Here is a 70,720-nt window from a genome sequence, read left to right on the forward strand (position 1 = left end):
CTACGGGTCGTCCCCGAGACCGGTGTCGGCGGGGGGTCAAGGGGGGGTACTGTCACGACTTCCGCCGAAGTTGGTGCTTCTCCTTGTTCGGGCGGTGTTCGGCGGTCGACGTCACCGGCTTTCTAGCCGCCACCGATCTACGTTTCTTTTTCTATGTGTTTTGTCTTGATTGTACACACCTGGTTTCCATTACGTTATCATTTATTCCCTATTTAACCCTCTGGTTCCCACATGGTTTTGTCCGTGTTTGTTCTTTGTTYAGTGGTCGCTCMTTTGTGTCGAGCTGGATTGTTTTCCCTGTATGGATTTTTTTGTGATTTATTCCGAGTAAAGTAKGTTTTTTACTCAGTTATTTGTCCTGCGCCTGACTCCGTCCTACCCACTGCACACTGACACTTGACACTGAGACTGCCTGCCGTTCTGGACCTTTTGCACCCTATCTGGATTACTGACCTCTGCCTGCACTTGACCTGTCGTTTGCCTGCCCCTGTACTAGTAATACACTTTTGTTACTTCGACACTGTCTGCATCCGTTGAAACGTCCAAACTACATCTCCATGCCAATCATTTAATTGATCTCAAACTCAATCAGTTACATGGGAATATGCATTTACATCTTATTGAATGTGTCACGACTGTTTGAAGAAGAGGACCAAGGTGCAGCGTGGTACGTGTTCATGATATTTAATACAGCTGAACACTAGAACAAAAAATAACAAAGCGGCACAAACTAAACAGTTCTGTCTGGTGCAGACACACAAAACAGAAAACAACTACCCACAAAACCCATGTGGGCAAGAGCTACCTAAGTATGGTTCTCAATCAGAGACAACGATAGACAGCTGCCTCTGATTGAGAACCACACCCGGCCAAACAACAAAGAAATACAAAACATATAACACAAAACATAGAATGCCCACCCCAACTCACGCCCTGACCAAACCAAAATAGAGACATAAAAAGGATCTCTAAGGTCAGGGCGTGACAGAATGACTGTTTCATGAGTGAATTAGAGCAGATGGTGTAAACAAACTATTGAATCTCTTGAATTTTTTAAAAATCAAAGCATATATCCTTCCTAGTGTTGCGCTCAGAGTTTTGGCGCATGAGAAAAACAATGTGACAACAGCTTAAACCCTCCTAAAATCTCATTGGAAATTAGGAGGTATTTTTGGTGTAACAGTTATGTTACAGGCCTACTATGCTACGGTACTATGTAGAGAATAGGGTGCTATTTTTAATTTGATTTATTTCATCTTTATTTAACCAGGTAGGCCAGTTGAGAACAAGTTCTCATTTACAACTGTGACCTGGCCAAGATAAAGCAAAGCAGTGCGACACAAACAACACAGAGTTACACGTGGGATAAACAAACGTACAGTCAATAACACAATACAAAAATCTAGATACAAATGTAGTAAGATTAGGGAGGTAAGGCAATAAATAGGCCATAGTGGCAAAATAATTACAATGTATCAATTAAACACTGGAGTGATAGATGTGCAGAAGATGAATGTGCAAGTAGAGATACTGGGGTGCAAAGGAGCAAAAAAATAAATAACAATTTGGGGATGAGGTAGTTGGGTGGGCTATTTACAGATAGGCTGTGTACAGGTGCAATGATCGGTAAGCTGCTCTGACAGCTGATGCTTAAAGTTAGTGAGGGAGATATAAGACTCCAGCTTCAGTGATTTTTGCAATTCGTTCCAGCAATTGGCAGCAGAGAACTGGAAGGAAAGGCGGCCAAAGAGGAGTTGGCTTTGGGGATGACCAGTGAAATATACCTGCTGGAGCGCATGCTACGTGTGGGTGCTGCTATGGTGACCAGTGAGCTGAGATAAGTCGGGGCTTTACCTAGCAAAGACTTATAGATGACCTGGAGCCAGTGGGTTTAGTGACGGATATGAAGCGAGGGCCAGCCAACGAGAGCATGCAGGTCGCAGTGGTGGGTAGTATTTGGGGTTTTGGTGACAAAACAGATGGCACTGTGATAGACTACATCCAATTTGCTGAGTAGAGTGTTGGAGGCTATTTTGTAAATGACATCGCCGAAGTCAAGGATCGGTAGGATGGTCAGTTTTACGAGGGTATGTTTGGCAGCATGAGTGAAGGATGCTTTGTTGCGAAATAGGAAGCCYATTCTAGATTTAATTTTGGATTGGAGATGCTTAATGTGAGTCTGGAAGGAGAGTTTACAGTCTAGCCAGACACCTAGGTATTTGTAGTTGTCCACATATTCTAAGTCAGAACCATCCAGAGTAGTGATGCTGGACGGACGGGCGGGTGCAGACAGCGATCGGTTGAAGAGCATGCATTTAGTTTTACTTGCATTTAAGAGAAGTTGGAGGACACGGAAGGAGTGTTGTATGGCATTGAAACTCGTATGGAGGTTTGTTAACACAGTGTCCAAAGTGAGGCCAAAAGTCTACCGAATGGTGTCGTCTGCATAGAGGTGGATCAGAGAATCGCCAGCAGCAAGAGCGACATTATTGATGCATACAGAGAAAAGAGTCGGCCCGAGAATTGAACCCTGTGGCTRCCCCATAGAGACTGCCAAAGGTCCGGACAACAGACCCTCCAATTTGACACACTGAACTCTATCTGAGAAGTAGTTGGTGAACCAGGCAAGGCAGTCATTTGAGATACCAAGGCTGTTGAGTCTGCAGARCATGGGAGACGCAGACCATGGGAGAGGTGGCTGTAAACAGCTGAGGGGAGAGGACGTGGAAAAACTTACAGTAGGTAGAGGAGGAAGGGGAGATGGGGGAGTGTGAAAATACAAATGTAATTGCTTTTCTCCCCTACTGCTTTCTCCTCTCCGCCAGCAGCTGACCCAGACTCCACAGTGKATTTATACAGGCCCTGCAGGCCAACAGTCTGCATTAATTCACTACACCACTCTACTCTCCCACTGGCACAATGGAACCAGTTTATAGTGAGCAGGGAGGAACAGAGAAGGAGGGAGGMAGGGTGGGTGGGAAGYAGGGAACAAGCGCGAGAGAGACGTGATCATTCAAGGAAATGGCAGCGATGTAGAGTGTGGAGTTGGAAAGAGAAGAGGAAAGGAGCAGAGGGAGGAGAAGGAGAGAACGGAAGGGGAGTGCAAGAAAAGGGGAGAGGTTCGGGAAGAGAGCGAGAGAGAGAACCTGTGAAAGTGGCTGACCTCCCACCACACACTCAGTGGTAAAGGAGATGTCATCCAGGGCGATGTCAGTCCACACGTCACCCCCCACTTCTGCCTGGAAGGTCACTCTGAAGGGGGCCGTGTTGGACAGGATCATACTGGCATAGGAACACCGATCACCATGGTTACTGCTAGCGGCCCACATCAGCAGGCGGGTCCCATTCGCACCAACCATGTAGACCTGAGTGACACGCCACGAGATTTCAGCACTATAAATGTCACTTAGCCATGACTTAACAAGGGAAACACACAGTGAGTACAAGGATGCACAACTCAAGTCTTAAGTTATTTATTAGGACATGACTTTAAGGGAAGTTCAGGATTTTACAACTTAATGTTAGATGGTTCCTCACCCTGAAACTAGTCTATGGGCCAGGAGAAACTATAATCCATGGTTCGGTTTTCTTTAAACAGSTAGCAATAAATCTAAGGAATCAAATGTCCAGTATTGGGGCCTAACAGTATATCTTCTTCGCTCACAAGTCCTTATCGGTCCTTGATCTTGCATCCTATGTCTCGTAAACACACGCGACAGCCCTCTTGACAACGCCTTAGCCAGCTATGGCACCGAAAAGCTAGCATTTTGGCGGCGTGGGTGGTAGCATTTTAAGCTAAYGAGGGAGGTTACCAATCCAACGCGGTTACATAAAGCCTATTGGTTCTAACAAGGACACAGATCATTTTCTGGTGAAGTGACATGGGCAGGAAAATCTCTGTGCCCTAAATGTGATACAGTCTAGGAACACCTAGAACAAGGCATTTATGAAGACCGTGGGCGCTGCACAAATGGCACCCATATTCCCTACATCAGTACTCGGCCCATACACAGGGAGTACTTGAGAAGACTCTTGAGACCATAGGCCTACTGGTAAAAATGCACGAAGGGGTACATCAGGTGTACTCCAGGCAGAGCAAAATTCAGTCGCTGGTACAGTAACCGAAAAAGGTTGGGAACCACTGCCCTACATAGTGCACTGCATTTGACCAGTGCACTATGTAGGGAAAAGGGTGCTATTTGGGACTCAAGCCTGTTCCCTGCAGCCATGCAGTACTGAGAAGATTATTCTGCTTGGCGAGGCCACTGAGGGCACGCAAGAACAAAGTGGAAGTTTTCCACATGTGCTAGAGGGGATTTGGGGGCATCTCAATGTGTGGTGATTCACACACCACAATATTCCCACCCGGAATACTGTATCTCCCTGGAAAATGGTCCGGAATCTTCCGCAGTCCTTTATTCCTCATCCCTGTCTCCTTCATTCTAGGAAAGAGCTGTATGCTGGTTTTTATTATGTTTTCTAAACTTTTAATCAGCTTTCATGTGCAACAGTAAAGCAGCTAATGTGTGATTAGGAACTGAACGTGTCCATGAAGTCTGTCTTTATAATCACTGCAGCCACTCATCTGTGCGGCTCCTCAGTCCCCTCCACCATCACCAATTCTTTTGTATTCTCTCTATTCTCTATTGTCCATAAGCACTGTATGTATGTTGTTGTGTGTATGTATGTGTGTGTGTGTGTGTGTGTGTGTGTGTGTGTGTGGTGTGTGTGTGTGTGTGTGTGTGTGTGTGTGTGTGTGTGTGGGTGTGTGTGTGTGTGTGTGTGTGTGTGTGTGTGTGTGTGGTGTGTGTGTGTGTGTGTGTGTGTGTGTGTGTGTGTGTGTGTGTGTGTGTGTGTTGTGGTGAGAGAGTGAAGGATCTGGCTGGCTAGGCCATCGATCTGCCTCCCCAGTGAGATTCATAAGGTTCTGCCTGTGACACAAAGCACTGCCTGGTGTCCACATTCATCTCCACAATCAATAAGCTGGGTGACCAGTCACAGGGGGACACTAACTCTGGGTTCGTCCCAAAGYGCATCCTATTCCCTCTGTAGTGCACTATGTTTGACCYGGGCCCATAGYGCTCTTTTCAAAGTTYATGCACTATATAGGGCATAGTGTGTTGACACAATATGTTATACATTCTGGATAGATGTGTTCCACTATTACAACAATTGTTCTAAAGTTCATGGGTCAATTTGTTGCGAGGTAATGCATCAGATAATGGTGTAACGATCGGCTTTCTACTTGGTTTGTGAACAAGTACACAAACACACACAGACAGACACAGAGAGGCACATAGGACGCACACAAACCCACACACTCTCTTCCAGCCCAACACTAGCCCCGTCAGCCATGTTTTTAACAGCACACAAACCAAACAGCTGTAAATACCCCCTTAAGATTACCAATAAACAGAAGAATGCCGGAATTTCCTGTGTGGAAATCCTCTTATTGCCACGGGAACATTGTCAATCTGCTTCAATGCTTTGGGAGCGTCTTAAATCTGCCACAGAAGATTGTATTCTGTGTGGTATACAGAGCTAATAAGTAATGGACCCAGATGACTCCCTGAACTCAGGCACTCAGGCAGAATGATCCTCCATGGGTGTGTCCCAAATGGCACCCTACTCCCTTTTTAGGGCACTATTTTGACCGGGGAACATAGGACCCTGTTCAAAAGTAGTGCACTATATAGGGAACATGGTACCATTTGGGTCGATCCCATTACTGTAGTGGTATAGGACCCAAGTTTTCCCTGGGCATGTGATCTGTTAGTTACAGACTATTTTTCTCATAATTTGGACAGGAACAACTCAGGGCCCGAGTTATATTCTATTCTACCTGTTCAGACCATGTGGTCAGTAAAACCTCAAGGTCCAAGGAGGGCAGTACTGACCAGGGCTGTGGTCAGTGGGGAGTCCAGTTTAATGGGTGACTCTTCTGGCCAATCCTCCAGTCAAGGTCATRATCAAGGTCCTGAGTCAGCTTGGCAGGTCTCCTCTCACATGTCCTTTGGCAAGTAAAAGTTACAGGAACCTGGTAGGCTTATTATGTGGCCTGGGAGAGAGAGAGCGGTTGGAGAGAAGGGGAGAAAGAGGGAGGGAGAGAGAGACATAGAGGGAGAGAGAGAACTTTTGTGAGTGTAATGTTTACTGTTCATTTCTTTATTGTTTATGTCACTGTTGTTTATTTTATATTTCACTTGCTTTGACAATGTAAACATATGTTTCCCATGCCAATGAAGCCCTTACATTGAATTGAATTGAGAGAGAGAGAAAAAAGTTGCAGATGACTCCTGTAACTCTCTATATCTCAAACTGACCTCCCCATAGGTATAGTACAGTAGTCCCTAGCTCTGGTCCAGATGCTGAGCTATCAGCAAGCCATACATAACCACCGTAACCAGCTCTACTCACAACAGTCCACCTCATACTGTATGTCTCGTCTGCACAGTCGGCCTCGCTGTCACACASCAGGTGGGACTCGATGCACTGGCAAACAAAGTCTGTGACCACTGTACAGGATGGTGGCACCACTGCACCTGGAATACACACTAACGCACACACACTTGAGGGAAGTGGGTTCAGAACAACAACAAAAAACTGTATACAAAATGTTTTTATTATACCACCACCGAAAAGGGCACTTGGCGAGTAAGGGTGCAAAGGTGCATGTGCTCAGCACAGGTCGACTCCTATCTGTGCACGTGCCTGTGTGTGTGTGCTTTTGGCTTTACTATCCTTGTGGGGACCAGAGGTCCTCACAAGGATAGTAAAACAAGGAAAATCCGATTGGGACATTTTGCCGGTCTCCATAAGGAAAAAGGCAATTTTAGGCTTAGACCTTAGGTTTAGGCTAACAATTAGAGTTAGAATTAGGGTTAGGGGTTAGGTTTAGGAGTTTGGTTTAGGTTTAAGGTTAGGGGTTTGTGGTTAGGGTTAGGGTTAAACGGGTAATTCGGGATTTTGGCAATGAGAGTCCGATTAACTCGTGGATTAACTTTGCGTCCAGTATGAAAGAAGTTAGAGGTAGTTTCATGAGCCAATACTAACTAGCGATTGCAATAACACTCTTTAGAAACTTCCAAACTGGACAGAAAAACTCAAAAATGGCATCCATGAGTTAATCTGACTGGGGAAGTAGATAAAGGGCCTCATTGCCAAAATCCTGAAGTATCCCTTTATGTCACGCCCTGGCCTTAGTTATCTTTGTTTTCTTTATTATTTTAGTTAGGTCAGGGTGTGACATGGGGGATGTTTGTGTGTTTTTGTCTAGTCTAGGGTGTTTGTATTGTATAGGGGGTTTTGTTTGTTGTTTTGTTAGTTTGTAAAAGTGTTTGTTTCGTCTTCATTATAAAGAGAAGATGTATCATTATCACYCTGCGCCTTGGTCCTCTCTTTCACCTAAACGATCGTGACACTTTAAGAGTTAGGGTTAGAGTTAGGGAAAAATAGTATTTTGAATAGGAATCAWTTGTTTGGTCCCCACAAGGTCAATAAAACAAAGGTGAGTGTGTCTTTAAAGAACCCGAATAATAGCAAGTGAAAAGGAATTTGAGAGCAGATTGAGTTAGTTTCTCATTTGTGTACAAGCATTTTTTCGGAACAATATTGTCAATTTTTAAAACATTGTAGCTTTTTTGCAAAACAGTAAATGCGTTTTCAAAAATGTAGTTGCATTCTCAAAACACAAATACATTCAATTTTGTGCAGTAGTATTTGCCAAAAACATTGAACACAATTGCACACATTTCTTATATTCTGAGAACAGAACGCTTTAACAGTGAATTGTGTATTCACTGATGACATTTGTATTTAAAGTTTTGCTAAAAGTGGTCTAAGATATGCAAGTCAGGTATTGAGGCATGTTTTTGCGCCCCCTCGGGCTCGTGCGGTGGAGGAGAACTTCATGGGCTATACTCAGCCTTGTCTCAGGGTAATACGTTTGTGGTGTGTTGATATCCTTCTAGTGATGTCGGGGCTGTGCTTTGGCAATGTGGGTGGAGTTATATCCTGCATGGTTGGCCCTGTCTGTGGCCCTGTCTGACAGCCCAGTGTCCCCCGACCCACCCCTCTCAGCCTCCAGTATCTATGCTGCAGTAGTCTATGTGCCGGGGGGCTAGGATCAGTCTGTTATATCTGGTGTAATTCTCCAGTCTTATCTGGTGTCCTGTGTGAATTTAAGCATGCTCCCTCTAATTCTCTCTCTCTCCCTTCACGGAGCACCTAAGCCCAAGTATCATGCCTCAGGACTACCTGGACTGATGACCCCTGGCTGTCCCCAGTCTACCTGGTCGTGCTGCTGTTGCAGTTTCAACTGTTCTGCCTGCGGCTATGGAACCCTGACCTATTCACCGGACGTGCTACCTTGACCCAGACCTGCTGTTTTCGACTCTCTTTCTCTCTACCGCACCTGCTGTCTTGACTTCTGAATGCTCGGCTATGAAAAGCAAACTGACATTTACTCCTGAGGTACTGACCTGTTGCACCCTCTACAAGCACTGTGATTATTTTTTGACCCTGCTGGTCATCTATGAACGTTTAAACATCTTGAAGAACAATCTCCATCCGGCACAGCCAGAAGAGCCTGGTTCCTCTCTAMMTTTCTTCCTAGGTTCCTGCCTTTCTAGGGAGTTTTTCCTAGCCACCGTGCTTCTACATCTGCATGGCTTGCTGTTTGGGGTTTTAGGCTGGGTTTCTGTGTAGCACTTTGTGACATCTGCTCATCTAAAAAGGGCTTTATAAATACATTTGACTGATTGATTTAAAATTATCTGTAAATATATTTGATCCTTGCTGTTCTGTTATAGATATGTTTCAACACAGATCCTAAAGTTGCTTGTACATGATTGAGAACCTGTAATAAAGCTTGTTTGATGAAAATGTGTGTGTGTTGGAGATGGGCAGTGCAGGGGTCTGGCCAGTTACACACACTGCAAGGCCCTCTGCCAGCCCCTGCTTATTGTCAGGTTGATCTAATGTGGAACACCTGTCTGTGGAAGAGCCTCTAAATAGAAGGCTCTGGCATTACAGAAAATACAACAGTAACAACCAAACGGAAGCAAACGGAAGCAAACGGAAGCTGAATTTGTCCAATGAGAAAAGCTTGTTTCCATTTTTCGTGGTGTGCACTAATGAATACAAGCCAGATTCTGTGAACCCTTTCAACTAAGAGGCACCCAACACACAAGTCTAACCAGACATGAATCTAGATATTAGATTCTCTGTCAACTCTGATAGCATATCAGGACTAGGCTACATAACAGAATGGATCGAAGAAAATGAAGCTTTTTTTTGATAGGCGTGTGTGCGTGCTTGCTTGCGTGTGGTGGGGTGTTAGCAATTCAAGTGCTAATTTTCCTCACACAGCAGCTGGTGTGTTGAGTGTGTTAGACTGTCAGTATCAAAAACAATTTAATAAGCCAGTGTTTGACTGAGGAAGAGCAGCACAAGCATTTCTACTCACAGGTGTTAAATTGCGGGGTGCTCAAAAGGCAACTTGAAGAGCTAACTCAAAGAGAGATGCACATTTAAATGCTGCTGAAGTACTTGCATCTCTTCAATACATGTTATTCAAATAGTGAATCTAGCCTACGGTGCTATTCCTAGATTTTGTTTTTCTCTACAGGTTTCCATGGGTTAAACTCCAATTTCAAGCATAGAAACTGACATGACTTGAAATGAATTACATTTCTTTTCACGCGAGGGAATTATATATTTATTTCCATATTGTCAGAGGATCCCGAGAGCTAGGCAGGAATTATGCCAATGAACTTCTGTTCACTTAAAATGAACTGGTACGTTTCACATTTTAATCCCTGAGTCTTGGTGTAAATGGTTTTTAGAGTCARGTTCCGTGTCCAGAACATCTTCAAAGACAAGACTAGAGACTTTCTGAAAATAATCACCCTGGGAAGGAGTTCAGTACAGAACAGTGTCAGTACTAAGAGTAACACTAGGACTAACACCTAGTACAAGGAATAACAAATTCAAACCTGATAGGATGTTGCCTAGAAAGACATACAGTATACCCCAGGCATGTGTGTATTAGCATGTAAGAGACAGTTTAATACAAGATACACTGAGTGTACAACACATTGCTCTTTCCATGACAGACTAACCAGGTGAATCCAGACGAAAGCTATGATCCCTTATTGAGGTCACTTGTTGAATCCACTTCAATCAGTGTAGATGAAGGGTAAAGAGACAGGTTAAATAATGTTTTTTAAGCCTTAAGACAATTGAGACATGGATTGTGTATGTGTGCCATTCAGAGAGTGGATGGGCAAGACCAAAGATTTAAGTGCCTTTGAACGGGGTATGGTAGTAGGTGCCAGGCGCACCGGTTTGTGTCAAGTACTGCAATGCTGCTGGGTTTTTCACACTCAACAGTTTCCCAGGTGTATCAACAATGGTCCACCAACCACAAGACATCCAGCCAACTTGACACCACTGTGGGAAACATTGGAGTCAACATGGGCCAGTATCCCTGTGGAACACTCTCGACACCTTGTAGAGTCCATGCCCCAACGAATACGTAAAACACTAAACAAGAATGGTGTTCATGGGAGGATATCACGGAAGAAAAAAAAGCATTGCTGCATGTCTGAAGTTTGCAAAAGTGCACCTGGATGTTCCACGGCGCTAKTGGCAAAATATTCTGTGAACAGATGAAACTACAGTTGAGTTGTTTGGAAGGAACACACAACACTATGTGTGGAGAAAAAAAGGCACAGCACAGGAACATCAAAACCTCATCSCAACTGTAAAGTATGGTGGAGGGAGCATCATGGTTTGGGGCTGCTTTGTTGCCTCAGGGCCTGGATAGCTTGCTATCTTTCGACGGAAAAATGAATTCCCAAGTTCATCAAAACATTTTGCAGGACAATGTTAGGGTGTCTGTCCGCCAATTGAAGCTCAACAGAAGTTGGGTGACGCAACAGGACAACCATCCAAAACACAGAAGTAAATCAACAACAGAATGGCTTCAACAGAAGAAAATACGCCTTCTGGAGTGGCCAAGTCAGTCCTGACCTCAACCAGATTGAGATGCTGTGGCATGACCTCAAGAGAGCGGTTCACACCAGACATCCCAATAATATTGCTGAACTGAAACAGTTTTGTAAAGAGGAATGGTCCAAAATTCCTCCTGACCGTTGTGCAGGTCTGATCCACAAATACGGAAAACATTTGGTTGAGGTGATTGCTGCCAAAGAAGGGTCAACCAGTTATTAAATCCAAGGGTTCACATACTTTTCCCACCCTTTACTGTGAATGTTTACACGGTGTGTTCAATAAAGACATGAAAACGTATAATTGTCTATTGTTGTGACCTAGATGAAGATCCGATCACATTTTATGACCAATTCAAGCAGAAATCCAGGTATTTCCAAAGAGTTCACATACTTTTTCTTGCTACTGTASCCTATATASTGTATATGAACAATCAACTTGGAGTCATTCAAAAGTGACTTGTATGAAAAACTACAGCACTGCTAATTATCCTGTCATATAATGATACCGAGCTAAGGATCATTCAATCCCATTTTTTAAGAGTGCAGAACGTGTGGTTCCAGTTACAAAGGCCAGATTCTCAATGCAAGGTTTTGAACGTAATATTGTGGAGTTGCAGTAGGACACTTCCTCAGTAATATCAGGCAAAATGTCATGAAACATACTGATGTTAGCATAGGGACCAGAGTTTATCCTGACTCTGTGTGTGTCCCATAAGGGACTTCTGGTCCCTTACGGGGACCAGAAGCTCTCACAAGGATAGTAAAACGATGACATTTCGGACAAGTGGGGTTAGGTTTCGGTTAAGGGTTAGGGTTAGGGTTAGGMTWAGGWTTAGGMTWAGGYTTAGGMTTAGGTTWAGGWTWAGGYTTAGGGTTAGGMTTAGGTTWAGGWTWAGGYTTAGGGTTTGGGAAAATAGGATTTTAAATGGGAATCCATTGTTTGGTCCCCACAAGGATAGTAAAACAAACGTGTGTGTGTGTGTGTGTGTGAAAACCAGGCCCTATAGGGTATAATGGGTCACGTGTTCAGGAAAAGCTCTGGGCACGAGTTATTCTGTCGTAATTCATAAAAATTGTAGATAATGAGAGAAGCAAGAAATACTCATTTTGATCCAGCCATTCAGTTGTTCAATTGGGCCTAATAAAAAGACACTTGTAGGCCTACCCTGACACCTCTTTTATGCTTATGTGCTTATTTCTTTGTCCCGCTTCAATTAAAAGGGACAATCCGGTATTTAAAAAAAACAAAGTGGTCATTCCACTTAAAAACAACAAAAATGCATGTACCATTCCCAGATTACCCCTTTAAGGCAGCAGAAATGTTGGACTGAAACAAACACGTWATCGTGGACTAATTGGAACACGAGTGAGGAGGAAGTGGTATGGACTGAATTGTTGTCCCTGATTGAGATAGATGGAATATAGATTTTTTTGGAGGTTGTTTGGGGTCGTTTTTGGTTGTTTGGGCTACCTGTTTGGGGTCGTTTCTGGTTGTTTGGGGTCGTTAGTGGTTGTTTGGGGTACCTGTTTGGGCTTCTTTGGGGTACCTGTTTGGGCTTCTTTGGGGTACCTGTTTGGGCTTCTTTGGGGTACCTGTTTGGGCTTCTTTGGGGTACCTGTTTGGGCTTCTTTGGGGTACCTGTTTGAAGTTGTTTGGAGTTGTTTTGGTTGTTTGGTGTGATTATCTTGTGGTTCTCGCTGACCATTCCTTAAATATACATGTCTCATCTATCATATGTGATTTATGGTCAGTGCAAGGACAGAGGTAATCTCATACAAAAACACTGAGGTACAGTATAGTCACAAAACAGAAGTTTACTGTGGCTTCTTAGGCTACCAAAAGTTTGCCAAGGGCCTCCATTTTCATAGCCACTGCAATGAAAGAGCCTGGACCTAAACTACTCAAAACAGATGACAGGTAATGTTATTTTGTATTCAGAAGTTTAGAAGCATATTAAAATGCACCCTAGGGTGAGCCATATACATTCTGTTTTCTCTCTACCAGCCTACTATATGCCAATGAAGTCCTTGCTAGAAATAATCTTGTTACGGCGAGGGTAAAACATAGATTAATAGCCAGTTTTACCACAGGATTTATCTAGATTTATGTGTGATATAGGAAGGGAGCTCCATCCATAAAACGAGTCTCGGCGCTGCAGCTGATGAGWGGATCATACAGGCACGGTTCATATTTGATGCCTCAATGCGATATCAATTGAGGCACTTATCAGATCAATTTCAGAGTTTATTCGAAAGAGTTCACACTCTCCGCAGCGAAACCCGTAAATCCACTTTCTGCATAATGAGGCCGGCTATACATTTAATTGATACATTAATTGTATCATTGGTATAATTTTATCACATTTGATGATAGACGCAGGACCCTAAACGGACGGCGAAAGTTGTAATCGCCATTAAAATAAATATTCCATCCATCTCCCCAATGTCTTACTATTATATTGAATGTCCTGGTTAGATGAAATCCAATTTATATTCATGGCCTTTTCATTTTATGGGGCCGCTGGCAGCTGATTGGCTGTCGGGCTCACCTTCAAATCAGAGCATTATGTTTTTTTCTATTCTGTGTTTGAGAAGTAAGATCTATGGGTAAAGTAATGTGGAGGCAGATGTGTTACTATGGCTGCATTTACACAGGCAGACAAATTCTGATATTTCTTTCACTAATTAGTCTTTTGATCAATCACATCAGATCTTCATAAATCAATTAGTGAAAAAAATATCTAAATTGGGCTGCCTGTGTAAACACAGCATGTACGCACACACACACACACACACACACACACCTGTCTCTTATACACATCTAGATGTGTATAAGAGACAGCACACACACACACACACACACACACACACACACACACACACACACACACACACACACACACACACACACACACACACACACACACACACACACACGTCTCTACAGACACCAGCAGAATATTTTTCACCAGCAAAAGACAGATATCATTCAAACATTGTAGAACTTTTGGCCTATTGGACACTATAATGAAGATACGACCAGTCAAGACCAGAACCGTGGACACCAAGGCTGACAACTGCAACCGACACGTCCTGCTGAGACTGAAACTGTTCTAATATGGACACCGTACCTTGGAATCACTATGGGTCCAATTAATTGGGATTTCATCTGCATGAGAGGCACTGAGATCTTGGCAGAAGCAGATAGGCACTACAACAATTCAAAAAAGCATTCTGACTCACTGAGTAATACTGTACTACAGTAATACCAAGGAACTTACATGCTAAACTCGGTTTAAAGAAAGTATTGAACGTTTGGTGGAGGCACCTAGATTCACCAAATAAAACAGCAATGATTGAATTAAATCAATAATTAGGAGTGCTGAGGGTGCTGAATTAAAAAATATATATTATAAAAAATAAAATACAAATTATAATCATCGTACTAAAGTAGTGCACTGGGCCTTTAATAGTCCTGTATTAGCGGATATATCTGTCTGCAGAGTCAGCGCCGGCAAAAAGATTTGTCCAGCAGGTCAAAAGTAGCGCACTACATATGGCACCCTACATTATTCTATTTGGGATGGGCCCAGTGTCACAGACTCCCTAAAGTATTTATGTTACCTCCCGATGGGCTGAGCCATTGTTAGAGTGGCAACAAGTACGATCATGACATAACTCAGAAGTTCAAAACGTCGATATGAATAGACAGCTCAATGGAGTAAAAGTTATCAGCGGATACMTGTTTAGCGTGTAAAGCCAGGTACATGCAGTCGTCCCTTCCTATCAAGGACTCCTGAGTCAACTACAGTTCCCTTTGTTCTGCAAACACCTTTGAAGACAGACCGCCTCTCTGATGATATTGTATTTACACTGCCCTTCTGTCTCTCTCTCTCTCTGTCTGTGTGTCTGTGTGTGTACATGTCCTCTCCACATGCGTGACCTGTACGCTGACTTACATGCCTTGGCTACAATCCACATGTGACCCGTTTCAAAAAACTGGGAGTATGACAGAGGTCACTACTTCCCAGGAGAGGCATTTAAAACGTAAAAAACGTCAAACATCTGACCCACTGGAATTGTGATACAGTGAATTATAAGTAAAATAATCGGTCTGTCAACAATTGTTCGAAAAATAACTTGTGTCATGCACAAAGTAGATGTCCTGACCGACTTGCCAAAACTATAGTTCGTTTACAAGACATTTGCGGAGTGGTTGAAAAATGAGTTTTAATGACTACAACCTAAGTGTAGGTAAACTTCCGACTTCAACTGTAGCTAGCTTGATAGACAATTGCATACTGTTAACGTTAACAGTATAGCTAGCTAGCTAGCTGACCTGGCCAGTTGCATTCTGCTGTTAATGTTGATTTCTGTTGTGCTAAACCATGCATGATATTATACTCCTTTTCATGTTTGTCAGTTTGTCATGTATAACTAGCTAGTGAGCTACTGAGAATAATGGTGCAAATGCTAATCTATTTGCAAGCTAATCAAACCCCATGTTAAATGATAGGGACACATGCTAAATTGACTAGCTAGCTACATTGAAATTATAGCTAAATAGATGGTTATTGGATTATAGATTTCGAGGCATGGACATTACATGACTTACTGCAAAGGGCAGGACAGAATTATGCTCTCAGGCAAGATTCCTTTGTTCAAAACATAACATGACCTGAACCAAAGTCACTCAAAGGATCGTATGATATAGGCCTAGATCTAGATCGTTTTTACCTAAGCCTTTGTGTCTGTGTTTTATGATTTTCCCCAAAAATGTTACCCTTATTTTACAAGGTAAGTTGACTGAGAACACATTCTCATTTACAGCAACGACCTGGGGAATAGTTACAGGGGAGAGGAGTGGGGGATGAATGAGCCAATTGTAAACTGGGAATGATTAGGTGGCCATGATGGTTGAGGGCCAGATTGGGAATTTAGCCAGGACACTGGGGTTAACACCCCTACTCTTACGATAAGTGCCATGGGATCTTTAGTGACTACAGAGCGTCAGGACGCCCGTTTAATGTCCCATCCGAAAGACGACACCCTACACAGGGCAATGTCCCCAATCACTGCCCTGGGGAATTGGAATATATATTTTTTCGACCAGAGGAAAGGGTGCCTCCTACTGGCCCTTGTAGGTTAATACCTTTAGCACTTGAAGTTAAAAGTATTTTAATGTAGAATTGTTTTTAAGCACTACCTCACTGCTTTAGCATTTCACCATTTTAATATGTGTATTCTTTGAGATTTGTGGGTCTAAGGCTTTAGAAAGTGTGAACTATGCTAATGTGATAAACAAAGAGCAGCACTCTGTTCAATGTGAAAGGTTATCTTTATTACTCAACAATAGGCAACGTAACACTGTTAATGGTTTGCCTAATGGGGGGGAACTTGGTGAGATAATGTTCAGAGAATCCATTTTTGCAATTTGGTGAAAGTATTCCTTTTTTTTTTAAACAACAGTGGCTTCGGAAAGTATTCAAACCCCTTCCCTTTTTCCACATTTTGTTACATTACAGCCTTTTTTTAATGGGGGGGGTAAATCAGCTTTAATATTTGCAGGTAGATTGTAGCTTCCATCAATGCAATTGTCTGCATCATTTCCAATCCCCCATATATATTTTTGTGAGAATATTTATTTCTATATACACACATACAGTACCAGTCAAAAGTGGACACACCTACTCATTCAAGGGTTTTTCTTTATTTTTACTATTTTCTACATTGTAGAATAATAGTGGAGACATCAAACCTATGAAACACATATGGATTCATGTAGTAACCGAAACAGTGCTAACGGTGACCAAGAACCCGATGGTCACTCTGACAGAGTTCCTCTGTGGAGATGGGAGAACCTTCCAGAAGGATAACCATCTATGCAGCACTCTACCAATCAGGCCTTTATGGTAGAGTGGCCAGACGTAAGCCACGCCTCAGTAAAAGACACATGACAGCCCGCTTAGACTTGGCCAAAAGGCACCTAAAGACTCTCAGACCATGAGAAACAAGATGGAACTCTTTGGCTTGAATGCCAAGCGTCATGTCTGGAGGAACCCTGGTAGTATCCCTACGGTGAAGCATGGTGGTGACAGCATCATGCTGTGGGGATGTTCTTCAGTGGCAGGCCCTGGGAGACTAATCAGGATTGAGGGAAAGATGAACGGAGTAAAGTACAGAGAGATCCTTGATGAAAACCTGCTCCAAAGCGCTCAGGACCTCAGACTGGGGTGAAGGTTCACCTTCCAACAGGACAACAACCCTAAGCACACAGCCAAAACAACACAGGAGTGACTTCGGGACAAGTCACTGAATGTCATTGAGTGGCCCAGCCAGAGCCCGGACTTGAACCTGATCGAACATTTCTGGAGAGACCTGAAAATAGCTGTGTAGCAACTCTCCCCAGCGACGCTCCCCATCCAACCTGACAGAGCTTGAGAGGATCTGCAGAGAAGAATGGGAGAAACTCCCCCATATACAGGTGAGCCAAGCTTGTAGCGTCATACCCAAGAAGACTTGATGCTGTAATCGCTGCCAAAGGCCCTTAACCACCACTCCTGCTCGAATCCCGGTAACGGGATTGATTTGACAACATCCAGTGAAATTGAAGTGCGCCAATTTCACAAACAGAAATACTCATAATAAGAATTCATAAGACATACAAGTGTTATACATCAAAATAAATCTTAACTTCATGTTAATCCAGCCGCTGTGTCAGATTTCAAAAAGGCTTTACGGCGAAAGCAGACCATGCGATTATCTGAGGACAGCACCCCGCATACAGACACATGAAAATCAGATTTCAACCAGGCAGGTGCGCGACAAAAGTCAGAAATAGCGATATAATTAATGCCATACCTTTGAAGATCTTCTTCTGTTGGCACTCCAAAATGTCCCAGAAACATCACAAATGGTCCTTTTGTTCGATAATGTCCTTCTTTATGTCCCAAAAATGTCAATTTATTTGGCGCGTTTGATTCAGAAATACACCGGTTTCAACTCGCCCAACATGCCTACAAAGTATCTAATAAGTTACCTGTAAACTTGGTCCAAACATTTCAAACAACGTTCCTAATCCAACCTTAGGTACCCTAAAACATAAATAATCGATAAAATTTAAGACGGAATGAACTGTTTCTAATACCGGAAAAAAACAATGTGAAGTGCGTTCCAGGTCACGCGCAACAAAAGACTTGAGCCCATCTGGGTGACACATGGAACAGGACTACTTCTTCATTTCGCAAAAGAAAAACATCAACCAAATTCTAAAGACTGTTGATATCTAGTGYAAGCCATAGGAACTGCAACCAGATTCCTATTAAAAAGGGCTTTCCATGGAAAACACATTGACCCCCCCCAAAAAAATCCCTGGATGGTTTGTGCTCGGGGTTTCGCCTGCCAAATCAGTTCTGTTATACTCACAGACATTATTCAAACAGTTTTAGAAACTTCAGAGTGTTTTCTATCCAGATCTACTAATAATATGCATATCCTAGCTTCTGGGCCTGAGTAGCAGGCAGTTTACTTTGGGCGCGCTTTTCATCCGGACGTGAAAATACTGTTTCCTAGCCCAAAGAGGTTTTAACAAAGTACTGAGTAAAGGGTCTGAATACTTATGTAAATGTGATGTCAGTTAGTTTTTTTGTTGTTGCACAAATTCATAACCTGTTTTTGCATTGTCATTATGGGGTATTGTTTGTAGATTGATGAGGGGAAAAAACAATTTAATACATTTTAGAATAAGGCTGTAACGAAACAAAATGTGGAAAAAGTGAAGGGGTCTGAATACTTTCCGAATGCACTGTATACAGTCTAGGGTAACCATAGCAATGACTCCTAATTGGCTATGCATCAGTAAAACGTCACTTACTAACTTTTTTTGCTGACATCCTGTGGACAACCAATGCTTTTGGTGGAAACAAAGCTACTGTATTTTCTGCTGTATTCAATTGAATTACTAGCCTGAGTGTCCGTCTGTTTGTGCTATCATGCCAACTCCTTATCACTCATTGTCATGCCAAACATGTTAGAGTTGGCAAAAGCACAAACAGATCTGGGACCAGGCTATGGAATTGACCAACTCTATTCCATATGTCCATTCCTCAACATACTGTACCTAAAATAATGAATGTCCCGTACCTTTACCAGGAAGCCTATTGCCTGATGCTTTTGTGGGAAATGTAGTACCAGAAGGTGAGGTTGCAGGTGCCACGAGACTCCTTCCACACAGAGCTCTTCATGTGAGCCGTATCACCTTTCAATCCCACTGTATTGGCCTCCAGATAGATGAAATTACCTGGGAGAGAAAGAGAGACACAGACAGACAGACGGAGAGGGAGGCGTGAGGCAGATTGATACCCGCCTCCTCAGGTTGCTCTTGCTGCTGGCGACAAATTACAGTGAGGTCATCGGGGTGCGAGGGAGAGGGGTCAGTGGGTGGCGGTGTAATCACTGCCACAGGTGCCCCTGGATGTGTGCCATTTCAGAGGGAACAGAAAAAGTTTCACGGGTCAATGATCAAACGTCCAAAGAAAGAAAAGAAAGTTTTGGATTGAACATGAGTCAGTGATCTACAACTGCTGGAATTAACCCCTTCTACAGACTGGAAGAGTCCAATAATTATTATAAGTGGCTCTGAGTCAATTCAAAAGCTTCTCATGATACTGCAGATTAACGGTCATTCAACATCTTGTCTAAGCGATAGATCAAAGAAGATGCATCCCGAATGGCATCCTATCCTACTCCTTATATAGTGCATTCGGAAAGTATTCAGACCCCTTGACCTTTTGAACATTGTTACATTACAGCCTTATTCTAAAATTTATATTTTTATCCCCCTCATCAATGTACACACAGGACCCCATAGTGACATGAAGCACCTTTGGCAGCAATTACAGCCTTGTGTCTTCTTGAGTATGGCCCTACAAGCTTGGCACACCTGTATTTGGGGAGTTCCTCTCAGTCTTCTCTGCAGATCCTCTCAAGCTCTGTCAAGTGGGATGGGGAGCGTTGCTGCACAGCTATTTTTCAGTCTCTCAAGAGATGTTCGATCGGGTTCAAGTCCGGGCTCTGGCTGGGCCACTCAAGGACATTCAGAGACTTGTCCCGAAGCCACTCCTGTGTTGTCTTGGCTGTGTGCATAGAGTTGTAGTCCTGTTGGAAGGTGAAACTTCACCCCAGTCTGAGGTCCTGGGCACTCTGGAGCAGGTTTTCATCAAGGATCTCTGTACTTTGTTCTGTTCATCTTTCCCTCGATCCTGACTAGTCTCCCAGTCCCTGCCGCTGAAAAATATTCCCACAGCATGATGCTGCCTCCACCATGCTTCACCGTAGGGATGGTGCCAGGTTTCCTCCAGACTTGACACTTGGCCTTCGGGCCAAAGAGTTCAATCTTGTTTTCTTCAAACCAGAGTATATTGTTTCTCCAAGTGGGCTGTCATGTGCCTTTTACTGAGGAGTGGCTTCCGTCAGGCCACTCTACCATAAAGGCTTGATTGGTGGAGTGCTGCAGAGATTGTTGTCCTTCTGGAAGGTTCTCCCATCTCCACAGAGGAAATCTGGAGCTCTGTCAGAGTGACCATCGGGTTCTTGGTCACCTTTCTGACCAAGGCCCTTCTCCCCCGAATGCCTGTTTGGCCAGGCGGCCAGCTCAAGGTAGAGTCTTGGTGGTTCCAAACTTCTTCCATTTAAGCATTTGATAGAGGCCACTGTGTTCTTGGGGACCTTCATTGCTGCAGACATTTTTTTGGTACCCTTCCCCTGATCTGTGCATCAAGACAATCCTATCTCGGCGCTCTAAGGACAATTCCTTCGACCTCATCGCTTGGTTTTTGTTCTGACATGCACTGTCAACTGTGGGACCTTATATACACAGGTGTGCGCCTTTCCAAATCATGTCCAATCAATTGAATTTACAACAGGTGGACTTCAATCAAGTTGGAAAAACATCTCCAGAATGATCAAACAGGAAACAGGATGCACCTGAACTCAATTTCGAGTCTCATAGCAAAGGGTCTGAATACTTATGTAAATAAGGAATCTTTTTTTATTTTTTTTTATACATTTGCCAACATTTCTAAAAACCTGTTTTTGCTTTGTCATTATGGAGTATTGTGTGTAGATTGATGAGGGGGGAAAACATTTAATCCATTTCAGAATAAGGCTGTAACATAACAAAATGTCTAAAATGTGAAGGGGTCTGAATGCTTTCCGAATGCCCTGTATAGTGTAATGCACTGTATAGGGAATAGAGTGTAATTTGGGACATAGTGTTTATTCTGTTGAATTGTATTTCTGTATCAAAGCTGCGGTAAAGTAGTTATGAATTTCAATTCCAGACAAAGATTCATAAATAGAACTAATCTTATTTTTCTTATCAATACTCTAACTTGAGCCAAGAAATATCAAATTTTTCTGAGAATATTATTTAAATATGGTGTACAATATTATTTGATGGATTATGTGATTAAACTAATCTCATCAATTTCTGGGATATGGGTTTTCATGTATTGGCCCCAAGATGTTCAGAGCCCCAAACTGCAAGTTTCATGATTATATGAACATATCGCCTGGACTATAACACAGAAATCACTAATACACTACCATGATCATTATTCAGAGTGTGGTCAAATGCAGGTCTTATGCCATGGATGGAGCCAATGCCCAACGTCTAATCAAAGACGTTGGCAAGTGTGCTTTTCCAACCACAGCGACCATGCTCGAAGGAGCAGGAAGTCCCACAGTCCTTTTCATCAGTGCCATCACCACAGTCGTCTATGAAATCACGTGTCTGGATGGAAACACTGGTCATTCTCACACTGTAGGTGACCAAGAGGACACGAGCCTTAGGGACAACACACACACACTTTAATGCAATATAGAAGCATGAGACAGACAGACAGTGATAAAGTGAGAGGCCATTACACAAGATCAATCTACACTGAACAAAAAAATACACCAACGTACAACAATTTCAAAGATTCTACTGAGTTACAATTAATCAATTAATCGAACTAAATAATAAAAAATGACGCAGGCCATGGAAGAACTGGAACATGTTCAGCTTCCAGGAATTGTGTGTACAGATCCTTGCGACACGGGGCTGGCTGTGCATTATCATGCTGAAACATGAGGTGATGGCGGCTGATGAACGGCACAACAATGGGCCTACGGATCTCGTAGGGTATCTCTGTGCATTTAAATTGCCATCAATAAAATGTTATTGTGCTCTTTGTCCATAGCTTATGCCTGCCCATACCTTAACCCCACCACCACCATGGGTCACTCTGTTCACAACGTTGACATCAGCAAACCGCTCACCCACACAATGCCATACACGCTGTCTGCCATCTGCACGGTACAGTTGAAACCGGGATTCATCTGGGAAGAGTACGCTTCTCCAGCGTTCCAGTGGCCATCGAAGGTGAGCATTTGCCCACTGAAGACGATTACGATTAAGACCCTGATGAGAACTACGAGCACGCAGATGAGCTTCTCTGAGACGGTTTCTGACAGTTTGTGCAGAAATTCTTCGGTTGTGCAAACCCACAGTTTCATCAGCTGTCCGGGTGGCTGGTCTCTGATGATCCAGCAGGTGAAGAAGCAGGATGTAGAGGTCCTGGGCTGGCGTGGTTACACGTGGTCTGCGGTTGTGAGGCCGGTTGGACGTACTGCCAAATTTTCTAAAACAACGTTGGAGGTGGCTTATGGTAGAGCAATTAACATTCAATTATCTGGCAACAACTCCGGTGGACATTCCTGCAGTCAACATGCCAATGGCACACTCCCTAAAAACTTGAGACATCTGTGGCATTTTAGAGTGGCCTTTTATTGTCCCCCAGCACAAGGTGCACCTGTGTAATGATCATGCTGTTTAATAAACTTCTTGATATGCCACACCTGTCAGGTGGATGGATTGTCATGGCAAAGGAGAGATTTTGGGATGTTACATGGATGTAAACAAATGTGTGCACCAAATGAGAGAAATAATATTTTTTTGTGCGTATGGAAAATTTCTGGGATCTTTTATTTCAGCTCATGATACTTGGGACCAACACTTTACATGTTGCGTTTATATTTTTGTTCAGTGTATTAGTATATAACATTGAATGGCTTGCACATGAAGGCCAGGGGAAGCAGCAGTATCAGGGTCTGCGTAGTTAGCATGATGTTGGCATGCGTCACCGTTATTTAACCAGGTAAGCTAGTTGAGAACAAGTTCTCATTTACAACTGCGASCTGGCCAAGATAAAGCAAAGCAGTGCGACACAAACAACAACACAGAGTTACACATGGAATAAACAAGCGTACAGTCAATAACACAATAGAAAAAAAGAAKGTCTATATACAGGGTGTGCAAATGGCGTGAGGAGGTAAGGGAATAAATAGGCCATAGTAGCGAAATAATTACAATTTAGCAGATGATGATGTGCAAGTAGAAGTACTGGTGTGCAAAAGAGCAGAAAAGTAAATTAAAACAATATGGGGATGAGGTAGGTAGATTGGGTGGGCTATGTACAGCTGCAGCGATCGGTTAGCTGCTCAGATAGCGGATGTTTAAAGTTAGTGAGGGAAATATAAGTCTCCAGCTTCAGCGATTTTTGCAATTCGTTCCAGTCATTGGCAGCAGAGAACTGGAAGGAAAGGCYGCCAAAGCAGGTGTTGGCTTTAGGGACGACCAGTGAGATATACAGTACCTGCTGGAGCGCATGCTACGGGTGGGTGTTGTTATCGTGACCAGTGAGCTGAGATAAGGCAGAGCTTTATCTAGCATAGACTTATAGATGACCTGGAGCCAGTGGGTTTGGCGACAAATATGTAGCGAGGGCCAGCCGACTAGAGCATACAGGTCGCAGTGGTGGGTGGTATAAGGGGCTTTGGTGACAAAACGGATGGCACTGTGATAGACTGCATCCAGTTTGCTGAGTAGAGTATTGGGTATTGAGTAGAGTAAGGGTCAGGCGTTAGTAGAGTGAAGCACCACTCAGTTGTGAGGGGGTATGTAAGGTCAGGCTGCCAAGCACTAAGGCTTATGTCCAAATGGCACTCTACTCCCTGTATAGTGTACTACTTTTGACGAGAGCCCTATTTGCCATGGTCAAAAGTAGTGCACTACATAGGGAATAGGGTGCCATTTGGGACACATTAGTACTGTATCGTGTTATGGGTCATGCTACAACATGCAGCCAGGAGACTAGGGTAATAAGCATGGCCAGACAAAGGACAGTTAGATAACTAAAAGTCTTATCCAGTACGTAAACAACAGCTGTGCGAATTCCCTGTGTATTCTGTTTGGCTCTGGTCTTAAGCCCTAGCAGTTATCACACACACCACACACATGCTAGATAAACAGCTGTAAGATGGCAGGAAAGTAAAGAAAAGGGAGCTCAACTCTGCATGATCCAAATTTCAACTTCATAATGTAGGGGGCGAATCACATGCAGCAGAAACGGTCAAATCCCAATGCACACAACTTAGTCAAGCAAGCCCTTCCTAAGAACGTAACCAGATAGCCAGGACACAAGACAAGCAAAGAGACCTAAAAAGACAATAATTAACGTTGCATATGAAAAGTAAGCCAAGCGAAAAGCAAGCAGCCCATCTGAATTATACATTAGCATCTCTTTAAGTCAATGTCTTAGGAGAACAAAAGGAGGGAGCAGTTAGGCATTGTATCAGAAGGAGGGAGAGTAGAGGGCTGAGGAGAGGAGGTGTTGGTGCTGGTGCTGGAATTTAGGCTGTATAGGAGCCAGGCATTCCAGTGGGGTCAGACTTGGGGTTTGGGCATATTAGAGAGGGAGATGAGGTGTGATGAAGAAGGGTGGTCCCAGTAATTAAAGCAAAGAAAGGGGGATACATCCTCCATAAATCCCCCCTAATCCTTTGTTCCCCTTCTTCAGGTGCACAGGACCAGAAGGAATCTGCGACCACCACAAGTGACATGGGATGCATCCCAAATGGCACCCTATTCCCTCTATAGTGCACTACTTCTGACCAGTGCCCTATAGGATCGGGATATGGAAAAGCAGGAAGCCATTTCTCCTCTGGAGGTAACGAAGAAAGAGTTTGGTCTACCATGATAGTCCATAGGCTACACTGTCAACAATTTCCATACATTCAAGTCATTACAAGTGTTGAAATTTGTTTCTGCCTTCGTAAGGAGTTGATGATGTACTTGTATGTTCCAGACCTGGGTTCAAATGGTATGGAATCGTTTAAAATACTGCGTATGTGCTTGATTGAGCTTTCCTGGCTTAATGGACCAAACAGAATAGTCCCAAAACCGCAAACCACTTGGCATACAAATCGTTTTTGAACCCAGGTCTGATATGTTCTACCATAACAGCAAAGCAAGACTAGTTTATTCCAATATTCAGCTCATCCTCCATCTCTCCCACCCTCTGTATCAAAGACTGAATGTTAGTGCAGATTAAACCGAGGATTAATGGACTTTAATATGGTGATCATTATGGGATATGACAGCTTAGGAGCCTGCACTAATTTCGATTTTTTTTTACTAAGAGCTGCTGAGCTGACCACTCTTTTCACCCTGTCTAGTGCCTACCCCGCTTTTTACTGAGGCTGTCCTAATATGGACACCGTACAGAGGTACTGTAATGACCCACTGCCCTTCATCCCTATACTCACTATGCGTAGGACATTGCCACCTGGTGGATTGGGGAGTAGTAGAATCTGTGGAATCTGTCTTTATTGTTTGGTAGGCTGTGTTTTACAACATCACTCATAAGAGTAACCGCATCTCACAGAGCATGTCACGTTCCTGACCTTATTTCCTTTGTTTTGTCTTTGTTAAGTATGGTCAGGGCGTGAGATGGGGTGGGCATTCTATGTTATGTGTTTCTATGTTGGGTTCAATGTATTAGCCTGATATGGTTCTCAATTAGGGGCAGGTGTTTTACGTTTCCTCTGATTGAGAACCATATTAAGGTAGGCTGTTATCACTGTTTGTTTGTGGGTGATTGTTCCTGTGTCAGTGTTTGTGCCACACGGGACTGTTTCGTTCGTTCGTTCGTTCGGTCGTTCGTTAGTGTGTACGTTCCTGTTCGTGCGTTCTTGTTTTATGTTCTCAAGTACAGGTCTGTTCACATCGTTTTGTTATTTTGTATTTTGTCAAGTGTTCTTCGTGTTCGTCTTTCGCAAATAAATATACTATGGATACATACCACGCTGCATATTGGTCCGATCCTTGCTCATCCTCAGACGAGGAGGAGGACGAGCGTTACAGAGCAACCACATCCAGTGCCGTGGAAACATCAAGCAGGCTCCATTCCTGATTCACTTGCCTAAAGCAGCGGATTCACATAAAATGAATGTAGACCCATAGGCATACACACATGCACGCGTACACACGCTCGTACACACACAAACACGCAGACACACGCACACACGGACAAACACACACACTCAGTAAACTGGCTTCAGGCTTTAGTCTGAATATTCACATGAGAAGTGATGGTAACGAAGAGCACAAAGAAAGGGGTGACATCATAATTACAGGGTCCTCCGGGGCATTGTGTTCCTGCTTGTTTCATTCCAGAATATCATAACAGTATAACAATGATTACATGATGAGATTTTCAGGTGAAGAGGCACCGGAGCACTAGCGTGCGCACAGGGCCGGCTCCAGGCATAAGCGGAGGCGGCCCTGTGCGGAGTCTCAATTTACTGCTGAGAGGTAGAATACACAAGGTGCAATTTCACAATTGTGTTGTGATTCAGCAGTTTCTCTCTTTTTCTCTTGTTACTGACAGTCACTCAATTAGCCATGCCAGCTAACCATTTTTTGTTGTTGTCTAGTCAGCTATCTAAACTTGTAGTAATCATGGCCGAATACCGAGCGGGGACGCCGGACGTCCCTACGTGCGCTGTGACACACATAGGCACATACAGATACACATGGCTTTGCACTTCATATTAAACTTAAGAAAGGCCATTACAGACTCAACACGTCGGTGAAACAAATCCTAGATTAGAGTAAAATGCTGTCAAGACTCGCCTCAACAATGACCGGTTACATGAATGACTCTCAATAATGGTCATTACCTGTTACAGTAACGACTCGCAACAATGTTACGGTAATGACCTGTTACAGTAATGACTCAATGTCACGGAAAGCGCCAGCCTTCACACTGCTGTCTGATTGTTTCTCCTACATGACTTTGACCCATTCCCTCTCATCTGAATAGATTGTCTTTCATCCCCCTTTCTTCATCAACAAAAGGCCTGTCCTCCATAGCTTTTTACATGGTTTTTACATATCATTATACATCATAAGCTACTGTACATACCAAATGGCACCATAGTGCCATATAGCCCTGGTAGAACATTTTTACACTCTATAAGGAATAGGGTGCCATTTCAGACATATTCATTCAGTAACATCTCATGAAAGGCATGAATTCTACATGTAAACTTTATTTATTTACATTGACATTTTAGTCATTTAGCAGACGCACTTATCCAGAGATACTTTCTGATGCTGTCACTTCCTTCCGAGGAAGAGGAGAGGGGAGGAAGAATGAGAAATATAGTTCCGCCACATTTCATTAAATCATAGAAATTGATCAAAAAGGAAGAAGAGAGAATATGCCACTTTGACCTTGCTTGCCTGGTGAACAACACGACTGTTGTTCTGATTTATTTTGGAATTGATCTCGGAGATTGTGAGACTGCCGTCCTTGGGTTTGACTCATTCCAAATGGAATAATAATGTCGGAGTAATGAGCGGCCTCGTCTTCTAACCCAAGTACACAAACCATCGGTGTTTCTCTGTTTGTTCTTCCCCTCCTCTCAATTGTTAATCTCATTTTATTTTATTAGGTATTGGAATACATTGTGCTAATCGGACTTGATTACACATGTTTATGCAGTGTTAACAGTCCTCATTCCCTTTCTAGTGCTGTCAATGACCAAGGAATATAATCTAGTACACTCTTAAAAATAAAGGCTCACGTTGGAACCAAATAAGGTTCTTCAGAGAGACGCCATGTGGGAACTTTTTTTATTTTCTTTGAAGAACCATAGAAAAATCCAAGTAGAAACAAAAAAACTAATGTTTCTGGCCCTCCAAGACCAGTGTGATGATACTGATGATTTGTCGTCACAGATTATTTGTTTACATAGCAGCTTACGATAACTAACGTGGCAGGTTAGGATAATTAACGTGGCAGGTCAGGTGAATTAACGTAGCAGGTTAGGAAAATGTTAGGCTGTTAATGTTAGGCTTAGATTTCCGAGTGAATTTTACCACCCATAACTGTGTTTGCTGGTGACATACATGGTTGTTGTGTTAATTCATTTTCAGTCCTGTGGTCTTCACCAAGTGAGATCCTAAGTGAATATGTTGTCATTAAAATTAAATTATTTTGAGGGCCTAGTTGCGGGTCAATTTGACCCATTTCCACTTTTTGAGTTGTCTAAAATACTAGTTAATCTCTCTTTTTATCCATTCAATTAAATGACTTTTCCTCATTTAGGGTCATGAACCTAACTTCAAAATGTGGACACACTGATGTGTAGATTTTGTATACAGTTTGCGCTGTTCTGTGAAGGGACTAGTACACAGCGTTGTATGAGATCTTCCGTTTCTTGGCAATTTCTTGCATGGAATAGCCTTCATTTCTCAGAACAAGAATAGACTGACAAGTTTCAGAAGAAAGTTKTTTGTTTCTGGCCACTTTGAGCGTGTAATCGAACCCACAAATGCTAATGCTCCAGATACTCAACTAGTCTAAAGAAGGCCAGTTTTATTGACAACAGTTTTCAGCTGTGCTCACATAATTGCAAAAGGGTTTTCTAATGATCAATTAGCCTTTTAAAATGATAAACTTGGATTAGCTAACCCAACGTGCCATTGGAACACAGGACGGATGGTTGCTGATAATGGGCCTCTGTACGCCTATGTAGTTATTCCATTTTTATTTTTTAAATCAGCCGTTTCCAGCTACAATAGTCATTTACAACACTAACAATGTCTACACTGTATGTCTGATCAATTTGATGTTATTTTAATGGACAAAAAAATWGCTTTTCTTTCAAAAACAAGGACATTTCTAAGTGACCCCAAACTTTTGAACGGTAGTGTATTCATTTGTATTTGTTGATTAATTAATCAGTCAATGTACATGCAAAAACATAGATATTGAAAAAAACAATTCCCCCCAAAATCGACTTGCAATAGAGCATGCTGGGAAATGTGATACTGTAATGATGGCTGTGGTTTGGGTTCAACTCTGATTACTAACACCGACACTCGGGTTATTTAACACCACATTTCAAGATCATTTTAGAATTCTGAAGAACTGTAGATTCCAGGTCAAAACCCCCCACTTAAGTCAAAGGTTCTTTATCAGGCAAGAGTTCTCCAAGGAACCTTAAGAGCTGAGGAAGAACCATTTAAGAACCTTTTTTCAGTGTATGTATTTCTCATAAAAAGTCCAGTGAGAGAGTTAAAGTATACTGCCATTGGTCTGGCCTAAAATTATATTTATTGTAAGAGAAATGAGAGCCATTTTCTCAACTATGTCCAGGCGTCAYAGCCGTTTTGGAATGGGTCTCTGTCTCTCCATTACAGGGTTTCTTAAACAATGGGTCGGGACCCACAGGTGGAGCATGGCCAGTTCCTTTTGGGGTCATCGCTAAAGATGTAATTTTGTCTCGAGACATGGGGCTGCATTACAAATGGCACCCTATTCCCTTTGTCTGTGCTGCCCAACCCTGTTCCTGGAAAGCTACCGTCCTGTAGGGTAGTACACTACTTTTGAATATGGTTCCATTTATGACACACAAATGCTTTGGTTTTCTTGGTGGATCCCCAGAAACTTCTCAAGGCTTTAGGTGATGTCATAACACACAATGTTTGTGAGTCACTGCTCCTCTGCACAATGTTTGTGTTCCTGATAATCAGGAAACAAGCGTAACACTTCATCAAACGCAAACAACAACGGTCAGAAGCGAGAGCAAGCTCTGCACAGCGGGAGAGTCCGATCTCATATTGTTAGCTAGATATGAACYTATCATTACCAACATCCTCATATTCACAGTGACTCCCCACGGACTCCCACTGACTCCCACTTAGCTGAGACCCCGTTAAAGCAATGCAATGTACAGTAGCATTCTCATACACATTCGTGGCTGAGAACGAGAGGCACACAACAGGACCATTATCTACAAGGCCTCTACAGCTCAGCCCAGCAGATGACTGGGGGTCCTTTTAAAGAGGCCACACACACACACACAAAGCTTTCCCCATCCCCTCAAAACGCCCCTCTTCTCTCCCTCTCCTCCCCTCCTTTTCGGCACCCAATACAACAGTGGAGCTATAAATTGGACAGGGCAATTATAGCTGCTATYCACCGCGTGACAATGGTACTAAATCAGTACTTGTTGTTGTCTCTTTCTTGCGTCTCTCAAAGGTCGGCTCGTAAAGAACAGGAAGAATGCAGAGGAAACYTRGTCTGAAAGGAGAACAAGCGATTCTTTATACGCTGACTGATAATGCTTTAAGTTAACTCAGTCATTTATGCACGGAAATAACATGACTGAGGTTGAGGTTGCATCTCAAACAACACCCTATTCCCTACAAAGTAGGGTGTCACTTGGGACACACTTAGTCCCAATAGTCTTCCAAAGTTCTCTCTTCGGAAGACAATCAAAAGTCAGTTCCCAGTGTTTTCAGACTATAATGAAGGAGAGAAAACAAGGAGACAACTTAAGACTATTGAGATGCACCCTGAGTGACATCATGACATGCCTGATGGGGACGGGGGGTCTCCAGTGCTTCTGAAGTAGACGAGAGCAGGCAGCCTGGCGAGAAAGTGATGTCATCCAGACAGATGTTCCCCTTGGCGCTGTGGACCACCTTCATTTTTATTTTCCCCAAAGAGAAATTCTGGTGTGACAAGTCCAATAAGATAAAGATATATAGTAAACATATAACAGAAACATTCACACAAGACAAGATAGATCCAATCAAAAAATATAAAACCAACTAAGTAGCAAGCATAGCCATAAAGCTTTGGCCGGCAGGGATATCCTTGTCTCATCGCGCACTAGCGACTCCTGTGGCGGGCCGTGCGCAGTGCAGGAACAGGTTGCCAGGTGTACGGTGTTTCCTCCGACACATTGGTGCGGCTGGCTTCCGGGTTGGATGTGCATTGTGTCAAGAAGCAGTGCGGCTTGGTTGGGTTGTGTTTCGAGGACGCATGGCTCTCGACCTTCGCCTCTCCCGTAGTCCGTACGGGAGTTGCAGCGATGAGACAAGACTGTAACTCCTACCAATTGGATACCACGAAATTGGGAAAAAAAACTAAAACAAAAAAACATTATTATACGCATATACAATTATCACGGAAAGTACAGCTACCATCTAGCCACACTACACAAACAGTTTGTTTTTCCTTCTTATCCAGGCATTGTGAAGAAACTGAGCGATCTCATACACGCCCTGTCTGAAACGAAATTCAAGCCTATGCTCGTCCCGTAACTAAAATACCTCAGGGTTGGCACAAAAAAAATGTTAAGAAGAAGAACAAATTGTCATACAGAGGSCAATAAAGCACTATGGATTTTGTTTTCGATTTCCCTAAGATCATACAGTAGGCAAATTCTCTCCTCTTCAGGTACTCTTTATAGCTAGAGGGAGGGTTCCAGATCTGAGTCGTGCTGTACAAACTGACTTTTGGCTTTTTATTAGATTCAGGGTTCAGAGGTGTAGTTCTCTTTGATTAGAGTGTACGTTCTAAGTTTAGGTTTWAACCATATATCASCTGCCCATTTTTMTCTTGTGGATCAAAAAAAAGCGTGTCCTTGATTTGGTTAATACCACACAGTCATTTGTTCCTGAATATATACTGCACATCAGTTTCACAAAAAATAGATACGAATTCTCTACCACACGAATAAGAATAAGTACAGTAAACGAGATCCTTACATTTGTTCATTTTGTTTAACACTGACCCCAAGGCTCTACCTGCAGAATCTGCCAGTGATCTAATGCCATCTTCAACGGTCATGTGTTTATCTAGAGTGAAACCAAGGTATTTATAGAGCCAAGTGTAGAATAATGGGGTTGTTAACATATATTGTTTATATTGTTAACATATATTGTAAAAAAAAAAGTAGGAGACAGTACGTCTCGCTGCTTTACACCGTAAGGGGTTGGAAACCAGACAGTCCTGAGGTCATTGACCTGAACTGGAGCCCGATAAAGAGCTTTGAAGAATCTTCCATCAATTCCCATTATAATTAGTCTAAAATCAAGTAGGTCTCTATTCACCCAAACGAAAGCCTTCTGAAAAGAACTAAAACAGGCAAAAGTTGGTTCTCTCTTGAATTCTAGCTCGAACAACTCTGTTCATCTGCAAGCTGACCACACAGTTCTAGATAGTGTGATAGGCTGTTATTTAGAACGGAGGAATACAATTTACATGCAGTGCTAATGATACTAATCCCTCTATAGTTCAATGGGATTTTAGGGTACATTTTTGGAGGATAGATTTGGAGAAATCTTACATTCTGAGAACATGGCAACCATGTTCTGTGTATGCTTGGTGGGACATTGATGGAATATTCTCTTAATTAACACTCAGAAAACTGGACACATGAATGTTCTTGCAACGTCCCATGAGAAGTGTCTAGAGCATTAATATTTTKTATTCTGAGAACATGGCAACCATGTTAGAGTGGCAATAAAAGGCCACTCTAAAATGTGCCGTTTTGTCATGCAACACAATGCTACAGATGTCTCACGTTTTGAGGGAGCGTGCAACTGGCATGCTGACTGCAGGAATGTCCACCAGAGCTGCGGCCAGAGAATTTAATGTACATTTTTCTACCATAAGTCCAACCGGCCTCACAACCGCAGACCATGTGTAACCACGCCATCCTAGGACCTCCACATCTGGCTTCTACACCATCTGGACAACTGATGAAACTGTGGGTTTGCACAACCAAAGAATTTCTGCACAAACTGTCAGAACCCTCTCAGGGATGCTAATCTGCATGCTCGTCGTCCTCACCAGTGTCTTGACTTGATTGCTGTTCGGRGTCATAACAGYCTTCAGTGGGCAAATGCTCATCTTCGATGGCCACTGGAACYCTGGAGAAGTGTGCTCTTCAAGGATGAACCGTGGTTTCAACTGTATGGGCAGATTGCAGACAGCGTGTATGGCGTCGTGTTGGCAAACGGTTTGCTGATGTCAACATTGTGAACAGAGTGCCCCATGGTGGGGGTGGGGTTACGGTATGGGTAGGCATAAGCAACAGACAATGAACACAATTGCATTTTATCGATGGCAATATAAATGCACAGAGATACTGTGACGAGATCCTGAGGCCCATTGTCGTGCCATTCATCCGCAGCCAACACTTCATGTTGCAAGGCCCCATGTCGCAAGGATCTGTACACAATTCCTGGAAGCTGAACATTTCCCAGTTCTTCCATGGCATGTATATTCAAAAGATAGATGGCGCCGTCAAATAGGGCAGCCGTGCTTCTAGCTCCTAAACAACTTTTTTCGCCCACTTTGAGGATAACAGAGTGCCAATGACGTGGCCAGCTACCACGGACTGTGGGCTCACCTTCTCRGTGGCCGACGTGAGTAAGACATTTAAGCGTCTTAACCCTTGCAAGGCTGCCGGCCCAGACGGCATCCCTAGCCACGTCCTCAGAGCATGTGCAGACCAGCTGGCTGGAGTGTTTACGGACATATTAAATCTCTCCCTATCCCTGCTGTCCCCACATGTTTCAAGATGTCCACCATTGTTCCAGTACCCAAGAAAGCAAAGGTAACTGAACTAAATGACTATCACCCCGTAGCACTCACTTCTGTCGTCGTGAAGTGCTTTGAGAGACTGGTCAAGTATCATATCACCTCTACCTTTACCTAGACCCACTTCAATTTGCTTCCCGCCCCAATAGACCCAAAGACGATGCAATCGRCATCGCACTATCCCATCTAGACAAGAGGAAAACCTATGTAAGAATGCTGTTCATTGACTARAGCTCAGCATTCAACACCATAGTACCTTCCAAGCTCATCATTAAGCTTGGGTCCCTGGGTRTGAATCCCGACCTGTGCAACTGGGTCCTGGACTTCCTGACGGGCAGCCCCCTGGGTGGTGAAGATGGGAAACAACACCTCCACTTCGCTGATCCTCAACACAGGGGCCCCACAAGGGTGCCTGCTCAGCCCCCTCCTGTACTCCCTGTTCACCTATGACTGTGTGGCCACGCACACCTCCAACTCAATCATCACGTTTGCAGATGGCACAACAGTAGTAGGCCTGATTACCAACAATGACAAGACAGCCTACAGGGAGGTGAGTGCCTGGGAGTGTGGTTCCAGGAAAATAACCTCTCAGGAAACAGCAGAGGGATCCACAACGAAGGGGCCGCAGTGGAGAAGGTGGATGTTCCTCGGCGTACACATCACTGACAAACTGAAATGGTCCACCCACACAGACAGCGTGGTGATGAAGGCACAACAACGCCTCGTCAACCTCAGGAGGCTGAAGACACTTGGCTTGGCACCTAAAACCCTCACAAACTTTTACAGATGCACAATTGAGAGCATCCTGTCAGGCTGTATCACCGCCTGGTATGGCAACTGCACCGCCCSCTACAGCAYGGCTCTCCAGATGGTGGTGCGGTCTGCCCAACGCATCACYGGGGTGGGGGGGACTACCTGCCKCCCCAGGACACCTACAGCACCCGATGTCACAGCAAGGCCAAAAAGATCATCAAGGACAACAACCACCTGAGCCACTGCCTTTTCACCCCGCTATCATCCAGAAGGCGAGGTCAGTACAGGTGCATCAAAGCTGGGACCGAGAGACTGACAAACAGCTTCTATCTGAAGGCCATCAGACTGTTAAATAGCCATCACTAGCACCTTAGAGGATGCTGCCTATATACATRGACTTTAATAATGGAATACTAGTCACTTTAATAATGTTTACATATTTTGCATTACTCATSTCATATGTATATAKTGTATTCTATTCTACTGTATTTTAGTCTATGCCGCTCCGACATTGCTCGTTCAKATATTTATATATTCCTAATTCCATTCCTTTACTTTAGATGTGTGTGTATTGTGTCTATTGTTGTGAAATTGTTAGATATTACTTCTTAGATATTACTGCACTGTTGGAGCTAGAAACACAAGCATTTCGATACACCCGCAATAACATTTGCTAAACATGTGTATGTGACCAATAAAATCTAATTTGATTTGAGATATGTCACCAGTGAGCARATTTGGGATGCTCTGGATCAACATGTACAACAGCATGCTTCAGTTCCCGCCAATATCCAGCAACTTCACACAGCCATTGAAGAGGAGTGGGACAACATTCCACAGGCCACAATCAACAGCCTGATCAACTCTATGCAAAGGATATGTGTCGCGCTGCATGTGGCAAATGATAGTCACACCAGATGCTGACTCGTTTTCTGATCCATTKCCCTACCTTTTTTTAAGGTACTGTATCTTTGACCAACAGATGCACATCAGTATTCCCAGTAATTTGAAATTCATAGATTAGGGCCTAATGAATATACAGTACTTCAATTGACTGATTTCCATATAGGAACTGTAACTCAGTAAAATCTTTGAAAATGTTGCATGTTGAGTTTATATTTTTTTCCCTAACTAACGGAAAACTGGACACTCACTATACATTTATTAACTCTTCCTTCAGCTTTTTATTTTCTTTACACTTTAGAAACCTCACCTGTGTAAATTGCTTCAAATTAATACACTTTGAATTAAGTCTGTAAATCAACTAAATGTGCCATAAGTCAAGGGGTATGAACACTTTCCGAAGGGACTGTAGTTCCTTATTCCAGAATGGTTTACCCACTTTTGTGCCTATTTATTCTGCTTGACACAGTCATTCAATTCCCTATTTAACACATCACGGACTATGTCATACAAGGAGTCAATGCCATCTAGAGTTTCTGGTGTATTTCAAGTTGATCAATACGCTCAGCAGAGCAATACAACACATATTTGATTAAAGGAAATGATCAAATAGGTTTCTGGGTCTTCGCTTGATACATACATTAGTCTGGCCTTCAGATACAGCTGAAGTCGGACTTTACATACACCTCAGCCAAATACATTTAAACTCAGTTTTTCACAATTCCTGACATTTATCCTAGTAAAAATGCCCTGTCTTAGGTCAGTTAGGATCACCACTTTATTTTAAGAATGTGAAATGTCAGAATAATAGTTGAGAGAGTGATTTATTTCAGCTTTTATTCATTTCATCACATTCCCAGTGGGTCAGAAGTTTACATACTCTCAATTAGTATTTGGTAGCAATGCCTTTAATTATTTTAACTTGGCGTCAAACATTTCGGGTAGCCTTCCACAAGCTTCCCACAATAGGTTGGGTGAATTTTGGCCCATTCCTCCTGACAGAGCTGGTGTAACTAAGTCAGGTTTGTAGGCATCCTTGCTCGCACACGCTTTTTCAGTTCTGCCCACAAATTTTCTATAGGATTGAGGTCAGAGCTTTGTGATGGCCACTCCAATACCTTGACTTTGTTGGTCATTGTCCATTTGGAAGAACCATTTGCGACCAAGCTTCAACTTCCTGACTGATGTCTTGAGATGTTGATTTAATATATCCACATAACATCTATTTTGTGAAGTGCACCAGTCCCTCCTGCAGCAAAGCACCCCCACAACATGATGCTGCCACCCCCGTGCTTCTAGGTTGGGATAGTGTTCCTCGGCTTGCAAGCCTCCCCTTTTTCCTCCAAACATTAAGATGGTCATTATGGCCAAACAATTCTATTTTTGTTTCCTCAGACCAGTGGACATTTCTCCAAAAAGTCCAATCTTTGTCCCCATGTGCATTTGCAAACCGTAGTCTGGCTTTTTTAATGGCGGTTTTGGAGCAGTGGCTTCTTCCTTGCTGAGCGGCCTTTCAGGTTATGTCGATATAGGATTCGGTTTTACTCTGGATATAGATACTTTTGTACCTGTTTCCTCCAGCATCTTCACAAGATCCTTTGCTGTTGTTCTGGGATTGATTTTCACTTTTCGCAACGAAGTAGTTTCATCTCTAAGAAACAGAAGGCGTCTCCTTCCTGAGCGGTATGATGGCTGCGTGGTCCCATGGTGTTTATAAATGGCTCCCAAGGATGAACCAGACTTGTGGAGGTCTACAATTTTTCATATAAAGTCTTGGCTAATTTCTTTTGATTTTCCCATGACGTCAAGCAAAGAGTCACTGATTTTGAAGGTAGGCCTTGAAATACATCCACAGGTACACCTCCAATTGACTTCTAAAGCCATGACATAATTTCTTGGAATTTTCCAATCTGTTTAAAGGCACAATCCACTTAGTGTGTGTAAACTTCTGACCCACTGGAATTGTGATACAGTGAATTATAAGTGAAATAATCTGTCTGTAAACAATTGTTGGAAAAATGACTTGTGTCATGCACAAAGTAGATGTCCTAACCGACTTGCCAAAACTATAGTTTGTTAACAAGAAATATGTGGAGTGGTTGAAAAACTAGTTTTAATGCCTCCAACCTAAGTGTATGTAAACTCCCGACTTCAACTGTATATAATATATAATTACAGACACTTAGACAAGATTGAACCCTAGCCTGAAATGTCATACTGAACATAGAGTGGTCAGGTATTCTGAAGCGATCCCCAAATAAAGAGATACAATCAACTGCCACACTTTCCGCCAACTCATTKGGAGTAAAGAAATTAAACTCAAAACATGTATTTAAACAGCCATGGTGGGTAATGATGTAATCAACAACTGCTTTCCCTTTTGTGGAGATTGATGTAAACTGATCTTTCCCAGGGGATATTCTTCCATTTAGAATACAGCATTTTGAATCCTTTAGGAATTCCAGTAAGATTTCACCATGCTTATTGAACACAGCATCTAAGTTGGRCCTGGGCTTAGCATTATCAACATCATTAATACAGTCTTCCAAACCAACAATGTGACTATTTAAATCTCCACAGGTGTAAACAGCATCAACCTCAGAAAAAGTATACATTGGCTAAAGAAAGAATGAGAATCACATCCCCATGTAGAGCCCTCAGGAGGCAAATAACAGGATAAAAAAACGAAACAATATGCCGATACTCGATGCTCAAATCTCCGTCCCTTTATGCCATATACTGATTTTCAGTCACATTTACTAGATAGGACTCCAGTATCTTGTTTCTAACCACAAGTCGAACTCCACCAGATCCTTTGCGTGCTCTTACATGCTTTTTCCTATTATGTCCAAACCAAGTGTACCAATCCATTTCAAATGAATGKTGACCTGATAGATGTGTCTCATTCAGGGATATAATGTCAGGATTCAGTGAAAGTAACATCYATAGTCTTAGCTCAAAGCCGTTCAACCYTTAACGTTCCACTGAACTGGTTACTGGTCGGCACTTACTGGCTGGGCAAGTGAGTCTCAGTCCTCTGCGCTATCCCTCCTCAATGGTCTGGCCCCTGCTACCAGCATCAGGACCAAATGGAGGCTGTTGCATCACTCACCCACTCCCAGTGATGTAGAAGTTTATCCCGGTCGGGATCTCTGGCAGAAGAGTTCTGAAGTTCAGATCAATAAGTCGCTCCGTGTGTGACTTTGCCGATCGTAGATAGGATCTGCTGAACCTTTCGTTGCTCCTTAGCCTTTGTTTCTGCCGGAGGACAGTCACTTTCTCCTGCACAGATTGTAGTTCCAGCTTGATCAAATCAAATCARATTTATTTACTGTATATAGCCCTTCTTACATCAGCTGATATCTCAAAGTGCCTTACAGAAACCCAGCCTAAAACCCCAAACAGCAAGCAATGCAGGTGTAGAAGCACGGTGGTAGGAAAAACTCTAGGCCAAAACCTAGGAAAAACTAGAGAGGAACCAGGCTATGAGGGTGTGCCAGTCCTCTTATGGCTGTGCCGGGTGGAGATTATAACAGAACATGGCCAAGATGTTCATAAATGACCAGCATGGTCAAATAATAATAATCACAGTAGTTGTCGAGGTGCAGCAAGTCAGCACCTCAGGAGTAAATGTCAGTTGTCTTTTCATAGCCGATCATTAAGAGTATCTCTACCGCTCCTGCTGTCTTATAGAGAGTTGAAAACAGCAGGTCTGGGACAAGTAGCACGTCCGGTGAACAGGTCAGGGTTCCATAGCTGCAGGCAGAACAGTTGAAACTGGAGCAGCAGCACGGCCAGGTGGACTGGGGAGTCATCATGGAGTCATCATGCTAGTTGTCCTGAGGCATGGTCCTAGGCTCAGGTCCTCCGAGAGAGAAAAAGAAAGAGAAAAAGAGAGAATTAGAGAGAGCATACTTAATTCACACAGGAAACCGGATAAGACAGGAGAAGTACTCCAGATATAACAAACTGACCCTAGCCCTCCGACACATAAACTACTGCAGCATAAATACTGGAGGCTGAGACAGGAGGGTCAGAGACACTGTGGCCCCATCCGATGATACCCCCGGACAGGGCCAAACAGGAAGGATATAACCCCACCCACTTTGCCAAAGCACAGCCCCCACACCACTAGAGGATATCTTCAACCACCAACTTACCATCCTGAGACAAGGCCGAGTATAGCCCACAAAGATCTCCGCCACGGCACAACCCAAGGGAGGGCGCCAACCCAGACAGGAAGATCCGTCAGTGACTCAACCCACTCAAGTGACGCACCCCTCCTAGGACGGCATGAAAGAGCACCAGTAAGCCAGTGACTCAGCCCCTGTAATAGGGTTAGAGGCAGAGAATCCCAGTGGAGAGAGGGAACAGGCCAGGCAGAGAACAGCAAGGGGGGTTCGTTGCTCCAGAGCCTTTCCGTTCACCTTCACACTCCTGGGCCAGACTACACTCAATCATATGACCCACTGAAGAGATGAGTCTTCAGTAAAGACTTCAAAGTTGAGACCGAGTCTGCGTCTCTCACATGAGTAGGCAGACCATTCCATAAAAATTGAGCTCTATAGGAGAAAGCCCTGCCTCCAGCTGTTTGCTTAGAAATTCTAGGGACAATTAGGAGGCCTGCGTCTTGTGACCGTAGCGTACGTACGCAGGACCAAATCAGAAAGATAGGTTGGAGCAAGCCCATGTAATGCTTTGTAGGTTAGCAGTAAAACCTTGAAATCAGCCCTTGCCTTAACAGGAAGCCAGTGTAGGGAGGCTAGCACTGGAGTAATATGATATTTTTTGGGGCTTGTAGTCAGGATTTACAGCCGTATTTAGCACTAACTGAAGTTTATTTAGTGCTTTATCCGGGTAGCCGGAAAGTAGAGCATTGCAGTAGTCTAACCTAGAAGTAACAAAAGCATGGATTAATTTTCTCCATCATTTTTTGACAGAAAGTTTCTTGATTTTTGCAATGTGTAGATGGAAAACCTGTCCTTGAAACAGTCTTGATATGTTGTCAAAAGAGAGATCAGGGCCAGAGTAATGCCGGGTCCTTCACAGTTTTATTTGAGATGACTTTACAACCATCAAGATTAATTGTCAGATTCAACAGAAGATCTCTTTGTTTCTTGGGACTGTTTTCTTGGGACTGTTCTCTGTTTTGTCCGATTTAAAAGTAGAAAGTTTCCAGCATCCACTTCCTTATGTCTGAAACACAGGCTTCTAGCGAGGGCAATTTTGGGGCTTCACCAGTTTCATTGAAATTACAGCTGTGTGTCATACTGATATCAGACAAACTGATATCTTTCCGACAGATAAGATCTAAACCAGGCCAGAACTTGTCCATGTAGACCAATTTGGGTTTCCAATCTCTCCAAAAGAATGTGGTGATCGATGGTATCAAAGGCAGCACTAAGGTCTAGGAGCACGAGGACAGATGCAGAGCCTCGGTCTGAGCCATTAAAAGGTCATTTACCACCTTCACAAGGTGTTATGATGGGGTCTAAAACCAGACTGAAGCATTTCGTATACATTTTTGTCTTCAGGAAGGCAGTGAGTTGTGCGCAACAGCTTTTTCAATTTTTTGAGAGGAATGGAAGATTCGATATAGGCCGATAGTGTTTTATATTTTCTGGGTCAAGGTTGGGTTTTTCAAGAGAGGCTTTATTACTGCCACTTTTAGTGAGTTTGGTACACATCCGGTGGATAGAGAGCCGTTTATTATGTTCAACATAGGAGGGCCAAGCACAGGAAGCAGCTCTTTCAGTAGTTTAGTTGGAATAGGGTCCAGTATGCAGCTTGAAGTTTAGAGCCATGATTATTTCATCATTGTGTCAAGAGATATAGTACTAAAACACTTAATTGTCTCTCTTGATCCTAGGTCCTGGCAGAGTTGTGCAGACTCAGTACAGCTGAGCTTTGGAGGAATACGCAGATTTAAAGAGGAGTCCGTAATTTGCTTTCTAATGATCATGATCTTTTCCTCAAAGAAGTTCATGGATGTATTACTGCCTGAAGTGAAGCCATCCTCACTTGGGAATTGCTGCCTTTTTAGTTAGCTTTACGACAGTATCAAAAAGATTGATCATGCCTGGGCCCCCTCTCTTTATCTCAATCTCTCCCTCTTTGAACAGTAGGCCTGCTATGATGATGGACACCTCGGGGTCGAATTTAGTGGATGGGTTTGGGACGGTCATTTTGTCTTCCATATTGTCTACTCTTGCCGCTAGGTACCTTATATCCAAGTTTAAGTTAACTTGGATCTCTTTTGGCTTTTCTTTCAATCTCTGTCTTAAACACCTCTCTGCTTACACAGATCCGTTTTTTTGGGGGTCACTTGCAGACTGTCAATTTCACTGTTTCTCAAAGCTTAAACTCAAAGCATCTATTTTGTCGTTAATCAGCTTCAGCTTATGCAGAATTCCAGACAAGTCAGACTTTTTCTTGTCTTTCCCTCTGGTGCTCCTTGAGTCTTTCTCACACATGTTAACGATGTTGACCTTCAACAGTTGCTTAGTTGTAAAGTATTTATTGCTAGCAATATATATACTCTATTTACAAACCTTTGTGTTTGGAAAAACTTTTGGTGATAAAAGGTGTTGGTACTCACATTTCAATGACACACACTATCGGTCAAAYGTTTTAGAGCACCTACTCATTSAAATGTTTTTCTTTATTTTGACTATTTTKTACATTGTAGAATAATAGTGAAGACATCAAAACTATGAAATAACACATATGGAATCATGTAGTAACCAAAAAAGTGTTAAACAAATCAAAATATGTTTTATATTTGAAATTCTTCAAATAGCCACCATTTGCCTTGATGACAGCTTTGCAATCTCTCAACCAGCTTCATGAGGTAGTCACCTGGAATGCATTTCAATTAACAGGTGTGCCTTCTTAAAAGTTAATTTGTGGAATTTCTTTCCTTCTTAATGTGTTTGAGCCAATCAGTTGTGTTGTAACAAGGCAGGGGTGGTATACAAAAGATAGCCCTATTTGGTAAAAGACCAAGACCATGTTATGGCAAGTACAGCTCAAATAAGCAAAGAGAAACGACAGTCCATCATTACTTTAAGACATGAAGGTCAGTCAATACGGAACATTTCAAGAACTTTGAAAGTTTCTTCAATGCAGTCGCAAAAATCCTCAAGCACTATGATGAAACTGGCTCTCATGAGGACTGCCACAGGAATGGAATACCAATAGTTACCTCTGTTGCAGAGGATACGTTCATTAGAGTTAACTGCACCTCAGAAATTGCAGCCCAAATAAATGCTTCACAGAGTTCAAGTAACAGACACATCTCAACATCAACTGTTCAGAGGAGACTGAGTGAATCAGGCCTTCATGGTCGATTTACTGCAAAGAAACCACTACTAAAGGACACCAATAAGAAGAAGAGACTTGATTGGGCCAAGAAACACGAGCAATGGACATTAGACCGGTGGAAATTTGTCATTTGGTCTTGCACTTAGATAATCATGAAACAAAGAAGGGGTGTCATTTAGTCCATTTTTGGTTCCAACCGCCGTGTCTTTGTGAGACGCAGTGTGATCTCCACGTGTGTTTCCCACCGTAAAGCATGGAGGAGGAGGTGTTATGGTGTGGGGGTGCTTTGCTGGTGACACTTTGCGATTTATTTAGAATTCAAGGCACACTTAACCAGCATGGCTACCACAGCATTCTGCAGCGATACACCATCCCATCTGGTTTGAGCTTAGTGGGATTATCATTTGTTTTTCAACAGGACAATGACCCAACCTACCAAGAAGGAGAGCAATGCACAATCCCCCGACCTCAACCAAATTGAGATGATTTGGGATGAGTCGAACCGTAGAGTGATGGAAAAGCAGCCAACAAGTGCTCAGAATATGTGGGAACTGTTGGAAAAGCATTCCAAGTGAAGCTGGTTGAGAGAATGCCAAGTGTGTGCAATGCTGTCATCAAGGCAAAGGGTGTCTATTTGAAGAATTTGGTTATCACTTTTTTGGTTACTACATGATTCCATACGTGTTATTTCATAGTGTTGATGTCTTTACTATTATTCTACATGTAGAAAATAAGAAAAATAAAGAAAAACCCACGTGACCATAGAGGTGGGTAGAGGGCACACCTGCCATGAATGCCCTCTCCCGCATCCCCGTCACTGAGCAAGGAATCCTGTACACGCACCATCGAAATCATAGCTTTTCGGTGGCGTAGCTGGCTAAGGCGATATCAAGAGGGCATTACTGTGTTTTTAGCAAAACAGATGACGAAAGATTAATGACAGGTAACATTAAGGACTTGTGAGCGAGGAAGATATACTGTTATGACGGCTGTATACTGTAGGCCAGCATTGTAAATAAGAATTTGTTCTTCACTGATTTGCCTAGTTGAACAAAGGTTACATAAGCAAGCACATTGACATCAGTTACACAAGATCTGCATCACATCCGACATAATGGTGGATCACAGCATAGCAGGGCCTATGTTATAGCTGGCCCAATTAGTGATGAACAGTCTGAGAACATTTTACCATTGACAGACTTTCCTGTAAGTGAAATTCAGGCTTCAGTGAAGTCTGGGAAAGTAACGTGAAGCAGACCTGGYATTTATGCTTTCTGCATTACCATTGACTTTTCCACTGCACCACTCTTATTATGAAAATAAATTTCTTCCCAAAACCACCTCTCCTCACCGCAGACCATAAAAGCAAAGCAGAGGTCTGGTGTACTGTATATACAAAGGTCATTAGTTGTGAATTAACCTTTTAATCTCCGAAGCTCCGTTGCTTTTTCCTTCTATTTCCCCTGTTCACTGTTGCTAACCCGCAAAGTCATTCGCTCAAACTTTCGCTCAGTCTTAATGAGTTCTACAGGGGTTTTCTACTAAATTCCACCAGATGCTGAGGAGGGAGGGAGGYAMGYAMGGAGGGAGGGAGGGAAGGAGGGAGGCAGCTGGTACAATGTAAAGCCTCACTCTCAGGAGAGAAGACTGACGTACGGCTTCTTCTCTCCTCCCCTCTCTTCCCCTCCTCCTTTCACTCAGTTTAATTGGTGCCTATCGGCTGCGTGTGTGATTGCTTGACAGGTCCGGTGTGGGATGAGACAGACACAGTACAACACATACGAGGCAGTCAATCAGAAAGCTGACTGAACGATGTTGAGCTAAGTCAGAGAGAAAAAGAGAGCCCATGGAATTACTTCACTGACGGATCTCAGCACACACAGAGGACATACTCACTGACCCAGCCCTTGAAACATATTCCCCTAATTCAAACTCATAATCTACCTAAACTTCCTCCCTTAGGCTGGCTGTATGCTTGTATGGTGGATTATTCCAAATGAACACTGAATTTGACTTTAAAGCAKATAAACCAAATCATTACACGCCCTCTAGCCGTCACCTATGGACCCCTTGTGRCCATGTATTGATCAGATGACCCTTATATCTGGACAAAGCCCTGACCTTTGACCTGACGTTGCATGCTTGCTTTGCGGCTGAGGTGGGGCCCTGAGATTCGGGCGGTGTCTCCAGGTGCCTGAGAGAATGAGCTCTCCACGTAGATAGTGGCCTGACGTGTCCCGCAGGGTGTGGTCTGTGGATGAGCCTGTGCCAACCGTCGCTGTGATGCCCGCTTTGATCAGCCAATCGAGAGAGAGAGAGATATTAGTAAACTCACTATGACATACTGTGGGCTTATAAATAACTTTYCGTCATTATGTGGCTGGCAAGGACCAAGTGGCTAAAGTGGAGACCAGACTAACATGTAAAATAATTATTATGCCTGAACTTACATGCATTTTGAATGGGGTGGCCAAGATGGGCCACAGACCCAGTTTAGGCGGGCCATTACATTTTGAACCTTAAAAGGAAAAGTCCACCCAAAAACTATTTTGGTATTTGTTTCATTAGTCCGTTGTTGACATAGTCCCAAAGTGTTTTGCTTTTCACCAATCAAGTTTTCAAGAAATCATCCCCATATAAAGCATTGATGCTCATACGATGCAAAATGCATCATACGGGGATGATTTCTGTATTTTGAAAGTCAAATATCTTAACTTGATTGCTGACAAGCAAAACATTTTGGGACTATGTCAACAATGGACTAATGGGTGGAATTTTCCTTTCATAGATGCGAGTAGGATTTTGTCAATATAATTATGATGGCTAAACGCATTAAATGCTTCAGCTTAGGTTTGGTACATTTGCCTGTTCAAATAAATCATAAATCAATTACAAAAGTATTGTTACAGTGTTTGAATTCAAGGTCAGAATGTTATTTAAGTGTACTGGCTGTGTACTACTGTGTACAGCAGCAAATTCATGTGAAAGTGACATACAGAGTGAGAATTATACTGTGACACCCGGGGAGTCTCCATTATTTTAACGGCACCTTCTATGTGTGCACCCTCCTTTTGAATGGAAAAGGACATCTATTACAAATACCATATGTGTAATAATATTCAGCCTACAAAGTGGCATGTATTCATGGATGCCAAGGGAAGTCACTATTCTATAATGTAGTAAACAGTAAAAAATAAAGAAAAACCCTTGAATGAGTTGGTGTGTCTAAACTTTTGACTGGTACTGTATGTTATTTAAATGTCAAATCCATATCAATCCAAATGCCTAAGTATTTATATGCGGGAACACGTTCGATTGGAGAACCATCTAATGAGTGAACATGTAGTTCATCTGAAACKTTCTTACGAGAGTTGAAAAACAACATGTATTTTGTTTTAAAATCAGCAAGTGATTCCTGCATAGCTATAAAATCTGACTATAGTTTGGACACAGACAGATCAACAGTCAGGGTAATAGCATACATAATGTATCATCCGCGTATAGATGAAGTATAACATTTTGAACAGATTGACCAATGGTGTTTATATAAATAGTGAATAAAATAGGTCCCAAATCGACCCCTGTGGCACGTCTTTTATGTACTTAGATAATCATGAAACAAAGAACGGGTGTCAGAGCTCGAGGACAACTTATTCAATAAAATGACATGACCAATAGTATCAAGTTAKAATTCATYTAAGGAAATCAGTCAATTGACTGGGAATACAGATATGCATCTGTTGGTTACAGATACCTTAAAAAAAGGTAGGGATGTGGATCAGTAAACCAGTCAGTGTCTGGTGTGACCACCATCTGTCTCATGCAGCGTGACACATCTCCTTCGCATAGAGTTGATCAGGCTGTTGACTGTGGCCTGTGGAATGTTTGTCCCACTGCTGGATATTGGCAGGGAACTGGAACACGCTGTCATACACGTCGATCCAGAGCATCCCAAACATGCTGGTGAGTATGCAGGCCATGGTAGAACTGGGCCATTTTCAGCTTCCAGGAATTGTGTACAGATCCTTGCAACGTTGGGCAGTGCATTATCATGCTGAAAKATGAGGTGAGGGTGGCGGATGAATGGCACGAAAATGGGCCTCAGGATCTCGTCACGGTATCTCTGTGCATTCAAATTGCCATTGATAATATGCAATTATGTCCGTTGTCKGTAGCTTATGCCTGCCTATTCCATAACTCCACCGCCACCAAGGGGCACTCTGTTCACAACGTTGACATCAGCAAACCGTTCCCCCACACAACYCCATACAKGCTGTCTACCATCTGCCTGMTATAGTTGAAACCGAGATTCATCCGTGAAGATCACACTTCTCCAGCATGCCAGTGGCCATCGAAAGTGAGCATTTTACAACAGAAGTTGGTTACAACGCCGAACTGCAGTCAGTTCAAGACCTTGGTGAGGATGGCGAGCACGCAGATGAGCTTCCCTGAGATGGTTTCTTACAGTTTGTGCAGAAATTCTTCGGTTGTGAAAACCCACAGTTTCCTCAGCTGTCCGGGTGGCTGGACAGCTCTCAGACGATCCAGCAGGTGAAGAAGCTGGATGTGGAGATCCTGGACTGGCGTGGTTACACGTGGTCTGCGGTTCTGAGGTCGGTTGGACTTACTGCCAAATTCTCTAAAACAACGTTGGAGGCAGCTTATGGTAGAGAAATTCCTATTAAATTAATAGCAACAGCACTGATGGACATTCCTGCAGTAAGCATGCCAATCGCACACTCCCTCAAAACTTGAGACATCTGTGGCATCTGTGACAAATCTGCACATTTTAGAGTGGCCTTTTATGGTTCCCAGCACAAGGTGCACCTGTGTAATGATCATGCTGTTTAATCAGATTCTTGATATGCCACACCTGTCAGGTGGATGCATTATCTTGGCAAAGGAGAAATGCTCACTAACTGAGATGTAAACAAACTTGTGGACAACATTTTTGAGAAATAAGCTTTCTGTGCATATGGAACATTTCTGGGATCTTTTATTTCAGCTCATGAAACATGGGACCAACACTTTACATGTTGCATCCATATTTTTGTTCAGTATAGATCGCCATTTCACCAAGACATGTTTTCATCAGGGTTTCTAGGGAGATCATGTGACCAACGACCAATGGTCGCTAGTCACTAGAGCTCCACAAACCCGATACCTCTTTTCCAGTTTTGATTGTATTATTTCAATAATTAGCTCCTACAAATCTAATGAAATACTGACTAACAATGCCGACTACTCATGGGGGCAAGAAAAACAACGTTTCACCGGGTTCTAGGCGGTGCTTTTCTAGGCGGGGCTTTACCTAGCAAAGACTTGTAGATGACCTGGAGCCAGTGGGTTTGGTGATGAGTATGAAGCGAGGGCCAGCCAACGAGAGCGTACAGGTCGCAGTGGTGGGTATTATACMGGGCTTTGGTGACAAAAAGAATGGCACTGTGATAGACTGCATCCAATTTGTTGAGTAGAGTGTTGGAGGCTATTTTGTAGATGACATCACCGAAGTCGAGGARCGGTAGGATGGTCAGTTTTACGAGGGTATGTTTCGCAGCATGAGTGAAGGATGCTTTGTTGCGAAATAGGAAGCCGATTCTAGATTTAATTTTGGATTGGAGACGCTTAATGTGAGTCTGGAAGGAGAGTTTACAGTCTAGCCAGACACCTAGGTATTTGTAGTTGTCCACATATTCTAAGTCTGAACCGTCCAGTGTTGCTGGACGGGCGGGAGTCATGTTGCTATGACACCAACTGCGTGGCTAGACAAGCCAGCTATCACCAACACATTATTTTGCATAGTTCTCAATGTTTGTGCTACGTTTAGGCTTAATATCATTCAACAGTTGTGTGAAGATCGATGGATGTTCTTTGGGTTTGTCACGACTTCTGCCGAAGTTGGTCCCTCTCCTTGTTCGGGCGGCGTTCGGCTCACCACCGATCCATGTTTCATTTTCGTTTTGTTTTGTCTTCATTATACACACCTGGTTTCCATTCCATAATCAATGTTCCTTATTTATCCCTCTGGCTTCCCTTTCTGTTTTGTGAGTGATTGTTATTGTCATGTGGGTTCGTTCTTTGTGCTCTGGATATTTGTATTTTTCTTTGTTGGAACATTGCTTACATTTTTGAGTAAATTCAGATTATTACTCATCCATTATTACGCATCCATTCACCTAATCGCTGACAGGGTCGTGGACCATTCTTTTTTGTAATTCAACTTTTTATTGTTTCCTTRCATGATATAACAATGCAATTGAACTACATGTAACGCGAAACAATAACTTGACAGATATGAATATATATACAATYAAGAAGATAGAAAGGGAAACAAACATTTTACAACAAAAGGACAAACTTAACAAACAAAACAAAAGACCCTACCCCGTCCAGTCATCTATGTATGTCTGTAGTCTATCAGGCCAGTACAGATTGTTTTCTTTTTCTATCTCTGAGAGAAAATGTCCCCAGATGTCAGAAAAGTTCAAGTTTACCATTCATTTTAGAAATCAATCTTTCATATAAAGCTGTTTCTGCCAAGGCTATGTACCATTCCTTAATATGAGGGATGTTCCTTCTCCCTCCAGTCTCAATATGACTTTTTTGGCTGTGGTTAGAGAAACTTTTAGCTAGTTTAAACATGAGCTTCTCAGTCTATCAATATCGTCAGTGATATTCAGTAATAGCAAAGCAGGATTTGCAAGTATTGTGGTATTGCAAGTATTGTGAATATCCCCAATCTTTTCCATTACCTTCTGACAAAAGGTATGCAAGCTTGGACAGTCACAGAGCATATGGTTTATGTCCCCTGTACTTGACTGACAGCTCCAGCATAGACTGGATTCTATCAAAGCTATTATGTTCTACCTCAGAGGAGTCTAATAAGTCCTATTGAACACTTTAAATTGAATCAGTTTGGACCGGGCATCTCTCATAGGGAGGAGCATCTGTTGTATAATTATATTAAATTCCTCTCCAAATTTTACCTCCAAGTCTTTTTCCCACATGGCCTTTAGGCCCTTACAAGTTCCATTAAATCCACCTATAAGGTGGCTATATAAGCCCTGCAGTATGTGGTAATTTGCAGAGGATTTCTATTTTAACACTTATATCAAAATGTACAGGGAATCCTACCATAAACATACAATCTCTACATTGGAGAAGGTCTTCTTCTCCAAAAGTCTTCTTTCTGTAAATGARATTATACCTGTAAATTAATGTGTTTTCTAGATATAGACAACCAAGGTTCTTTATCCCCTTTTATTTTTATTTATTTAACTAGGCATACCAATTTAATACCCAACTTTCCAGAAAAACACGTGTCCTACTATTTTTAATTTAGGTTTGTTCCATAACGAAGCAGAGCTTGTCAAGAAAGGTGAAGATCTTTCTCTCTCTATTATGAATCTGACTCCATATATTTTTAGTATGGGAAATGATTGGATTCTGCAGTCCCAGCTTTTGTTGACTCAAATAAGCTGATGCTCTGAATGGGGCATTAAGTTCTTCTTCCATGTTCACCCAAATTGGCCTATAGAGTTCTCAATAAAGAGACAACCTCTTTGTTTTTTGCTTGAATGTATTATGATAAGCACTGCCCACCCTTCTGTCTCCCACCCTAGGAGCATCCTTTTCCAGCAGGTGTGTTTCTTGGAGCATAATCACGTATGAGTGTTTTTGTTTCAATGAAMATGATTCAATACCTTTGGTCTTTTTAAATATGAACCTAATCCGTTCACATTCCACGACAAAACTTTCATCACGTTGGTCATCATATCTGAAAGGTTGTAAATATATTATTACCAAAACGTGACGAGTGTTAGAATATTTTATTAAATCAATGCGTTTCAGATAGACACTGCTTAGCGAATCAAAGAAAGTGAACAACTGGCAGTGCCTCCCACCTAGAGCACTAAACTTCCCATCGAACAAATATGTCATAAACATATCCCTAAAAATCTCCCTCCCCACTAAACCAGGCTTTCATCCATGTGAAGTGCCACGAGGTCTTCCGAGCACTGACCCTCCAACTAGAATAGGAACGTTTTACCAAGGCCAAATATAGGCATGACCATAAACATTTTGAAATCACAGAGATGACATGTCATAGAAATGACATAGATCAACCAAAAACATTGAACATAAAGACAGGCGGATCATTATACTTGCAAAAAGAAACTTTCTCATGTAGAACAATACATGAACTGTGCCCATCACGCATGGCACGAACACGCCTGTTGTGGCCAATATTGACCACAGGAGGTTGTCTTTAGTAAAAATGTCTTTCACACAATCCATCGTTCTTCGGGTTTTTCGATCACAGTCTTCATTTTTTCAACATCGTCATCGACAGAAGTGGTTGTGGACCATTCTTGATATACACAGGAAACTGTTGAGCGTGAAAAACCCAGCAGCGTTGCAGTTCTTATCACAAACCGGTGTGCCTGGCACCTACTACCATACCCTGTTTAAAGGCACTTAAGTATTTTGTCTTTCCCATTTACACTCTGACTGGCACACTTACACAATCCATATCTCAATTGTCTCGAGAGTTAAAAATCCTTKTTTAACCAGCCTCCTCCCCTCCCCTACACTGATTGACGTGGATTTAACAAGTGACATCAATAAAGGATCATAACTTTCACCTGGATTCACCTGGTCAGTCCATGTCATGGAAAGAACATAATGTTTTGTACACTCAGTGTACGAATATATACTGAACAAAAAATATATATAAACACAACATGTAAAGTGTTGGTCCCATGTTTCATGAGCTGAAATAAAAGATCCCAGGAACTTAGGAGTATTTCTGTCTGTAATAAAGCCCTTTTGTAGGGAAGAACTCATTCTGATTGGCTGGGCCTGGCGCCCAAGTGGCTGGGACATGCCSTCCTAGGCCCACCCATGTCCAGTCATGTGAAATCCATAGATTAGGGCCTAATGAAAAAAAMGTATACTTATTTGATTTATTTAACKAAGTTATGCAACACTCAATTCCTCTGTGTGAAAAAGTAATTGCCCTCTTACACTCAATAACTGGTTGTGACATATTTAGCTGCAATGACAGCAACCAAATGATTCCTGTAGTTGTTGATCAGTCTCTCACATCGCTGTGGAGGAATTCTCTTGCATGCAGAACTGCGACATTTGTGGGTTTTCAAGCATGAACTGCTCATTTCAAGTCCTGCCACACCATCTCAATTGGGATTAGGTCTGGACTTTGAAAAATCTAAAATTTGTTGGATGACATTGGTCCCATTATGCCTGGTGAAAACCAAACACTGCATTCCACAGTAAGAACCGTATAGCAACGGTCAAGCATGGTGGTGGTAGTGGGATGGTGTGGGGAGGTTTTTCTGCCTCAGGACCTGGACGACTTGGCTTAATAGAAGGAACCATGAATTCTTCTCTGTACCAGAGAATTCTGCAAGACAATGATCAAGACAATGATCCAAAACACATAATCAAGTCTACATGAAAATTGATAAAAAGCAACAAATTTGAGGTTTTGGAATGGCCTTGTCAAAGTCCAGACCTAATCCGAATTGAGATGTTACGCAGGACTTGAAATTAGCAGTATATGTATTTACCCACAAATGTCGCTGAGCTGCATGCAAGAGTGGGCCAAAATTCCTCCACAGCGATGTGAGAGACTGATCAACAACTACAGTAAGCAATTGGTTGCAGTCATTGCAGCTAACGTTGGCACAACCAGCAATTGAGTGTAAGGAGGCAATTACTTTTTCACACAGGGGCATTGGGTGTTGCATAACTTTCTTTATTAAATAAATGAAATAGGTATATCATTGTTGTGTTATATGTTCACTCAGGTTCCCGTTATCTAAAAGTAGGTTTTGGTTGAAGATCTGATAACCTTCAGTATCTAAAATTTGCCGAAATACTTTTTCACTGCGCTATACAACAAACAGGCACAGAGAAAATACATAGACAAGAACATGAGAGACAATGACTTAAAAGTGCAGTGCATTAAGTATGAATGCATTTAAAATGCAGGAAGGATTAATTCATGGGGAATAYGGTTGGGTAAGAACAAATACACTGTAGTTGTCCTTGGAAGAGCATCCAATTATTGCCATGCTTTGCTCACCACAAATCTCTATGAAAATCAAAGGGGAAAACATGTAACTCAGCAGGAAACCAAAGTTCCCTAATCTTTATGTTCGCCTCAACCATGAAATGGAATAAAGGGTAGTGTCCAATAAGCTTAGGTATGTGAAGCCTCAATTGTCCCCACATACACACTGCACACCCCCCACCCCAGGAAATGACAGAATTGGAGTACCAGAGTTGATGGCCATTTCTGCTCTTTTCTGTCAACCCCAAGGACCTCAGGTAGGCAATCATAGCCTGGACAGGTAAGTATCAGAAACACCATAATTCTGTCTCAGAGGGCTGTGATGGTGTTATTGCTCCTGGTGTGTGTGTGTGTGTGTGTGTGTGTGTGTGTGTGTGTGTGTGTGTGTGTNCTGGTGTGTGTGTGTGTGTGTGTGTGTGTGTGTGTGTGTGTGTGTGTGTATATGTATATATATATATATATGCGTGTATCCCAGCTAGCACATAACGTTCTGAGAACCATATGTTTCTTAGAGCTTGGTGAGAGCGTGGTTGTTCTATGGTTATTTAGCATAAAACCTTCCCACTACTTTCTGTTGCTTGGCTTAGGAATGTTCTCAGCACATTTAAGGAACTTGACAAAACACCCTATTTTCTTGGTATTTAATTACTTTAACAGAACATTTCCTAAAATGTCGAACATGGGTACATTTAACTTACTTTCTGGCAATGTTGTAGAATCGTTCTCCAAATGGTTTGACATTGGGAATGTTCTCAAGTTTTTCAGAGAACAATAAGAAACAACTTTTCTTCTGTGGGTCACTCCAGCCTTCGCTTTGTCTCCCCTTCCTGTCCAGCTCAGGCGTTCAGCATCGCCGGTCTTCTAGCTGCTGCCGAACCTACTGCTGGCAAACGTCCTTCACTCATCAACCCCGGACTTGCCTCGTCATCATTACACACACCTGGTTCCAATCCCCACTCTGTATTCGTCTTTGTCGGTCACTGTAAATGTTACTTGTTTTCCTGAGAGGAATCTCTCCTACTATTTCCTGAGTACTTTATATTTTGCACTTGGGGTTCGCCCTGTTCCTTTTTGTTTATGAAGATCTATTTTGAGCACAACAGCGTCTGGGTTTCGTCCCGCTTTGATCTATGGCGCTTAAATGAGCTCAGTAGTTCTAAACCTGCGACTGCCTCCTGCCTAGTCCTCTTTACACCAGCGACGGTGGGAATGTCAGTACTTCAGAATAACGTTTCCTGCAGGTTTGAAGTCATGTTCTCAAATTGTAAAAAGACCATTTAAGAAACAACGTTCTTCTGTGGGAATTTCCATACTTCCACAGGACATTCCAAGCAAGTTCCTACGTGGGAACGTTCTCAAAAATGATGTGACTTAAGCCATGCTCTTAGAACGTTTTGCTTCTCTTTTATGTCAGTTCTTGGCAATATTCTGGGAATGTAAAAAAAAAAATGGAGTTGTACACAACATCAATAAACTCTAAATTCTGTTCTCAGATTATGAAGAAAACGTTCCTTAAAAAACACAATGTTAGTAACATTCAGAGAACACTCTAAGAATGTTATTTAAAAACATATACATTCCGTTCTCAGCATCAACAAAACTATTTATATGTTGGCTGGCCACACCTGATCTTAATGTGTGCTTCTTTAATTTGAAAATGGGGTCTGTTTGAATAGACTAAAATGAACAGCTTTGTATGCATAAAAACATGGCATGCTGGCTCCATCCTGGTGTCGCAGTGGACTAWTTCCATGGATAGAGAGAAAAGCATAGGTCCAAATCTCACTGATGCTGTGTCACAATAAAAAAGTGTTCACATGATTAATGGCTCAGGAAAGTCATTTTCATGAGTCCTATCTGTGCTTGGAGTAATAAAGAAAAGTTTATCCAAAATAAGCTTGCAGTGTTAAATGTCTTATTGAAACATTCAGTAAAGGTTTTAAGGAAGTTATAAAAAATAAAAAAACTCAAAATAACCTAAAATTTCCCTTCTCAGAGCTTTCATAAAACTCACCTAGAAAACTTTCAAGGAACCAGAGTTAAATGTTCTCAGAACCTCCCTGCAACCTAAAAATAAACGTTCCCAGAATAGGGAAACTGTTCACTTCTGTTCCCTGAATGTTTAAAAAACGTTCTGATTTACCGGTCAGGAAACGTGTGGCTTCGTTCCCACAACCAATGTGTGTGTGTGTGTGTGTGTGTGTGTACTGTATGTGCGTGCCTTCATGACTATGCATGTGCTTGTGACTCACAGGGGGTGGTCATTGACTGGCTGGTGGTTCTGCTCTCCGAGGTGTATGGTGTTGCCAGTGGAATGAATGGAGAAGGACAGAGGGAGCGGGAAAGACCCTCTCCCAGCCACATTATGTCGCCCCCCTCAATCACACACCTCCTTCACTGGGGGGCACACAGAGAACACAGGAAGTGAGAGAGAGGAAGAAAGGACACCATTAGACAAAACCAACGGTCTTTGAAAATTCAGATCAAAAACATTTCTGATTCAAGACAATTCTAGTGGTCTCGGTCTTCTCTGTGGATGAAGAGAGTGCACAGAAAGAGAGTGAGGGAAAAGACTCCAATAATACATCGCTGGTTAAATAACAGCCAAAGCAGTTTTGCCTTTGCGCTCACAATTAAAACAGTTACATGGGCAGACAAGACCTGATCCTAGATGAGCACTTGATAGATACAGCTCCAGATCTGAGAGAACGAGTTTACTACCCACCACAGTGCTGTTCATCCGACCCATCGGAGCAGTCATGTCTGAAGTCACACACCCTGATCTCGTCCCCACACTCCCTGTGTGCCCCACACACAAACCCCCCCTCTGGACAGATTTGGGGCTGTTCTGTAGGGGCTTCTGTCGGGGGGAAGGCAAGTCCCCTGAAACAAGCAAATTAATAACACACAACTAGGGTTGCAAAATTACAGGGACATTCAATAATTTCCCTGGGTTTCCKMAAATCTTGGTTGGAGGATTCTGTATTTCCTGCTTCCTTCCTGATTCCAGGATCCTCCAACCTCGATTTGGGGATAACCAGGGTATTTATTGAAAGTTCCATAATTTTGCAACTCTACATATAACACATCTAACAAACTGTAACTCAACCTAGAGTGGGACACAGCTATACTGTACATGCTCGTGGTAAGGTATAACTACAAAGGGTCATTTTCCAGGAGAAAACTTGTGTGCTTGCTCCAGCTGCAAGCTAGTCAGCTGCAAGGACAGGTCATCAATGGCGATGTCTCCATTGAAGTCGTCACCGACTGTGCCCTCCACCAGAATCTGCCAAAACAGAGAACAAGGTCAGGTGTGTGGGAAAAGAAGAGTGCTTTGTGTGTTTTCCATTTCAATTCAGTGTGTTATTTGGCTGAATCCCAAAATGGCATCCTATTCCCTACATAGTGTGCACTACTTTCGACCAGGGCCCATAGAATAATGTAATTTGAGAAACAGCCATATGGCTCTTTCAGCCACACAGGTAGACATCTTATCATAGTTCTGACCTCAGCAGGTTAAGCCTATAGCCTGGTAACAATCGCTCCGCCAGGAAAGCAGCAAACAATTTACCCCACAACATCGTTGTAGATTGTCGATTCAGCATAACAGCAAAACAAGGAGAGAACCAGAGTCTAAACTACTGGATATTGCTTTGAAAACGTGTTTGAGGAGGCATTTTCCAATCCTCAGCAAGCCAAGTACGACTGTGGGAAACAATTCAATTAACTGGTAGCTAGCAAGCAAGCTCAATTCTCTCTGCTCTGTTCTATTAGAATTCCAAACACACTCTGAGTTACAATGCAGCTTGTAGTGGGCTGATAGAGCAGAGAAAGTGTGCGTCCGCGCATTTGCAGAGAGCACGCAGTCTGTGAGCCTATCCATCTCCTCCATCCAGACAAGGTTGTTTTCTGCTCCTCCTCTAGCTCACCTCAGGCCTGAGCTAATTAATCTGGGCTGTTAATTGGATGGGAGCTGGAAGAACCTGCAGTCCATGGTGTTAACTAGGAGCTGATTGGACAGAGGAGAGATACGCAGGGTCTAGGGCAMGATGTGACAATCCCTGGCGACAGCATATTAGCTAGTGACTTAATCAGGTCCTCATTGCTTCAATGTAATTTAAGCTCAAAGGAAGGAAGTATTCTGAACTAACTTTACAGCACGCAGGGCAATCCGTGATTTTCGTTTGGGAGCAAAAAGGCTAACGTACCGATCTCACTGTGGAATGTTTTCTGTTTAGTCTCAGAGCAAGAATGGGTGTCCCTTTGGAGGAAGAAGTGTGATTTCATAGCAGAAACACCACTGACATGAACATTGTCAACATGAACCAACCATCCCTCACAAAGGCTTATTCACCAGACGACAACATCAATGAACCATCACATATGACGTAATCATGATCCTCTCTGGCACCCCTGCTGAAAAGAAACAGCATAGGTTGGTCACGCTTGTCACCAGCCTTTGCTGTGCTTTGGACACTGGTGACCATGGTATGCTGGTGACCAGCTTATACTGGTATGCTGGTGATGCTGGTATGCTGCAGCGTACCACCATATGCTGGTCACCAGCAAAACCAGCATCAAAAGTGCTTAATTATTTAAGACAATACATTGCATATAGTCAGGTCAATAATTATTGACACTTGATAAATATGAGAAAAAAATACTATATATATTTATTTTTTTAAGTACTGAGCTATATTGCATCCTCAAAGTAATTGGATAATTATTTTATACTAATACAATTGCTCAGAGAAAGACATTTTTTTTAACAAGTTATAAAACAAATTTAAAAAAGATAGGAGTCAAAATCATTGGCCAGCTCAGCTCAGCTCTTCTAAAATGATTCATGAGATTGGAGAACATGTTGGGAGGGATCTTAGACCATTCCTTCATACAGAATCTTCCCAGATCCTTGATATCCTTCATCCGCTCTTATGGACTGCCCTCTTATTTAAACTCACATGTATTTAAGGGTTCAAGTCTGGAGACTGAGACTCTTATGGACTGCCCTCTTCATTTCAAACCACATGTTTTGAATGGGGTTCAAGTCTGGAGACTGAGACTCTTATGGACTGCCCTCTTCATTTCAAACACATGTTTTCAATGGGGTTCAAGTCTGGAGACTGAGACTCTATTGGACTGCCCTCTTCATTTCAAACCACATGTTTTCAATGGGGTTCAAGTCTGGAGTCTGAGACTTTTATGGACTGCCCTCTTCATTTCAAACCAAATGTTTTCAATGGGGTTCAAGTCTGGAGACTGAGACTCTTATGGACTGCCCTCTTCATTTCAAACCAAATGTTTTCAATGGGGTTCAAGTCTGGAGTCTGAGACTTTTATGGACTGCCCTCTTCATTTCAAACCACATGTTTTCAATGGGGTTGCAAAATTACTGGGAGTCTGAGACTTTTATGGACTGCCCTCTTCAATTCAAACCACATGTTTTCAATGGGTTCAAGTCTTGAGACTGACTGCAAAATGTGATTTTTTGTGGTCAATAAAAAAATGTGTGTGTATTTTTTATTAGTTATTGGGGTTTATTGTCTTGCTGGAAGATCCACTTGCAGCCAAGTGTTAGCCTCTCGGCAGAGCAACCAGGTTTTTGGCAAAAATGTTCTACAGTAATATAGTGGTGGATCTTTGATGTTATGGGGCTATTTTTCGGAATGGAGGAATGGTCTAAGATCCCTCCCTCCCAACATGTTTTCCAATCTCATAAATCCTTTTAGAAAAAGGCTCAGTGTCTTTATCCTCTCAGGGGAGGGTGCTACAGTATTGAATACATTTGACCCTATCTTTATCAGATTTGTTTTTACTTGTTAAACAAAATATCTTTGTCTGAGCAACTGTATTGGTATAAAATAACATAATTTGCATATAAACTGTAGCTCAGTATTTTGTATTTATTTATTTGATACAGTATTTCCAATATTTATGGCCTTACTTTTAAGTGCCTACTTTTTCAATAATACAGTGGGCTTCCTAGGCTTGCAATCAGATTATGCTGTCTTGTTTAATTCCTACTGGAATCCAGTGCGGGTATCCACAATTTGAACTTTATTCACACAAATCCACATTCAGAATGACTGCCAGGGTTAGTAAAATGACTAAATGAGACTACCTCAACCATTAAACTGGAACACCATTTCCAGTAACGGGTGGAATAAATCCACTAACAGATTGGATTTCTTTAGAAACATTTATGTTATTTATCTTTCTGTAGCATACAATACATTTATTGATTAATTAATCAATCAGTGTACATGCAAAACAACACTGATATGAAAACAATAAAAAGAAAAATCTTAACTGCAATAGAGCATGCTGGGAAATATGATAATGATGGGTGTGGTTTTGCTAGCTAAACAGACCAGRTTGACCAGCTAGAGACCATGCTGGACCAGCATACCAGCATCAGACCAGCACTGACCAGCATAGACCACCATGGACCAGCTTGACCAGCTGTTTTTTTCAGCAGGGACTGATTTGACGAGTGTTGAATGAGTTAACTGTAGGGTTGCAAAACTCTCCCTGGTTTTCACGAAATCCCGGTTGGAGGATTCCCAAGTTTCCTGCTTATTCTCTCCTGATTCCAGGAAACTTCCAAAATTCCAAGGTTTTCTAGAAATCCTAGAAATTTTGCAAACCTAGATACCTGGAAGGACTTGGCGCTGTTGAGGTAGAGGGTCTTTCTGTGCCACAAGTTGCCTTGGTCGCCGTAGCGAACCCACAGCATGTGACCGCGGCCATGGTCTTCATGTATACGGCCAGGCGGAACAACGAGACCCAAACGTGGTAGTAGAAACAGAACACACAGGGGTGCTGGGGGCCGGTTGCGATACCGGGGGGTAGGCTGGAACACTGGGCAGGCCAACACTGGGACTCGATGTTCAGGTAGTGACCGTTAACATTGCCCAGGGTGTTTTCCTTTCAGGTTCCAGTTTGCAGGGTGCGCGTGGGGCCCAGGGTGCGCGTCCAGTCAAAGATGAGAGAAGAGGAGTTGGAGAGGAAGACAATATGGACTGAGTGAACAATGCCTTCCTGTTATCATGTCACACCATATCGCGGTATAAGAGCCAAGTGCTGAGCCAAAGCTTTCTTATGTTGTTGTTTATTCTATTATCTCACACATGTACATTCTATTTTGACCTTATGGTTGCCTCGTTCTGTCTGTCTGCCTATGTGCGTGTACCTCACATCAGTTGTCCTCTTTTGAGCCGTCCCCACAGTCTAGCAGGTCACACAGCTGCTGTTGCGACACATACATTCGGCTCCGCATGCAGTGAAAGTGGGTGTGGCTGGGGCACTACCCCGTCTCGCAACGAGCAGTTCTGGAAGCAGATGTCGTCCAGGGCGGAGACTCTGTCGAACACGCCCAGGTTGATCTTGGCCAATGAGAACTGGAAGGGCTGGTTGATGCTGCCCAGCTGCACCATGACCTGCTTCCAGTGGTTGCTTTGGTTATAAAGCGTTTGCCACAGCACAAAGGTGTTGTTCACCCCAGCGATACGCAAGGACATCTCTGCAGCCCCTACCGAGAGGCCTGAGTTATAATGCCTAGGTGGGTGGAGGTAGAGGGACACTTGGGCTGCGTCCCAAATGACATGCTTTTCCTTATATGGTGCATTAGTTTTGACCAGGGTCCGTAGGTTATCATTTGGGATGTTGTAGCCTTCAACATACTACTGATACATAACAGTCATTTGACCAGGTTGGTATGCAACCTATTACAGTTTGCTGTTCAAGTGTACTTCATCTCTTGAGATGATGAGGTAATGATTCGTCCAGGAATGATAATGCAACATGCTGGACATTGCTCTAGAGAAAGATTACATTTATAAACTCTCAAAGTGCAATTTTCTGCCAAAGGTAACATTCCAATCATCTACAGGAAAAATACAATCTGTCCTCTGACAGGGATTTTAAACAGCCATAAAACAAGGCATCCCAGAGGGGAAACAGCATTGGGCCGAGTGCTGAACCCTGAGGCACACCGGTGTGGAAACAGCATTGGGCACAATGCTGTACCCTGAAGCACCCCAATGGCGTGTTTAAGACAACAGTGGGAGATTTTCATTTGGGAAAAAGTCTGTTTCCCTCGTTAGTAGGTGAATGGAGGAGTATGCTTCCCTCCTTGATTACCTACTTTGGCAGAGGATGCACAAGAGTATCCTCCCGGCTGCTAGCGGATAGGTATTTTAAAATCTGTTGTTTTCTTGAAGGAGAAAAGCATGCACACATTTAAAAACAATATTCTGCTTATCCTTTTATCTCCAACTAACTACATTTGTTTTTATCACTTACATTTATTTTGGGATTCCACCTCTGCAAACGTAATTTGCCTGATGACTCAAGAGGGGAGAAGAGGAATAGACATCTAGGAAATGCTGCTACTGTTCTTCAAGACAAACATAAAGTGGCTTACAATGAGATGGGATAGTTTTTCAAAACCAGAGGCAGAGGATAACTTTACAACACAGCATAAAAACCTGAAAATACCTGAGCTGAGAGAAATGGACAGAGGGAAGYACAGGAAAGAGGAAGGACACATCATATAAAATAAACGTACAAAATGGCCTGACCTCCACAAGAAGTTGACTATCCAGACAAAAAAAACCTTGACAATACCGAAAGGAGGAAGAGCAAATAAAGTTTGGGAGCAGGTGAAATATTGTATTGTTTTTAATACCAGGCAGGAGAGATGTTGATATCCTCTCTATTATTCAGATGGCTGAGAAAGCGTTTTTTCTCTCCAGCCGCCACTGCTCTCTGTGGCTCTGTACCAGCCAGTGCTTTTTCTGAAGAAGTGATTTAATCTGTGAGTAATATTATTTTCAAACTGACAGCGTCGAGCCGACTCCCACACAYCATCTTATCAGGCTATCACACCTCTGTGCTTATTCCATTAGATCGCTCGGTGGGGGTGGAGGATATAACTGCCATTTTCAGACCACAGTATTACTTAGTTTTGGTTCGACGTGTTACATGCGGCTTGCCGACACTTGCTGTTAGCAAGTCACATGTAACACCCTGGACCAGAGCCAAGTCTTACTGTGCTTTTTGGAGTGTTGTGTTGACAGCGTCCCTCCCTCCTACCCTGGCTGCTGTTGGTGGAATAGTCCAGAGGAGGGATCTGGCCCTGGTGGCCCAGTAGTACAGTCGAAGCCATCACCCTGGGCAAAGTCATACTCATGCCAGCCGCAGGAGTCGCCCTCAAAGTCACAGAGGGAAGCTGGGTGAATGTAGTAAGTGTATTTAACGCTTTCATGTGTTATCCTCTTGGATTTATTTGTAAAATAAATTAAACTGTACTAACTTTTTACCCCAAAWTAAATAAAATCAACAAGACAATGGATTTATTTGCCCCTAGCAGAGGGGGAGTCAATTCCAACTACGTTCCAGTCAATGCACTGATTGATTTGCTTTCCTACAGTGAAATTCAATAAGAATGGAACTGTACCCCATCTCTGGCCTCTAGACTTCATCTGACTATTTCCTACCGTAGACTACATTGGACAATGAAGGATGCTCTTACATAAAACGTCAAACACCTGAAGGATCACATGTGATCGATTGAACTGATATAGCCGACAACTGTAGCAAAAATAATAATAATCATTGAAACTGCAAAAASCCTGAAGGTGTAGGATAGCACCTTGGACACGCCAAAGGGGGTTTATGGGATTTAGAGTGTGGTGTGTTTGTTACTTGGAAACAGGGTTGGCAACAGCTGACTTCATCCTCCCTGCCAGGACAATGTGGGGTGAAGTCACACACCTTGCCCTCATCAATGCACTCCCCACTGGCACAGGCGAAGGAGGAGGGGGGGCACAGAGGGGCTGGGGATGGGGACACACTGCTCTCTGGGGCTGGGAATGAAAACAGATAAAGATCAGAGGAAGGAATACACACATCACAACACATGACAATGCTATTACCGGTAGTAGAAGCAACAGCTAGTCATGTGCACTAGGGACAGTGTACCGGAGGCCCTTCAGTGCTTCAGTAGCTCAGACAGAGCTGTGTTATGAGTTGTACCACATGCAGACGCTTACACAAAAGTCATACATCTTATTACATGCATTTTTCATTAAGTTCCACTCGTGGGAACTCACTGTGCACTAATGCGCTCCTCTTGAATCCATTTTCATCATCCGTAAGAGTAAGTACACTATGTTGTTATGTCAAAGACGATTTGGATTGGACCGTGAATTGATGAGAACCAATGGGAGCGACTAGTTATTTCGATTGGATTATCACCTCGGCCACACCAGAGTCGAGACAAAGCTATCGCCGCTAATTAATAAGCCGTAGACTCCATCTCTTAATTGGACAGAAATGCAATTCTGTCTTTTATATGAGAATCATCGGAAACACGATGAATCAAAATAGTCACATTTTCTTTTTTGTATTTTTCACCCCTTTTTTCTCCCCAATTTCATGGTATCCAATTGGTAGTAGTTACAGTCTTACAGTCATCGCTGCAACTCTCGTACGGACACGGGAGAGGCGAAGGTCGAGAGCCATGAGTCCTCCGAAACACAACCCAACCTAGCCTCACTGCCTCTTGACACAATGCCCATCCAACCCGGAAGCCAGCCGCACCAATGTATCGGGGGAAACACTTGTGGCGAAATCCTGCACGGAGCCTTCACGTGCGCTGCCACTTTAAGAGCACATCAGCAGTAAGGAAGGAGGAACTAAAGGGTGGCGCGACAGTTTGATTGTGTGTGCTATTCTTCAGAAGTTTTGTTTGTTTTCAGCGTCTGTAGTTTATAAAGTATTTAACTCAATCATCGGTGTGATCGCTCTAGGTCGTGGTTGTTTTAGTTTGGCCGGTTATGGATCGCATGGATTAGTAGCAACATTGTTGCGAAGTTTTAACATACAAACCATCGGACAGTCAGACAGTACACCAGCACGCCTGAAGACCACAGCTAAGATCTCTTGTTCTCTTTCTCTCTTTCTCTTCCCTCTATCGTTCCAGTGCTTTACCCTGCAACAGACTCTCTATTTTTCAAATGCACTTCCCATTGAAGTTCATTAGAGCTGGACTATTATTGCCCTGCCAGAAGTATTTGGGTGGACATTTTAGTTAAAAGGGAGGTTGCTTGCAAGTTGTGTATTGTTATTTGAACTGTATTGAGGTGGGGTGTACTAATGACATGTGGCCGAGAAGATTGTGGACATTTTTGGTAGTGGTACTCTCTCTATTCTACTCTTTTCCTTTCGGCATGGTTAATACCTGTCTGGCGCCCGAACAAAATCTTTCTTTACCCCTCTCTAATAAATACTGCTACAGAATTGGCGCCCGAACAGGGACTTGAAGAGAAACACCCATGACACCATCCACACAAGGTTGAATCATGTCTTTTGTTGGAACCCCATACTGTGTCAATGTGGACACACCTGATGGTAATCATGTTCGGGATTCTTTCATTGTGGAAGGACTCGATGGACTAATGGAGTTGGATAGCACTGACCCTAATCCCCAGGCTTCCGGCTCGCCTATAACATCTCCATCATTACCCTCCCCTCAACCTCTTCCTGTTACCCTGCCCAGAGAGACTGGGAGAGGTGTCTCTGTGATCACTGGACAAATGGAACATCAATGGACACACACCAATCATAGTTTGACAATGCAGGAGAATGCTATTCGCAAACTCAGTGAATGTGTGGAGGCTCATCAGACAGATGTGCAGCTGAGGTTGGATTACCTTCCCTGTCAAATGGAGGAAAACCAACAACAAATTGTTTGAGACAGAAATATTTACAAGATTCTCTGAAGCAGGATATTCAAGGAAAACTGCACCGGTTCAAAACACAAATGGAAACGAACCATCATCAAGTCATAATCTTTCTTGAGGAGGAACAAAAACGGAGAGCAGAGGAGTCAGCCTCTGCTGTGAAGGGAGTGTGTTCTTATCTGAAGGAAGTTATGGAGGACATGAAGAACTCTCTCACAGGGGAACTACGATTTTTAATTGAACAGACTCAAAAGGACACCGTTAATGAGATGGAAAAAGCACAGAAGGCCACAGACCMTCAACTGGAAGAGCTGCACCAGGAGGTAATGCAGTGCTTTTCCCTTCTGGACAAATCTTTTGCACCTCCCTCAGGATTTACCTCTGCCACTGGCTTGGCCAGTAAGGGAATAGGAACAGTTAGCACTACAAAAACCCCTCTGAAGATACTGTTAAACAGAACTCCCGCTGCCACTGTCAGCATCTAGAGTGCTCCCTCCCTATCAAACTACTTTTTCCCACTTTTGGCAGCCCAGAAGATGATGTTGATCCACTGTTTTTCTTATCTAAGTGTAATGATTTTCTTTCTATCCGGCCCCTTACTGACTGGGAGGTTCTTGCCACCCTCCGCAGTGTTCTCCATGGTACAGCAAGAGACTGGTGGGAGATAGCCCGTGAACATGTGTCAACCTGGGAGCAGTTTCAAAAAGTATTCCTCTCAGCCTTCCTCTCAGAGGACTATGGGGATGAACTGGCGGAACGTGTTCGTAACAGAGTCCAGGGTGAAGCAGAGCCAATACGGGACTTTGCCTTCTCCTATCGAGTTCTARGTAGGAGATGGAAGGCTGACATTACTGAGCAGGAGATGGTCAAACTCATTCTTAAGAATATGGTTCCCCGTCTTGCTAGTCAACTTCGAGAACGTGTGCAGAATGTGGATGATCTGGTGCGTCTGGGGACTAGTTTGAGAAGGACTGGAAGCCTCCAAACTAAAAACCCTGTTCCCTCATCCCAGTATACCCATAACTCTCCTGGGGCTAAACCATCTCAGATATTTGTACCCAAGATCCAGGTCAAAAGTCCAGTGATGTGTTGGAGGTGTAAAGTCCAACATCRTCCAGGTTCTTGCCCGCTCTATGTCCAGCGTCAGGATTCAGGGAAAGGACAGAAGACCGAAAGTCTAGACAGACGTGCTGGCTTGCATACAATTGGGTCAGCCTTAATGCCCACCATGAAGCCTTTAGACATCACAACTGGCGGTCTTATTCCTATTCCACAACAACTATTGGTGCCTCTGATGGTTAGGAACTGGAGAGGGAAGGCCATGATCGACACAGGAGCAACTTACACCCTGATGCAAGAGGCCCTGTGGCAGAACATGGCATTACCTCATGAGGAGCTACGAACATGGGAGGAGTGACCATTGTACTTGGCCAATGGAGAACCTATCATCCCCTTGGGCTGGATTGGTATAATAATAAAACTGTATGATGAGACTATTAACCTTCCTGTGGCTATTCTTGCAGATTCAAGCCTTGCATTTGCTGTCGTCCTTGGCCTAGACTTCCCGTTCTTCAGTGGACTGACCATCTCGATGTCCGAACCCTCCTATCGCCTGCACTCTGACTATTCCCAGCCTCATCCATTTCAACCTGGTAATGCACTGATTTCAGGCTGGAGCCTGCTGCATTATGCAGAGTCCGGACAAGGTCAAGTCAGAGACCGAGAAAATATAAAGAGACAAAGACAAAAACATGTTCCACCAGTGAAGTCCYAGAACCCAACGGTCACCCTGATTACCGCCGTACCCCCCCTTCTATCCGAGAGCAAAAGCAAACCTGATGCTGACTTCTACATCAAACAAGCAGTGGAACAGGCATGTCTGTCGGATGATGAGAGGTGGCAGCTCTCCCAGATGTTGGAGATGAACAGTGAGGTCTGTACTCTTACACTCGGCCGTACAACKATCTTCAAACACAAAATCTATACCCGGCATGATGTCCCCATTAAGCAGCGTCCCTACAGGTTGTCCCCCGCCAAACTGGAAATTCTCAATGAACAGCTCAAAAGCATGTTGGAGAATGGAATTGTGGAACCGTCTTTTTCCGGATGGGCTTCTCCGGTTGTCCTGATTCCTAAGAAAGATGGGTGATATCGGTTCTGTGTGGACTACAGGAAGCCGAATGCCATAACAGAAAGCGATGRCTACCCTCTACCAAACATAAATGACATACTGGAATCTCTGGCAGGAGCATCCATCTTTAGTCATCTGGATCTGAACAGTGGCTATTGGCAGGTGGCAATGGATCCCGCTAGTCAAGACAAGACCGCCTTTGTCACCCCTGCTGGTTTGTACTCCTTAAAACTTCTTATGGCTGCWGGGGCAGTATTGAGTAGCTTGGATGAAAGGTGCCCATTTCAAACGGCCTGCTCCATAGTCATAGTTCCTAATATTTGCGTATTATTATTGGATAGAAAACACTCCAAAGTTTCTAAAACTGTTTGAATTATTTCTCTGAGACTAACAGAACTCATATTGGCAGGCAAAATCCTGAGTTGAAATCAAAACGGGAAGTCAGAAATCTGAGATTGTCTGTATTCAACAGAGTCCCTAAAGAAGTCCAAATGACGTAGGACTGGGGTTGCACMGCCTAGGGGTTCCACTAGATGTCAGCAATCAATAGAAATTCCAATGAGATTTCTATGGTGTTGTGGGAGAGAATGAGAGCAGAATCAGTCAGGTGTCCATCAAGCAGCCACTCGCGTAACATGCCACTTCCTCATGCAAGCCACTGCCGTTCCATGGCTCACGAAGAGAACAAAGAATACTCCGGTTGGAACTTTATTGAAGCTATATGTTAAAAACATCCTAATGATTGATTCAGTACTTAGTTTGAAATGTTTCTTCGACAGGTAATATCACATTTTGAAGTTTTTGTCCCATATGAAGCTGACCAGAATTAGCATTTGGATATGTTTACCAAACGCGCTAACAATTGMACATAAATAACGGATTTTTTCGAACAAAACAAACATTTATTGTGGACCTGGAGTTTCTGCTGTGCTTTCTGATCGAAACCAACAAAGGTAATGGAATATTTATAATATATTTTGTTGTTTATAGTGACGCTATCTTTGCAGCTGTGACATGCTAATTTGAGCGCCGTCTCAGATTATAGCGTGCAGTTATTTTTCCTTAAAGTTWWAAAAAAATCTGACATAGCGGTTGCATTAAGGAGAGGTATATCTATAATTCAATGTGTATAACTTGTATTATCATCTATATTTATGATGAGTATTCATGTTGAAACGATGGGCTATGCAAAGTCACTTGATGTTTTTGCATTTAGTGATTCTTGTAGCCTCAATGTAAACMCAGATTTTTTGATATAAATATGAATTGAATCAAACAAAACACGCATGTATTGTGTAACATGAAGTRCTTCTGATGAAAATAATCGAAGGTTAGTGATTCATTTTATCTCTATTCTGGTTTTTGTGATGCTATCATTTGCTGGGAAAAATGGCTATGATTATTTATAGTTTTGTGGTGACCTAACATAATCGTTTGTAGTGCTTTTGCTGAAAAGCCTATTTGAAATCGGACACTTTGGTGGGATTAACAACAAGATTACCTTTAAAATGATATTAGACACATGTATGTTTGAGGAATTTTAATTATGAGATTTCTGTTTGAATTTGGCACCCTGCACTTTCACTGGCTGTTGTCATATTGATCTCGATTTAGGGCTTGCAGCCATAAGAAGTTAAGTCATGCCTTTTGGTTTGAAGAATGCTCCAGCAACCTTCCAAAAGGTTGATGGAGACTGTCCTGGGAGATCTGAGGGGTAGAAATTGTCTTGTGTATATGGATAACATCCTAATCTACTCCTCTGTTGCGGATCATCTGAAAGACATACAGTCCGTCTTCGACAGACCTAAAAGCTGCAGGTTTGACCTTGAACTTGAAGAAGTGTCGTTTCTGTTTGCCAGAACTCAAGTTCCTTGGTCATGTGGTTAATGCTGAAGGTATCCATGCAGATCCAGCCAAAGTTGCAGCCGTGCAGGACGTCCCAATTCCCACATCCCTCAAGGCTGTTCAGCGTTTTCTGGGTATGGCTGGATGGTACCACAGGTTTGTGCCTGACTTTTCAWAGGTCGCCGAACCCCTCAACCACCTTAAGAAGAAGGGTGTGAAATTCCAATGGACCRCTGCATGCCAAAGTCATTTGAAGCACTCAAAAACAGTCTTATTACTCCTCCAGTGCTTGGWCATCCTATCCTGAATYCTCATTTCATTGTGTACAKGGATGCAAGTCAAACAGGACTTGGAACAGAAGAAGTCCTTGCTTATGCAAGTCGCACCCTTAATTCAGCCGAGAGGAATTATTCAACGACTGYAAGGGAGTGCCTCGCTGTMGTCTGGGCTTTGGAGAAATGGAGCTACTACTTGGAGGCGAAGATCTTCACCGTTGTCACAGACCACGCTGCTCTGCAGTGGGTTCTGGCATCAGGCAGGACCAACAGCCATCTTAATCGCTGGTCTATCAGACTGCAGAAGTTTGACTTCATCATTGAGTATCACAAAGGAAAACTGAACGTTGTACCAGATGCCCTTTCTCGGATTACAGAGACTGCCAATGTTTGTCCTTCCTTGTGCAGCACATACACTACTGCTAAGTGTCTGGATGATTCCTTTCCTCTGGATGATGAATGTATGGAGAGCACAGCAGAAGGATGCTCCCATCATGGCGATCCACAAGAGTCTGTCTGAAGAAGACTCGAAGAGTCGTTTCAATGATTAGTATAGCATAATTCAAGATAAAGTGTTTTGAAAAACTCCAAGAGGAGATGGAATACACAACACCCATTATCGCGTCTTCATTCCCTCCTACATTGAGTGACCAGATAATCCAAGTTTATCATGCTAATCCCATGAGTGGCCATCTTGGAGTTTTTWAGACGTATCGAAGACTACAAGAGGTGGTTTACTGGCCAGGCATGTGGGTTGATACCCGGAAGTTTGTACAGCAGTGTGAAGTCTGCCAGAAATACAAACCAGACATTGGCAGACCTGCTGGGYAAATGCAGCAGACCGTGGTGAACCATCCAAATGAAATGTTGGGAATTGACCTCATGGGACCTTTTCCTCCCAGCCGGGGGACCCGGAATGAATTTTTATTGGTGATAGTGGACTACTACACACACTGGGTGGAGTTGTTTCCACAACGCAAAGCCACTGCATCAGCCATTGCTCTAATTCTGCGACGGGAGGTCTTTACCAGATTCGGAATTCCAGATCAAATCCTCTCTGACCGAGGTCCGCAGTTCATATCAGGAATATACAAAGAGCTCTGTACCTACTGGGGTGTAATTGCCAAGCTGACCACAGCCTACCATCCTCAGACCAACCTGACCGAGAGGGTAAACCGAACCCTGAAYGSGATGATRGCTTCATTCGTGGGYGATCAGCACACAAGGTGGGATCAGCATCTTCCTGAATTTCGCTTTGCACTGAACTCTGCCGTGCAGGAGACTTCTGGGGTCACTCCCGCCGAACTCCACCTGGGAAGACSACTAAAKGGTCCGATGGACAGAGTRTTGCAAAGTTCCAATGTTTCACCTGACTGCCCAGCGTTTGATGCCGTACAACACCACCACACCTTGCTAGCCAGAGTGGAGGCCAGCAAAACCAAAGCCAAACAACGACAGGTGAGAAACTATGACAAACACAGACGAGACGTGTGTTTCCCACCCAAGTCTCGTGTCTGGGTACGTTCACATCATCTGTCAAAGGCGTCTAAGAAGTTCACTGCCAAGTTAGCTTCGAGATGGAAAGGTCCATACCGTGTAGTGCAGCAGTTGGGACCGGTGAACTACTTGGTCTGTTTGGAGGACACTGGGGAAGATGTTAGGACGGTGCATGTTGTTGACCTAAAGCCCTGCTACCCTACGGCAGAAGAGCTGGATCGCAGGCAAAAGCAACACCTGCAGGACCTCTTCGTGGAGGACTCTGATGATGAGGACTTCCCTGGTTTTGTGTAGCAGGAACATGAACCTGTCAAAGCCTGCATCCTCTCTGTTTCTACAGGC

General features: G+C 43.0%; 1 pseudogene; it reads right to left on the bottom strand.

Annotated features, from left to right (window-relative positions):
* Nucleotides 1-19,171: 19,171 nt before the first annotated feature.
* Nucleotides 19,172-60,403, bottom strand: LOC111973575 (MAM and LDL-receptor class A domain-containing protein 1-like; annotated as a pseudogene).
* Nucleotides 60,404-70,720: the final 10,317 nt, after the last annotated feature.

Source organism: Salvelinus sp. IW2-2015, linkage group LG14 (genome assembly GCF_002910315.2).
Source record: "Salvelinus sp. IW2-2015 linkage group LG14, ASM291031v2, whole genome shotgun sequence".
Taxonomy (NCBI): Eukaryota; Metazoa; Chordata; class Actinopteri; order Salmoniformes; family Salmonidae; genus Salvelinus; species Salvelinus sp. IW2-2015.